Source organism: Fundulus heteroclitus, chromosome 16 (genome assembly GCF_011125445.2).
Source record: "Fundulus heteroclitus isolate FHET01 chromosome 16, MU-UCD_Fhet_4.1, whole genome shotgun sequence".
Classification (NCBI taxonomy): Eukaryota; Metazoa; Chordata; class Actinopteri; order Cyprinodontiformes; family Fundulidae; genus Fundulus; species Fundulus heteroclitus.
Window position 1 is genome coordinate 24,079,396 of NC_046376.1, and position 72,089 is coordinate 24,151,484.

The window sequence follows — 72,089 nt, forward strand, 5'->3', positions numbered from 1 at the left end:
AAGTAATTATTGAATGAAATACTATTTTAAGAAAACTATTTATTGTCTTTTAGATAGTGTATAACAAACTTTAGTAAAAGACCCTCAGCATTACAGTTCCTCCAACATGGTGAAGAAAAATTTCCTGGAAAATAAAATTTTTCCTCCACCTTGTTTAACAGTGGGCATGGTACATTTTACCTACATTTCCATCCATATTCATTTTAGATGTGTCTCTGTTCCAAATGATTCAAGTGATTACAGGACCTTCAAGTGCTGCAGAAGCCTTTTAATGATCAATTAATTTGAGTCAGATGTGTGGAGAGCCCTCAAACATCTACTAACATCTAACATCTACTTGAGGACCAGGGTTGGGAACCACTGCTTTACGCAACACATTATATGAAAGTATTGACACACATCTCACTTAAACAGCATGTTCCCCAGTCCTTTTCCATTTTAAGGGCATTTTTAAGGGATTGTTTGGGTTCCAACAAGAGAAAATTAAAAATGTCAGAAAATCTTAGAGATTTTTTTGTCCCTCAACTGAATAAATATAATCAAATAAAAATTTGACTTGATCAAATTTCTTTCAATCTTAGATTATGCTACTGCAATAAAATATTCATTTCATAGAAATAGGTTTACACATTTACAGTGGTCCTAACACGAAGGAAGGGTGCCAATGATCTTTTTTTATATCAAGTTGTTAATATTTACAGACTCTGTGAAAAAGTCGCATCAACACATAAATTCCAATTTAAATGCACGTGATCTTTTAAAGTCTTAACAAAATTTATATGTGCATCAGTTTGAAACTATAAAAAACAAACCAATGTCTCTTTCTTGTCCACAATCAATTTGCCCAGTTTTTTCATACCTTACATGCAGCTGCTCAAAAGTTGCTCAATAAGATGGAAAAAGAGCAGATGTAAGGAGTTCACAGTGGGCGCGAGAGACAAATAATGGGAAAGGAAAGGGAGAAAAATAATTTGATACACAGCTGGAGGGAAGCAAAGAGGGATTTCAAAACAAAAATAAAGGAAAGCCGGATGGAAGTGACCGGAACAGACAAGGCCTCTACAGGATTAAAGAACCTGAGCTGGGAGGTGGATTTGAATGAGAAGCGGCTCTAAAGAGAGTTGAGTGAACATGAGAACCTGAGGACTGGTCAGGGATCTCTATAAACAGCACCTTTTCTCACTAGTGTTGCGCTTCATACCGCCGCGGTGTGTGTTTGGTTTGGGTCTGCAGCACAAACCAGCTGGGCTCTGTTTACGAAGTCCCCAGCTCTACTGCAATGTGTGTGAGTGTGCAACATGTGTTGTTTCAGACTTTCCTATGAACAGAACTCAGCTGAAGGTCAGACTTGCACACGACACCTCACGGTGACTAGTGCAAGTCTGGGAGAAAGCACGGAGAACGGACAAAATATGGGAAGATAAAGAGGAAATCAGCGTTGCATAGTAAACCATATTAGTCAGGGATCAAGCTTTCATCCACACCTTGTCATGGTTACTCTTTGGACACAGCGCAAGAATCTGAAGTCGCTGGATACCCTCTGTTCTGATTTCAAACTTCAGTCTGTGTCTGTTAACACAAATTAAGCAGAACATGCTGAACAGGTGGTTTGCTGTCAACATGAGTAAAAAAATGAGGCGAATGATGAATAATCACACCCTGCCCTCCATACCTAAGCCCTGCCCACTTATTCCAGGGAAGAGCAAAAGCGCCAGTCCCAGCCAACCCCATCCTGGTGGTCGGCTGGGGCTTCTGCTCTCCCAGGAATATGTGGTAGGAAGTATGGAAGGCAGGGTGTGCAATTTGGGCCTAAATCATCAAATTAAAAGTGCAAAGTCAACATCTTCAGTATGAACTGAACAAAGTGCACTTTGTTCTGACTGTGAATGCAACAGGATACAGCATGTATGCAATCCGTTTCAATTTAATTTAATCATACTTTAATCATACTTACTTTTATCATACAAACATGCAGTATGTTTTTATCTGTGTATATTTCTTTACATTTCGAACTTTACGAGGAGTTTGTATGTGTGTGTGTGTTTTTATTATTTTGGGTCATTGGAACCCTAATGGGTGCATCTCAACTAATACGATTTAAAAAAAAAAAAGCAGAAACTACAACCTATAACCTAAGCTATTTTATGTTCCCTTTTTTAGTTGAAAAACAGTTGACATACAACAGATTTCCATCTTGTTACAATGTTTAACTCACTGGCCACTTCATTTGGTACATATGCACAATTGCTTGTTTACATAAACAGCAAATCAGCCAATCACACGGCAACAGCTCACTGCATTTAGGCATGTAGACGTTATGCAGATGACCTACTGAAGTTCAAGCTGAGCATGAACCTGCCCTCCATACCTAGGGGCTTCCCTGTGGGAAGAGGTTCTGCAGCATCTGCTGCAGGTCCAACAGCTTTTTCCCGGCTGCCATCAGACTGTTGAACTCTGATCTGGACTCTGCACCACATTTGCATCTTTAGTTTGCACTACAAATTATGCTGAACTTTCATTACCCATCCATTTGCCTTTTTGCACCATTATATTTTGCACATAAAGAATGGCTGAACACTCTTTTGTATACTGTTCTTGCAAACTGTTTTTCTCTTGTAGTGTTACATTCAGATCACTGCTGCACTTTATATTGTAATGCTGCCTTATTCCACCTGCAATCCCATTACGCTGTCGTAAGCTGTAAGCAACGAAATTTTGTTCTGTATGCACGCTGTACATACAAAATGACAATAAAGTTGTCTAAGTCTAAGTCTAAGAATGGGAAAGATGGGGAATTTAAGTCAGTTTGAACATGGCATGGTTGGCAAGCTGCTCTGAGTATTTGAGAAACTGCTGGGGTTTTCACAGAAAGAGAAAAAATATATCCTCTGAGGAGCAGTTTACAATGAATAAAATGCTATATTGAAATCAGAGCTCAAAGGGAAATTGGCAGACTTGTTCTCTTTTAATTTTACTTTGACGGTCTCTGGCAGCAGACTCTAATATAGTTGCAGAGCGTGTGGCTGTACTATGATTTACGGATGAGCCAATGACATAAACATGTGATGAAGCAGTTTTGGTCGTTGATGTCTGTTGTCATTTAACATGTGCTGAAGATGCCTGCAGCAGCAGCAGCAATCAGCTGTCAGAGTGAGCGCGAACACACAAAATCTGATGGCTCCAAGTTGAACTGGCACTGATCAGGGAGGCAAAGATGCGAAGGCCCCTTAGTTTGAGTTATTGTCAGCTCTTTACTTTCCCTCTACTGTATGAAAATTACAATATTATAATGTTCTTTGTTTTATTTTCAATGTCAGGATTTTATGCCGTTGATGAAACTCTATCAAGGCAAAGAAGAAATATTCAGTCGAACAGGTGGTTTCTCGGCCAAGCGTTCGTTTTGTTTAATCTTTCAGTCATCCAAACTGGAAGCCTTTTGTCATTTCACTCTCTTTCTTATTCCCACATTATGTTTGAGCAACTTTTTTTTTATACTTTCAGCTGTGAGACAGTTAAAAGAATTACTTTTCAGCTCAGTTTGCATTTAAATGTCAAACTAAACTGTGTGGGCTGCTGGCACCGCTTACATTTCAGTGCGGTGGTGTGTGTCTATATTTCTTCCCTTATTATCTACTTATTTAAATTTAGGTATGAATCAAAGAAAATGTTACACTGGTCTAACTTCAGGCAGTTTGTTTCTACTGCTGCTTGTTTTTCACATGTGATGGTGATGTAATGTTGGGGGGGACTGAGTGAGTCCACGCCTCTGTTATCAGCGTCTGGCAGATAGTTCTCAGATAGTGGTGCCTAATTTGTGAGTGCATGTTTTTTTAAACCGTAAAAGGGGAGGAGTGCCTTACAAATGAACATATTTTGTCACAAGATTTCACATGATTGACCCACACAAAGGAGTGCATAATTGGGAAGTTGGAGGAAAATGACACATTGCTATCCAAAATAAATAAATAAACGAAATGCAAATAGAAATCTGAACAATGTGGCATGCATTTATGTTCAGCATAACAATACTTTGTGGAGCCACCTGTTGCTGTAATTATAGTTGGAGGTCCTTTGCTCGTTATCCTTGGCAAAATAGCTCGAGCTCAGTCAGATTGGATGGAGAGCTTCAGTGAACGATCTCTTTCAAGACTTGCCACAGATTCTCAATTAGACTTAGGTCTGGACTTTAAGTATACTATCCTAACATAGTGTAAGCTAAACCAGGGGTTTCCAAACTTTTCAGCCTGTGACCCCAAAATAACAGTGCCAGAGAACGGCGACACCCTTTTGGGCAAGAAGTCTTACAACAAAGTGCAGTCGTCCCACTCTGTTAAAACAAGGAATGTTGAGCATATTGTAAAGTTATATTTTGGTATTGGTTTTACAAATAAGAAAATCTTAAATATTTTTAGCACATCAGCATCAAATTATTGTTTTTATCAGGACTTTGAAATGATTGTGTGACATTATTGGAATATTTTAACTTTATTATCATATTTAGAATTTGTTCTGTTAATATTGTGATTTTATTTTTGCTATGTTATTCATTCTTGTACACTTTATATTATGACTTTGTTATCATAATTGCCGCACACAAAAAAAAAATCACATTAGGGCCATCGTAGATTAAAGAAAATGAATAATTGGCCACGGAGGAGTAAATTTTCACAAAAACTCAGATATTTTGAAATTAATTTCACATATTTGTGAGAATAAGCATGGATGTTCTCTGATGACGAACATTGGAAATATTTGAGAAAAAAAGTATAATTATCCACAATTAAAGGTATACATTTGCTATATTAAAACTGGGATATTCTCTAACATCTCTTCTCATCTTGCCACCCCCGCTTTGGGAACCCCCAATCTAAACTGTTCCACCCTAACTCTGGCTGTATGTTCAGGGTTGTTGTCCAGCTCGAAGTGGGAATCCCAGCCTCAGTCTCATATCTACTGCAGCCGCTAACATGTTTTCCACCAGGATCTGCCTGTATTTAGCTCCATCCATCTTACCTGTCCCGGCTGGTGAAAAGCCTCACCACAGGATGATGATGCCACTACCCTGTTTTGGGGTGGTATGTTCACAGCGATGTGCTGTGGTTGCTTTCTGCCACAAACATTATTTTGAACGTAGGCATAAATGTTCACTTTTGGTCTCATCTCACTAGAGCATCTTTCTCCACATGTTTGAAAAGTCTGCTACATGGCTTCCAAGAAATATTAAGAGAACTTCCTATGTCATTCTTTCCAGAATGGCTTTCTTCTTGTCATACTTCTATAAAGGACAAATTGGTGGTGTGTGTGTGTGTGTGTGTGTGTGTGTGTGTGTGTGTGTGTGGGGGGGGGGGGGCATTAATATTTGGCCTGTAATGAGCTGTTGATCTTTGCTGCTTGTCTAGAGTTACCATGGTTTGCAGTTGTGCCATACTCTTTTCATTTTCAGATGATGGATGGAAACAAGCTTTGTGAGAATCTCCTGGAATGTTGCTTTTTTTTAATCTAACTGTGCTTTAAATGTCTCCACAACTCTCTCTGAACTGTCTGCTGGGTTCCTTGATCTTCCCGATGCTGTTTGTTCCCTAATGTTCTCCACCAAACCTCTAAGGCCCGGAAAGCTGCCTTTATATTCAGATTAAGTTACACACAGGGCGACTTTCTATTTGTAGAACAAATGGTGAAAACACTTTTTTCCATTCACTTCACAATTATATTCTACTTTGCCTCTGATTATGACATAAATTCCCAAAAACCTTTGTGGTTGTATTGGGATAAAACGTGTGAGCGTTGAAGGGATATTTTCTATTAATCACATTGCACGTGGGTTGAACTCACAGTGTCAAATAGGGGCTGTGCGGTTTATAATTGTGTTAATCAGCAACAATATTCCAAATTATCCATGATCGGGTGTCCAGGGTGATACCTGATCAAAAGTGAAATATAAATCTGTGCTCCAGAAATATTATATTTTTCTCTAATATTTAAAATCTTGTTACACAAAATTTTCCAAAATTGTGCAAAACTATTCTCAAGTTAGTAGTTAATTTCAATTATTAGAAATGTTATCTTTCTGTGTACATGGCTGTATAGAAAGTAAAATCCCTGAGTGATAATGAAACAATAATCAGTAGCTGAATACTGACAGAAACATGTTCTGTTGGAGAAATTGTGTTTATGAGCCTAAAGGCTACACATTTGAGTATGTGACCGTGATATTCTTACCTAGCCTGGCCAGCCAGACTGAATTACACGCCGCGTAAATTAGTCTAGTAAGGCTCCGTTGCCACAGGCCCAAAACAGACCGGACCAATCACAACGCTGGAGGCGGGACTTTACGATGCATAACTCTCAGTGGCAAAATTACCCATAATGCAGCAGCGATTTTCTGCTACCATAACAGTCAAGATACAGAGATTTCTGTTGCTTGGTGTCTTGGAAGACTGAGAAAGTGCATGTGAGTACACTATGTATCCTCTGATTTTTTTAAACAAAAGCGCCAAAAATTGGAGAGTTTGCTCGATGGCATAACATGTTTCACAGACTACAAACTGAAATAAATAGCGCATTGCTTGGAGTTTTCTGCATCACATCTGTAGTTGGTTCTAACCTGATGACGCTGATCCTGTTGGTCCTGCCTTTGAAATTGGGCTCTACCAGCTCCTTACCAGACTGATACGGCTTTTATGCGGCGTATCAGTCTGGCTGGTCAGGCAAACTCTTACCAGCCAAGACAATCTGATGCATTCAAGTGCTGTTTGTTCTTGCAGGATTACTTTAGTCATAGCTAAATATACATCCATAGCCCTTTGAAATAACAGAACACAGCAATGAAATGTTATAAGCTGATAACCGGAAAAGATACAATATCAGAGATGAACCAACATTTTTGCAGTTTGCTATTTTTTTCAGATTTAGTTTATTAAAATTTTTCCTTTTTTGGAGACCGAGTTTAAAAAATTGTATTCTTTTCAAAGATCACTACATTTCAGGGGCGGAGCTTCTCCTGAAGTGTGGAGTGAAAACACAAGTCTATTGGTCTCTGGATGTTAACAACAGCATTTCTACAAAAACGTTGGTTCAACTTTTACATACCCATTGTGAATTACTATCAAAACTTTTTGTTTGCTTGAGTAGCTTTTCAGAGTTCCATTTTAGAAACATTCTTTTTTTTCTTTCAAATTTCCATTTTTTAAATGTGTGGAATTGTGACTTTTGCTTGCAATATTACTGGAATAAATTACTCTCCTTATTTGGAGCATGGAGAGGGTGAAATACCTGGTGTAGTGAAGACTCAAGCAACACTTAAAGTACTGGGAAACAACTTTATTTGCTGACCTACACATTTTGGCTTGGAGCCTTTATTAAGTTACAAAACCAAACTAGGCTAGATTTGTTCCCATTTTTTTTTTTGTGATTGATCTGTCTAGTCCTCTGTGATAGACTGGTGACCTGTCCAGGGTGTACCCCGCCTCTTGCCCATTGACAGCTGGAGATAGACACCAGCACCCCTCCCGACCCCACAAAGGATTGGCGTGTTAGAAAATGGATGGGTGTCTAGTCTTTCAAACTGAAGCTTTAATCGAGCTACAAGTGAAATCCATGTATAAAGAGCTTCTTATCTGTCCTCAACAGTAAAATAATGTGGTTCACATGGCATATTGCAGTAAAACATCATAACAGCTACTGCAAGGAGGGGAGATATTCAAGCCTTTCTAAACCCTTTCTCCAAAATATTCCGTTGATATGTAAAGATGCAAGTTGTCTGATTAACTTATCATTTACACACAGAGGTATGGTTGCTACAGATCTGAGATGTGGGAGCAGAGAGAGCAGACCAGAACATTAAAAACACAACACTGTGTGAAGATAAATGTTGGTTCTGTGGTGTGAGGGATGTAGGTATGAATAAAAGTAACTGAACACAGTGGAAATCAGTTCAACATCTCAGTTGTGGAAAAGAAAAGTGAAAGCTACAGTGAGGTCCTTTGTGCCAAATCATTATCTTAGCAGCAAAAGTCCTTTTCATCTCCTCTGAAGTCTTCCTGATCAGCTTTGCTCATCCAAGATAAAGAAGAAATTCTTGCTTCCAGTCTCCAGTTCTCGGTTGACAGAGCTTGTATTTCTTTCTTCTTTATTTATTTTTTGTTGGTTTATGAATGTTGAAAGATTTTGTTTTTGTGTAGGCAGTGCATTGATCGGTCCTCGCCCTGACTGCAGCCTACTCAAACTCCACTGACATTTCCAAATCCAACTAGCACCATTTAAATGACAAAATTGAGAAAAGAAAATCTGAGAGTGGCAGAGGGGGTGGCATTTCTCCAAAACAGGATTTATATAATCCAAAATGTATTTGGCTAAAAGTTGTATTGAAGATTTCAATGCTATTCCCTAATTATAGATGGATGGCTGTTTTCTTAATTATAACCCATGAGGCTTGACAAGAAGTAGTCCAAACTATTAATAATGCTGAGCAACTGGGTCAAGTTCTTCCTGCAACAGAGGTAAAGTATGATCCATATTTGCAATAGTGATTTGGGTAATAAAAACAAGTACATATGTGGTTTTGGTTATATTTGCAGTTGTTTTAAATGCTATGATGAATGTTAAGACAAACAGATTGATTAATCCTAGTATTAGGAATAAAATCAGAGGTTTATGAGGATAAAATAGCAGGAATAGTCATTGGTCTGGGCACTCACAACAAATATGCCTTTACTTTGGATATGGTCTTTACTAAAGTCTTTACGAGGTTATCAAAAAACGGATTCACGAAATGACGTTGTATTTACCTTGTATGCATAATGACAAATAAAGCATCTTATCTTATAAAAAAAAACAACAGGTATGATTTCACTAACGTTTAAGGGGTTTTATGCTAATATAGTGTAAGATCATGTTAATCTGAGCAGAACTTAATTCATTAAATGCAATGAAAAATATTCAAGCACGAATACTGTGATTCAGGGTTGAGAAACAATTAACTATACAGGTACAGTCTCCAAAAATACCACATCTGGGAAGTCCACACGGAAAACTATGATATCGATTAATCAAAAACCTATTCTACAACACATAACAGGTCTTTACCTAAAATTGATCATTTAAATGTAACAATAAAACCTGCATTTATGTAACCTGAAAGCCTGATCCACGTTATTCGATAGTGCCACGTTCTGTCCAGTGCTTAATTAGCATTGTGAGATGCAGGGCAACAGTGCTCTTGTGTGGAGGGATATTTCATAAAGTCTGCAGAGAAACAGTGACGTTAACATCCTCTGGGTTAAGATGGAGCAACATTTGAATATATTATCAGCTCTGCATGGGGGAGATAATGCAGAAACACACAGCTGGGCTCGCTCTCACATACCCACCCACACACTTCTGAAACAATACACTCAGTTGTTCGTATCCCTCCGACACTATGCACCTTACTAACTCAGCTCGCCTCTTTGTCCGTTCACCAAATGAACACCGAGCCAACCTTACCAGCTTTCCCTGACAGTGACCCTTTTTCCGTCCTTCAAGTTGTAACTCCAGGAATTTGGTTTTGCTCTCTGGCCCAAACACACACTGAATCAGGACCCTTGATGTAACAACCTTGGTATTCGAAGCTGGGGGTTGGGGTGGAGGGTCTCATATACCAGCTCCAGATGTTTATGAGGGGTACTGCTCTAACTTTCATCAATGTGGAGTCATTTAGAAGTTGAAGCCTTATTTATATATTACCTTCTGTTTATGTTGTAAAATAACGGCCTTACAAGGTCACCACACAGATGTAAGCGCTCCAGACATCTCCTGTGTTATGTTTTCTTACACTGAAGCCAGCAGCCAACATCTTTTCCCCATTATACTGGGCCCTATTGAGAAGCTGAGCCAAGGAGCAAGACACATGTGACTCCCAAAGAGACTCAGTCATCTGCTCTGGCTATAAACGTATTGGTCAGAAACAGAAGTTGTAGGCAAAAAGAAGAAAAAATAAAATAAAAATTAAAGCGAAGCATTAGCTGAACATGTTGGCCTAAAGCCGTTGGAAGGACACAACTTCAGAAGAACCTTCATTTGCGCTCTCAACACTTCTCTCCAGAAGACTTTGAGTCATTTGTATAAACAAAACTGATGAAGGAGCTAACAGGTGGGCGTTACCCTTACAAGCAAAAACCAGCTGCTGTGCCGACTATTTTTATCCATAAAGCGCCTAAACCCCGCCGCCTTGCGAGCGAAAGACGCTGGGAGAAACATTAGAGACAAACATTAAATAACAAAGGTACTGCCACTGCCGCTGGTACCGAATGTGAAATCACGGACCCGACACCTGACGGTAGACCAGAACCTAAATAGGTGTTAATGGATGGGAGACCAGACCAATCAGATCCTAAGCAAGTGTTATTGCACCTGACACGGATACAGAGCACTACTTGTCGGGACCACACAGTCTTACGAGTGGTACATGTCATTCATAGCTGTTATTATTATTATTATTATTATTATTATTATTATAATATTGTTGTCCATTTCAATGCACTCCGGTTCAAATTCAAAAGGTTTAACATTACGCATTGCTGTTTTGGCTGGACGGAGTTAGCACTAAAGGGCGTTTTATAAGTAATTTATCCACAATGCATTGCAGAGTAAACAACGTGGCGATGTCTGTGTGACAATATTTTATTTAAATGTATAAAAACTAAAAAGCTATAGGTATGTTTACTGTACTGTTTCCACATCTAAAATAGATATTTCTCCAGTAAAGTCTATTGTGGATCCCTTTAAGGGAAGAAATGTAGCCATTTGGCTGATCAAGAAAATCTCACCTTGGCAAAGGGATGAAGAAAAACTGAAACTAGCGTTTCATAGAAAGACTCACTGCCAGCTACGTGTATTTGCATGAAAAGCTTAAAAAAAGAGAAACCTTTATTACAGTTTCAAAAAAAATTCAAAAAAATCCTACCTTTCATTAGAGTACATTGTATCACTGAATTTCCATCCTTAGCATTGGGCTTTTGATTAAATTACTGGATTTGGCATTATTGATACCCCCAAACTTTTTACAATAAGTGAGACAAAACCATTTCCTTAATTTCTACTTTACTTTTTTATGTTGATTAGAGTCTCAAAGAATTTCTAACTAGTATGACATGACACAAAGATCCATTTCCTCGGCTAAACGAATAACTCATATTTACCTTGTCACCCCGCACAGTGAGCAGGGTGGTAAGGGGAAGAAAAAAACTGTCAGAAGCTCGATGTTAGGAAACCGCAGCGTCTTGGGGGTCACCCAATCCCCATAACAACCACTGAGGCTTCAACAAACCTGAAAATCCAAGGTTCTTGAACTGTTAAGTATGGTTGAGGATCTGTGTTGCTGTGGGCCTGTCTCTCCAACAAAAACCCTTTTAGCCTTGTTAGAGTTAAAGGAGTCTTTAAAATGTCAGAACATGTTTGTTTTAAATGTATTGGACTTTTTCTGTATTACTGGGCCTCTTTTAAACCTTGTAAAATGTTAGAAGAGAAGACTAAGTGCTTTCCTATTGGCAAGGGGGTTGTACAAAGAAATAACCGCAGGGGTGCCGGGAATTGTGCACCAGTGACTTTGGTAAAAACAAGAAACTTTTAACATTGAGTTTTTTAACCCAAAAGCGATGCTTTTGGTAGATTAACAAATGTTGGCACATATACCACAATTTATATTCTAAAAAAGAAATAAAAAAGTCAAACTTCATCAGTATTTCTTATATCTAATTACTCATCTGGAAGCTCTTTTTAAGAATAAACACACCCTTGTCCCCTTTTCTGTGTTGTCTTGTTTAGTTGTTTAGTAGGAAATCTAAGTTTCACCAGCTGCAACACATGTGCGTCTATAGCTGTGCATAAGCATGCACACAAACCTCCATGTTTGTGTACAACTGTTTCGTACATTTTGATTAGCGCATTTAGATTAAATCAAACATTGAATTTTCCTGAATGGTTCTTGACACTGAAATGATTCAACCAATTAAGACCTGCGGCAAAACAAACCATGTTAAATTACGCATTATGTACTTATAACTTAAAACTCCCGCAACCCCTCAAATACACACCCTCTGCTCCGTAACTATTTTAACAGATGTGCTTCGGTCTGAGCTCCATTGGGAGCTGATGATCTGCAAAGGCTTTTGCAAATCCTCGACATAATGTAGCTACATTCACGAAGACACAATGTGCAGTTCACATGTATGCCGGCAAGAAGATGAATCATCTGCGATGGCTCATTTTTCATACCGCTCCTGTTTTGCCATATGCCAAAAGACGTGAAAATCCAGTTATTATATGTACAACTAAAAATAGCAATAGAAAGGTGAAATACACTGATTTTAGATGACTATGCACAGTCGTGCAAAACCAAAGTCCTGAATTCTCCCTGAACTTTGCATATCAACGCAGCAGGAATAGAAAGAACATCAGCAAATCTCTGAGATAATACTGTAAACGGTTCATCACCAGCAGAGGGAGGACTTCAACTCAGGAAGATGTTGGAAGATGAGAGCACAAGAAAGAAAAAACAAACTACCTGTAAATGTGCCCTTTTTCACAAATGACTAAGAAACACTCAGCAACATTTTGTATTTTTTTTTAAATCTAAGTTAGAACCTGCAATGTTTTGTTTACCCCCCATATATTACATTATTTGTGCAATTAACATACTGATGATGAAAATGTCTGGTGTTAATGTCTAAATATTTAGCTTACAAAAGATGTTCAGGAGGAAATGGCAGATATAGACACTTCAGAAAAAATACCTGCATGTTCCTTTAATATATTTAAGATCTTAAGTTTATTTTTTTTTTTACATGATAACATTATTGCAGTAGTAAATTAATTTTATTTTCAGCTAGATGTGCTTTTTTTACCTTCAGTTTTCTTTGGAGATTGTAATAACATCTCACTATGTACAGCTTGTTATGCTGAAGAAGCTAAGAAGTGAAGAGATGGCTGTATTTTTTGCTTCTGACCATCTTCACAGCCACACCTCAGACAGAATACAGCCGGACATACTAGTGAAGGCTCTACAACAAGTAGAGTTTGATTAAGATACTTCCTCACTATCCTCTGGTAAGGAAATACTGCCAACTTTCATTAAATAGTTTTAAATGACCACTTACATGTTAAAATATTCCTCTGAACAACAGGTTTAATTAGTAAAATTATCTTCTAGTTAAAAGTAAAACGCAAAAAGTTAATGTCCTTTACTGGGTGGCTAATCTATAAATAACAGGTCACCTACATTATAATCAATTAATAACACATGCCCTGTCGCTGTTTTTAAACTTAGCTACATTGGCAAACTGTGTTTTAGAATATGATCTAAAAATAACTTTGATATCTAATGAATATAAAAAGCTCTCTGCATATTCCAGTATTTAATTTTTTGGGGGAAGTCATTATTTGACCCCCCCCCCCCCCCCCACACACACACACACACACTCCGTTAGGATCTGAAAATATTGTAAGCAAATGCTTGACCTAACCCTTCCTTCCAGGGAGAGAACAGTGTATAAGAACATTGTGTTTGTTTTAGCAAAAACTATTTGGTTTCCCCCAGTTTTATCACTTGCAGGCGACGAACAAACACCAACATGTTACAAAAAAGCTGAGTTATGCAATAAAGATCACCAGGAAGGGACACAAAGTCAGCGCCTGATAAAACTGTGTAAACATTGAATTTAGACGTGTAAATATCTACGTACACGTGTGTGTCTGTGTGCATCTGCAGGTTAAAATAAGGCTCTAATGAGAAAGTGACACCTAACACTCTATCCAAAGTGAAATGCCACCACACAGCAACACACCTTAGAGTTTGTACGTGTGCGTGTTTTTCTGTGTGTGTGTGCAGAAAGAGAGAGAGAGAGACAGAACTGGAGAAATACCACTGCACCGAGTTCTCAGGTGTGTGTCTTGGTAAAATGATACATTTCAACTCTGACGCATGATGCTCCTGCACTTCCACCATCAGCAGCTCCTTTATTTGACAAAAGCGAACACACGCACAGCTGCTTCTATGTTATACAGCCTGTAAACATGACCATGTAAATATAGGCAAGAAATGAAGTTGGCTATTATTATACAGACTGATAACAAATTTTTTTAATTATTAACCATTCCAAATGTGTTTCATTTATAAAAAATATAGCCCTCCCAATTTAAATGCACTTGAGAACAACATAAAACAACACAACATTTGAGCAGGTCTTTTTCACACCCTTGTTCTCTGATTGTCATCCGGAGCTTTTTATATCTCTCTCTGCAGGTGTAGAAGCAGACTCCGACGATGTTATCTTGTACTCTCTTTTTCCTCTGCTTTATTTCTGTTACCTTTTCTCCCTTTTAACATTTTGCCTAACCTTTTTTTTCTCTTCCTTTTCTTTCTCTTTTACCTTTCCGTTTCACTGAACTTAAAATAATCCCAATATAATATCTAATAAAGTTTTTTTGCATATATATCAGAGCGCTATAGCAAAAACAGTAATGCTCCACTTGTGAACGTAAATCTTTTGGGCTCACTTTGACATTAAGACAGCAATTCTTAATGCTAAACTGCCAGAGAGGACATGTATGAAAAAAAGAAAAAAAAAGAGATGTTGTAATGGAGACTTCAAAAAAGACCTGGATGTCTCTTACTTGCAAGTATATATAAATGTTATGAGTGTACTTGCAGCTAGGGCTGCACGATATTAGGTAAAGTTGCGATATGCGATATAGCTAGATACAGAAAAAAATGAAAGCATCTTTCTGTTTTAGGATCATAGCAAACTTAAAGCCCAGATAATGAGTGGTCTATACAGCTACTGCAAAAAACTAAAACATTCATCATTTCCATCTCAAACACAAGGTTTTAATGAAAAGGTTGCCTCTGTCCGACTTGTGACAGCAGTGTGTTTTGGCAATGAAACAACTCAGCTGTAGTTTCTTATGAGCTTTACCACATATTTATCTTCTCAAACCTATTATGTTAAATTCAATAACAAATGTCACCAAACATATTAGGGACTTTGTGAGCCTAAAAGCAGTGCGCTTAAATAGTTAGCTACCACTCACTGCACTCCAGGCTGTTCTTTGCGATATGCACATTGCCATCCGTGATATTGCGATAACGATAAATTTGCAATATACTGTGCAGCTGCACTTGCAGCTGAAAATAATGCGCCCTGTAATCCACACAAAGATTAGCAGTAAAAAGCTTTGGTGTACTTGTAGGTCTCGACTACACAGCCTCTGTCCTGAAAACAGCTCATTCTGTATTTCCTCAGTCTGTATGGTTGGTAAACTGAAGCTTATCATTGAGCAGAAGTTGCCTTTTATCTTTCACAGATTATCAAAGGTTATCCTTCTCTCCACTGATAAACAAACAAAAGAAAAAAATATAGCATGTAGCCACAAATTAACAGACTTTTTAAGAGCAAGCAAATGGGAGCATGCAACCACATATTCTCACTGTAAAAACTAGAAAACAGCGCAAGTATGAAATCCTAAATCAAAAATTCTAGTTTTTAAATGAACTGAAAAACTAAATGTGTTCTCCTCTAAGAGTAAAACTTACCTAAGGATGCATCTAATATACCCCTGTCACACGACTGCGTGGCAGACTTTCATTTCAATGGCGATAGAAGACATGATTCAATAGGAAAATAACGGTCCTTCAACACTTTCCTTCACATCTAACACTGTGGGACACACTATGATATATCAGCTGTTACAAACGTGCATTTTTAATGCTAATGTAGTGTTAAGCCAGTTGGAGAGGAGATTCTCACAGTAGCAGATGCATGTACAGGACACAAATGACTACCAAAATGCTAAAGGTCACAAAACGTATGAAGCAAAGATGAGAAAAGAAGAAATAGGCATCACAATACAATTAGTTTTTTGCCATTGTACTATTATCTAATATTATGCAGTCCCATACCACACCTTGACATCACTGCTTCTGTCTAATTATTTCAGTAAATAATCATGTGGCACTTGTGGCCACTCATACAGCATTGACATTTTATCTTGATGTGGTCATTTGATCAATTTATATAAAAACAGAGACAGTAACATCAAGGCACAGTAAAATACCCAATTTCATTACATACAGTACATACAGTACATACACTACTTAGAACAGGGGCATGTCAGAAGTGAGACACACGCACTTGGCTTGATGTTTCACAAGATCTCCTGAATTTCCTCACATTCGATGTGACTACCTATGAAAACTAAAACGCTAGAATACCGAACATGCCAGGCTCATGGAAAATTGGCAAATTTATCTTTGTGTTGGTCCTGATCAATAGAAACGATTTAGTCAATTTCTGAAAAGCAGACTGGAGTCGGGGATCTGAAGTGCCATCCGGCTTAAGAGCGTTGGTGAAAACTAAAGAAAGAAATAAAGACGCAATTATCCTGAGCGCTTGAACTGAAAGGAACTTGAATTTCCCATCCCACAGTACTCACCGGTTGCCTTTTGTCCAAGGCTTTTGGATTATTTTATCTTTCTGTGAGCGATATTAGAAAAACAGTGAGCAAATAAAAAATGACGAAAACACACGCACGCACACACACACCATGTATTCTGCATTAAAAACATATCTGAGCAGAAAGCTATTTCCTGCGTCACAAATCAAGAGGCAAGTAAATATCAAGAGGAATGCAACAGGAGGGAAACCTAGGAGATGAATGGCCATAAAACAGAAGAAAAATACATGCAGTGTTACGTAACCTGGAGAACATGTGCACAAGCACTCACTTAAACTTTTTTACGTGGATATTTATTTGGCAGATGTGCAGGAAAGTATGGATGCGGAACCGTTCGGGTCTAGCTGCGATTCCTTTACATGTGAGTGAGTGTGGCGTTGTGACTGATATCTGCAGGCATTCGTGCTGAGAGATCAAGACGAAAACCAACTGCTATTTTAAGCCAACTTTTTTTGAATAGTGTTAATATTTGAAGTTTAACACTTTCAGACCATCCTGGCCTCAGTCTACAGGCAACAGCTAATAATTTGGGTTTACAGAGAAGCAAACAGGAAGCACAGTGTTTTGGCAGACCCAGTAACTGGAGCCTATTTTGCTTTATGAGGGGAAAAATGAGCTAGCTAGCTAGCTTGTGACGCACTTACAATCTTTTGTCATTGCTCGCTTTTTCTGCATTTGAAAATCATAGATGCAGGCTTAAAAAAGGTAAATTATTTTCTGTGATAAGAGGAACTCCGTGTGCAGTAGATATGAACAGACCAGCAATAACTGGTTATAACCTTTCACACATTAACTTTTATGTAAAATCCCACCACATCACCTGTTCCAGCACTCTCCCATCCATCATCCAAAAATTAATAGAGTATGGCACAACTGGAAGCCTAACAAAACATGGCCGTCAACACTGCACATCACCCTGCAAACACTAGGCCCAGGGTAAACATCGTCGTGGCAGTATCATGTTGTGGGGATCTTTTTCTTGAGCATGGCTGAGAAGATGGTCATAGTTCATGGGAAGATAAAAAAGTGGTTTAGATTATAGCATCTTGTTTTATTACTAAACTTAAAGCGGGAGCTCACTTTTTTTTTTAGCTAGTTTAGTACTGGCTGCTTCCACTCTCATGTTCCCCCGGTTCACATCCATGACGCTTTTAATTCTCAGGCTGCCTGGTTCTTCTCCTCTGACGTCTCTCAGAAAGTAAAATATGAGGAGAAACATGTTGCTCTCAGCAGTTTGGCTGTCCTGTGGCTTAGTAAGTGGAAAATAAAACAGGGAAAACCACATACTAAATACTGTCAAATGCTGATTATCCAATCAGTTCATATCAAAAGCCGCTGCATAGAAAGCCTTAAAATGAAAAACAAAATGTATTGCAGTAGAACAACTTATTGTTTTTGAACTTAGAAGACTCCTGTTTTGAGAACATTTATTTAGTGGAGGGAAAAACGTTCTGCTACGAAATATTTGTTCTTTAACAATATCACTGATGTCACCATTGTAAGCAACTGTCTTTTAAGATAAATGTGATTATTGCATTTTTTATTCTATACTACTTTTTCTAGTTTAGGTTTATTGGAGTCTCTGGGAATCTTAATTAGTGATCCATAACTTCCTGTTTCCCGGATCATGAGCAGACACACTAACATAGTTAACTTTGTCACTCTGCAAAGAAAATGGGTAAGACAAGAAAACAAGCTATTCATGTAAGGCTGATGTGTTTTGTTTTCCCTCCAGGTCAGGAAAATGACAACCACTCACCTACACTTGCCCATGTCCACCATAAAAGCAATAATGAAACAGTATTTTTATCATATTTTTTTAGAAATATGTAAGTGGGCTTAAAGCGCCTCATGCCCTCTGTTAAGTATGGTGGACAATCTGTAATGCTGTGGGTCTGTTTCTTTTCCAAAAATAATGATCTGTCAGTCTGCCTCCCTGTTTTATTGCCCGACTACACTCACTATGCAGTGAAGTAAGATTCTGCCTCATTTACGCCATAGCTTGCCTCCGCTCTGTCAACTATAAAAGCTGCACTCACACAGTAAGCATAAATAATCCAGCATTCCTTCCATGTCCAATCAAAATCCTCCTTTAATTGCCTATTTTCCCCCCACCCCTTGCTCTGACATCACCTGCTGGACAAGTGTTCCTTGAGGCTCCCCCATTGCTCCTGCTGGCTGGAGCTTTCTACACACTCAGGATCAGAGCTCCCCTGACATTCAGGAGGTTAGTCAATCTCTCCTCACCTGATTTAAAGTCATCACCTTGTGATTATATCACCAACGAAATAAATAAATAAATGATCACGACTTGTTGTCTTCTTTTAAAAACAAAACAAAAATGAAAATGTTGGTGTGGCCTAGTCAAAGTCTGGACTAAGATTTCTGATGCTGTAGTGCGAACTTGAACAGGCCGTTTATGCTAGAAAGTGTCCGGTGTGGCTGAACTGAAGACAATGCTGCGATAAAGAGTGGGACAAAGCTATTCCACGGCGACGTTAAAAGCTCACCGTCAATTTATGCAAACGTTTGTTTGTCACGAACGGTGCCACAGCAAGTTTACCTGGCAGCTACTTCTCCACATATTGCTCTGTCTGTTAACTTTTCTCCATTTAACAAATAAAATTAGGTTTCAAAAGTGGCCTCTACTCGGGTTATGTTCTGATAATAAAACTTTCTATTTGCTTGTTTTTTGTTTCCTAGTACTGTAAAGTATTGGTTTTTAACTCCTGTTTTATTGACCAGTCTGTTTTTCCCTTTGATTTTACTTACTTTGAAGCCAGGTCTATTTTCCCAGTCACAACCAGAAGAGACCTCTGCAGAAGACATTAAACGCTCTATTGGTGTGGTGTGTCAATCCTGAGTCTTAATACCTATAAGGGAAACGGCTTCCTTTGAGATGCAACAGGAAACAGAGGTGCCTGCTTAAAGTATCCATTTCATTTTAAACGGCTAATTCATTTTTGGTTCAGCCTGTTGGGTCTTTCTTTCCGGCGTCTCTCTTTGAGTCATTAACACGGGGGAAATTAATTAATTTTACAAACCTTGGCAGATTAGTCCAGTTTAGGACAGCAAACTTCCAAAGACAAGAAGGTGTGGCACTACACAAAGTCACACAGATATTTAAAATACAAAGCGTTGAAGCTGTCAAACCTCATGTAGAGTAAGGGCCTGAGTGCTGGAAGCATATCAACGGGGCAAAGCTAAGTGGAAACACATGTGGCGTGAATGCAGAAAGCAGAAGGGGAGCAGCGTGTTCTTTCTGACAGGGACTCTATGAAACCAAATCTGAGCTGATCGTTGTGCACAAAGACACCGAGTCCTGTGCACACAGACAATTATATGCATTGTCTCCATGGAATAAAACATGAAAACAAAGCGACGCGATATCAAATTTTTTGTAATCAAAACAAACACAGACAGATTAGATGAGACTGTCTTCCAAATTGTCCTTTAAACAAAACAAAAGCATCAGCTGAGAGCGTTTTCTTTTCGTCAAGATTTCAACAAGCCGGACTCAATGACTTCCGGCAGGTTTCACCTTTTGACACGTCGCGTTCGCTTTTACATCTAAAACAACATCTGGCATGCTTGCAGCTATGCTACGTTACTCCCTCAGCACACGAGCCTGCAGAACCGGCATGACATCTACAGATCTGATCTTAAACTGGCGTGACGGCCACAGAACAAATCCAGGGTAAAGACATGTCTGAGATGAGAGACGTGACTCACTACCTGCAGTGTGCTTCCACACGTGTCTGTTTTTTTTTTTTCTGTTTAAAATGAGATGATCACTATATCTGAGCTCACCTTCTTCGCAGCCTTCGAAGGTGACCTCCTGGTGGGCTTCTGCATCTGGCCGCTCTGCTTGGACACGGAGCCGTTCTGGCGCTTCTTGATGGGGGAGGAAGGCGTCGAGGAGGGCGCCGACGGGGGGGAGGCTGGGGGCGACGGAACAGCAGGAAGAGCCTCGGTCCCGAGGACGGCCATCTCCTCTGTGGGTGTGAGATGCAGGCTGCGGAGGCTTTCGTATGTTTCCTGATCAACAACCAGCAACCTGGTCTCGTTTTCTACCGCCTTGATCCGCTGTACCACCTGGGATGAGGGACACAGCAAGGCTTTCAGCATTTGATTTGGAGAGGCATTTACATTTCTGTTACCCAATGGCAGGTTTGGCATAGATACTCTGACGGTGCATTTGCAAAACTGTTTGCATTCGCCGAGTAACATCTTCTCTCGTTGCAACCACAAACGTCAACGCGTTTGATTAGGGTTTTTTTTTTTTTTTTTTTACAAATAAAATTCTGAAAAGTGAGGCCTGCATAGTGCTGATCCCTCTTTACTCTGAATCCTGCATCCAGTGCAGCCTGGTTTTATTAGGTGTCACCAAATTAGCAAGTAGAGTGTGGCAGAACAACACAACAAACCACCTCCACTGTGAAACATGGCGGTGACGACGGCATCATGCTGCGGAGATGCTTTTTTCAGCAGGGATGACGCGACAGATGTATTAGTAAAAACATGACATTGTGAAGTTTCTGATTGCGATGCTCTACTCTCCTTCAGCTTTAGCGTCTCGGTCACTAGGATCTGTGCCATTTGTGGAAAATTAAAAGCTGTGAAAATCCAACAGAGATTGAATGCATGGCACTTGGAGGCATTATGGTCCAGGACATATAGCATCCAAGCAGTCCTTTGTGGTTGATATGTTTCCCTATTGAAACTGCGATGATTGTGATTCAGCTGGTTGTCTAGCTCTGGACATGGAAGTGGGTTTGCGTTGATGGAAAGACAATCCTGAAAGAGAACCAATTAGAGACTGCCCCTTCCAGAGTGACAACAACCCTAAGCATACAGCCAGAACTGAATGATTTGGACAAAAGCCTATTCATGTATTAGAGTGGCCTAGTTAAAGTGCAAACCTACATCCAAGTAGTTCGTTTTAAGCAAGACTTGGAAATAAATGTTCATAGAAGCGCTGTATCTTATCTGAGCTAATTTTCAAAGAAGAATGGGCAAAACTTTCAGGATCTAGATGTTTAAAGCTGGCAGATACCTACTCCAAAAGACTTGCAGCTGTATTTGAGGCAAAAGGGGATTCTACACAAATGTTTGCTGAGTGATGAACACCAAATCACACTGCACTGCACTACACTACTTTTTATCTGCAAAAATACTGTAAACACCCATTTTACTTCTCCTTCAACATTAATCACTACTTTGTGTGGGTGTATCCCATAAAGATCTCTATAAAAATACAATGAAGCTTAAAGTTATAAAAAGAAAAAATGTGGAAAAAGTTCAACGGACATCCATAATGCACTAGATATGATCAAATGATAAAAAAGACAAAATGTTAGATCTTTGCACACAATTCCCAGTGAAAATGATCAAAATGTTACTTTTCAAATAGTACCAGAAATCCCACAATACGTTTTCTATTATAGAGATAAAGCAGTTTCTTCATATTATTGGGATTTGGTTATCTTGGTAATTCTTTGGCCGTTCTGGGCCACCGTAGTAGTAAAACCCAAACCTGGCATTGGATCAATTATGCAGCAGGACTGTCAATCAGTCCTTCACAAGGTGCACATCCAAATCATTTTGATGTTTTAAAGATGGTCTGTGACAGTTTAGATGTCATCAAACATCTTTATGCAACAAGTTTAATCTGTCCCACTGAAGTGACAAAGGCAGAAGATCTATGTTCTGGGGGATAAACCCAGCGTTCAACAGCTTGTGTTTTTATCTCTGCTGCAACAAGGTCACAGAGAGAGAGCCTGACAGGCTGTGCACAGATAATTATAAAACCTCCTCAGATTCTCTGTGAGCAGTAGCCAAGTCCTGGGAACGAAGCAGCCCAGTTCAGGCAGACCTGGAGACAGTTTTAACCCAATTTACAGCGGCAGCAGCGGGTTGGCTTGTTTGCAGCCTTTTCTTGGCACAGACATGCTGTGCAGGCAGTTGGCGCTGGCATGGGCTATAGAAAAGCATGTTCTGATCTGTGAAAAGTTCCCCATGCTTTGTACAATTCTGTAAAGTCAACGCGTCCATTATTTTCTCAAATTGAGCCGGACAAAAGAAACCGATCATGCGACTGCAAAAGTGAAAAAGTGGCAAAGAAACGAAGCAGCGGGCACCTAATTGTCCAGATTATTCCGGTCAGCCAGTGTGACCGTTTGATGCACCCCCTGCCCGTCCTGTAATATGAGTGGAAATCATCAATATGAAATGCCCACGCGTGGAGCGGCACTCGCCTGGTGGTGCGTCTCTCTCTCCACGTTCACTCCGTTCACCGCGACCACCCTGTCCCCGGCCAGCATTCCCGACGCTTCTGCAGGGGAGCCCGACTCTACTTTGCGGATAAACTGGCCGCTCTTCCCCTTCTCGCCGTGCAAGTGAAACCCATACCCGTTCTCCCCCTTTGCCATGATGCAGAGCCGCGGTTTGCGCTCGCTGGCCATTTGCTCTTTCGTGCCTTGGTCCTCCTGCAGACTTGGTTGTAAAAGTGGGGGGTGAAAGCGCAAAAAGATGGAGAGTTCAGGGTAGCAGGGCTAAACTTCCAGTGCGCAAAATCATATCGGCTCCATGCAGAGCCACACAAAAACTCCCACAAAAAGACCTCTCCAAAATGAACTCAGAATAGGAAAAAAATAAATAAACAACACAAAGAAAATAAAAAGTAAATAGGCGGCAAAGTTAAACCATCCTGGGTGGTTTGCAACCAGTCCACCAGATCGTGTTTCTTCTGTCTAAGCTGTTGCGCATGCAGTCCAAAACTCATCCGCGCACCAGACTTCAGATCCTCGAACGGAACATCATTACTGTCTCTGCAGACGTAGTAAATCGGAAGCAGGTCACTTGGGACTCGGCTGCCTCTCTGCATTTATCCATCAGAACTGGCCGGAGTGCACACACTCCCAGCGACAGGAGCGCCAAGCGCGCAGCAGTTGCGCCTTGTGCGCAACAGCACCACCTTCCTCCAACACAGTGGTTGGGAAAGAAAATTCCGGAGAGCGCGGATTTGAAATGACACAATGCTGCCCCCTGTTGGTAGAAAGTGTTTCTGACCAATAATGGGAGTTAAATAAATAATAAAAACTCAAAAGCTTTACATTTCCAACAATTCAAGCCAACATATTATTGAAATAAACGACGAAACTTGCTAAACATAAAACTAAAAACAGCAAACCTTTAAATTTGTAAATGATGTCAAATTAATTAATAAATTAGTGTACAATTTCTCAAGACACAGAGAAGAGCCTCTTCTAGTTGAAAAGATATAGACCTTCACTGGGTACACTAAGAAAACAACAACAGAAACACACACACACACACACACACACACACACACACACACACACACACACACACACACACACACACACACACACACACACACACACACACACACACACACACACACAAAAGATGTCACATCTATGTCTAAAAACACTGATCAATATGGGGTTCCGATTGTACCAAAAATAAGCAGATGTAATATGTCTAGATGTTGTGTTGTTGTTGCATATGTAGAAGTTGCACATGTATTTGTTGTACATGTAGATGTAGCATATGTCTATGTTGCACATGTAGATGTTGCATATGTCTATGTTGCACATGTCTATGTTATATATATCTATGTTGCACATGTAGCCGTTGCATATGTCTATGTTGCACATGTAGATGTTGCATATGTCTAGGTTGCACATGTCTATCTGCTATTGTGTTGTTAAGTCACTGTGATCTTGCCAGTTCGTGTGCAGTAAACTAACCTACACCTTGCAGTTGTTTTATGATGTTGTTGCCACCTGTTGTTGGTTCATGTAATTGTCTGCACGTCTGTAGCTTCCGTCATTGGTTAATGTCATTGCTCTCAGGGAGCAGGGAGACCCCAGAGCCTCTGATTAAAAAAGGGTGGCATTTTGACCATTTTAAACATCAAAATACAATATTATTGTGGCCTATTATTTAAGTGCACCCTTTTTATAAATTATGGGTTGCATTTTGTTAGAGTCCTCCAAGGATAATTATGTATTGTCAATTGATAATATAAATAACTTTCATGAAACTGCACCGTTAGCGTCCATTGGCTTATTACGCCCCCTAGTGTCTGAAAAAAGTTTTGGTTGAGCTACGATTAAAACAACCCGGCGATCCAGACAGTAGATACCATGTAAAGCACTTTGAATCCTGCCAGTGTGAGCACACATTTATTCACGGGCCATTGGCGGACCCCTTTGGTTTTATTTTAAAGTTATAAGCCTATAAATGTACCCCCCCCCCCCCCCCATTATTATCCCGAAGCGATTTGCGCCAGGCCCCCTCCTTCCTCCTTTGCTCGAGATTCGTGCAAATCTAAGCATTTTGGAGCTATTGATAATGAAAAAACAACATTTTGTATCTTTTTTTAAACAAACACTTAGACAAAAGAAAATGTACTTCCACTGTTTGTGATGGCGAGGGGAACAGGCAACAAGGACCAACGACATGAACCAACGACAAGGACCAACAGCATATACCAACAGCTGAGAGCAATGACCTTAACCAAGTTACAGACGTGTAGACAATTACATGAACCAACAACAGGTGGCAACAGCATCATAAAACAACTGCAAGGTGTAGGTTAGTTTACTGCACATGAACTGGCAAGATCACAGTGACTTAACAACACAATAGCAGATAGACATGTGCAACATCTACATGTGCAACATAGACATATGCAACATAGACATGTGCAACATAGACATATGCAACATACACATGTGCAACATAGACATGTGCAACATACACATGTGCAACATAGACATTTACAACATAGACATGTGCAACATAGACATTTACAACATAGACAAGTGCAACATAGACAAATGCTACATCTACATATACAACAAATACATGTGCAACTTCTACTTATGCAGACAACACATATGCAACAACAACACAACATCTAGACATATTACATCTGCTTATTTTTGGTACAATCGGAACCCCATAGATCAATAGCTCTCTGTTGTGCCAATATCTATCAATTAATCAATCAATCTATCTATCTATCTATCTATCTATCTATCTATCTATCTATCTATATATATATATATATATATATATATATATATATATATATATATATATATATATATATTTCTTTGCAAGTATATATAAGCTTTATCTATATCTTTCCATCTAAATACTTAAAACATATATACAGGTAACATACTTTCTGCCACATACAATATGGCGGTGACGTCGACGTGCAAACCTGCGTCCAATGAGGCTTCTACGTTTATATGTCTGTGGTTGTCCCTGCTGTTCCCTGAAGAACCAACCATTTAATGACATGCTATGGCCGTTAGGGGGCAGTAAATGCCCATAGTTTTGTAGAAATAACTGTTTAAACGAGGATAAATTGATGGGGTGAATAGATTTCAACCTAGTCGAAGAGAGATGGAGAAAAATATAACACAGTTTATTTAGAGTAAAATGCCACATTTTAGTCCTGTATAAACAATAAAAATTTGATAAACCTATTAAATAACTTGAAGCATAGTAAAATGAGAATTGCAATGATATATATAGCTCACTTGGTTGAATAAAGAGAAGAAAATCCAAGAGGATTAAGGAGTTTTTGAAGTTTTTCGTTCCACTATGTGTTATGTAGTATAGGGATTTTCATATGTATGAATATCTGTGGATGTACATTAATTTTAAACATAAATATGTGTTTGCTCATCAGAGTGAAAGATTGTGTTTGGCTTTCTGTGCTTAAAGTGTATGTTTCTCACTATATGAGCTGTTATCATATCATGACATTTATTCTGCAGTCAGACCAGGTTAGATTCATGCTTAGAAACAGAAAAGTCTGTCTTATACCAGCCATTATTAGCATTACTTCTTCAGTACCAACTGTTGATTTAGCTGTCGGATCGCCCCGCGTTGAGTAGGAAATATGATGATTTGTGTCAAAGCCTCATCCTTGCTGAACCATAAACATCAACACCCATCCAGTTAGATCCAGTTAGAGCTCCCTGATCTCTGAGAACCAGATGGCCGGTCTCAGTCACCATTTGTGTAACCATGTCACAGTTGTTACACAGATGCAAACATCTTCCTGTCCACAGCGATGGCCCCGCTGACTCGGAGCATCATATCCCTGCGTGAGCTCCTGCAGGAGCATGCGCAGGAGAAGATGAGTGTTTGATGGCTCACGGCTCTTAATGCCGGACGCCTACTCGCCGATGGATCATCTAATCTCAATGACCGACTCGTTTGATACACCACGTTCCTGTCAGTCAGGCCAGGAGGGATTGCTCATTTCATGATGTCACTTAAGTGAATTTAATTTGAGCAGAAACGACACCACGACAGGCGCTGTGCTTCGTGCTGTTATTGTTCCTGCCTGGAGGTGCGCTTTATTTTTGGACTGATGTTAGCATATCCTTAGGACTAAGCAAATCTGTCTCGGTTTGTCGGGCCAAAACTGTGACAAAGCCTCCTGATTTTTATGAAAAGTGTTGAATCCTCAGATGAGCCATCACCGGGGCAGCCACAAGGATTAGTGGATTAAAAAAAGTAATGCTCACCCAGGTTAATCATTTGGAGCACAAGCCTGCTTGAACAGAAGGATTTTGTGTAAAGAGCCTTGTGACAGTAGTTATGCCCTTTGAACTTTTATAACATTTCTCTGATTTATTGTGTCGTTCATGAGACTGACCAACGATAAGTGCATAATTGTGAAGTAGAAAGAAAAGCATACATGCAACCATATTCCCACCAACTCTAACTAGCTTCCTTGTCCCTGCTATAGAAAATTACCCAGCATGATGCTGCCACCACAATCGGCCACTGTGAGGATGGTGTGCTGGGGGTTGAGGTGCAGTGTTAGTTTTCTCCCACACATGGCATTTAGCATGTTAGGAAAACAAGCTTCAGCAGCTTTAGTAGCTTCAAATGGCAGATTTCACAACAGCTTCATTCCACACATCGTAAGACTGCTAAAATCTCAATAACCCCGTATACATACAAGACTAGGCACTTTACATGGTCACTGTGAACTCCATTGTATTATATGCATTATCATATGTCCTGTTCATTGTTGCAATACATCCTGCTGCTACAAACTATACTTGCGCTATTCATATTGTCTTACACATAACTTTTCTGTACCTATAAAATGTGTTTTTGGTCTGCGGCTACAATCCTGACAAATGACAAGTACTTATATTTATAATGTTCATCCTTTGTCTTCTGTGCCTTGCACCGAAATTTTGCTCCAATGTACATTGTGAATGTGCTGTCGAATGACAACAAAGTCTAAGTTTTCATTTTGGTTTTGTCTGATGAGAGTACTTACTTTCACATATGTGTTTTGTCCCCTTCGTCAGTGGTCACCAACACTGGTTCTCAGAGCCCAGTTTTAGCTGTGCCCCAGCTCCTACATACCTGATTTAAATGACCTCTTCCTCAACACGTTATGAAAACAAGTTCTGCAGAGTTCTGCCAATAACCCATTCCTTAGAAAAACTAAAAAGAATTTTAAAATATTCACAATACGGACCCACATGCCTTCTGGTAAATGGAAAACTTGACTAATTACGTTTTTCAAAAAGCTCTCTTCTGGCGATTCTCTGATGAAAGGCAGATTTATGGAATGCATAGTTAATAGCTATCCAGTTGACAGATTCTCCCACCTGATGGGAACTCTATAGCTCTTCCAGAGTCTCCATGGGCATCTAGACTGCTTCTCTGATTTATGTTCTCCTTTCACAGACTGTCAATTTGGGTCAACAGCTGAGCTATATATTTTCTTCTATTTCTAAATCATCAAAGATTGGGAAGCTATTATACTACCTGATTTGCACTTTTCTTGGTCTTCATGATTGTATTTATTCGCTAATGCTTTCCAAGAAAAACCTCCAGGGGTTTCGCAGAGCTGCTATATTTATTCAGAGGATGAAAAATATATATTCGTTTCTCTTTCATTACACAATTATGCACTACTTTGCGTTGTTCCATCACATAAAATCCCAAAGCAACACACTGAAGGCTGTGGTTGTAATAAGTCAAAATATGGGAAAGTTCCATAAGTATGAGTGCTTTTACAAATCGCTGTAAATGTCGCCTCCCTAAGGCTTTCAGGATGGCAACAGGGGAGCATTTAATTTGACAAATCTGCTTGGGGATGATCATGGGCGGACAGCCAGAGGAAGAAAATTAGTTTTGCCGCAAATGTGTACTGCAGCCTTTTTCTGTTTCTTTTGTCATCATTTTGTCATTATGCACGACACACGTACTTCACCTCTGCCTTGATATCAGAGCAGAGCCATGGGCCACTGGGCCTCAGGTCCCTGGGGCCCATTGCTGGATCTGCTCCGGCATAGCTGGTTACTGGCAGAGCCCACATGCTCGTCCCGGTGGCTCCCGGGGGCTTTGGTACTGTGGTGGTTGGGGGGTTTCTTGGGGCCTCTTCTCTCAGAGGAGGTGTGGGGGGCTTTCCGGTGTTGGCCCCTGTTGGGCACCTTTGCTCTGGGGGTCCCTTCGGGCGTCTGGGGTTTTGGTTCCCCTGCCGTCTGCCTCAGTGCTCTGGGGGGTGGGTCTTTGGCTCCTCACAACCACTATTAAGCATTTTCTTATGGATAAACCTTACATACACAAGTGCACCTACAGGTGCTTGGATCCAGGTACTTACAGACTTACTTCTATACAGAAAAACCCTATTATTATTATCTTTAGCTGTTACTTTATACATTTCATATGAAATAATACTGTATATTGTTCAGTGATGGCATCAAGGCGTTGGTTGTTTCTACCTGTAATACCTTTTCGTTGGTTTTGCTGTTCTTTTTTTATCTCTCTTTGCAGGTGTAGAAGCAGACTCAGAGGATGTTATATCGCTCTCTCCCTTTTCTCTCCTCTTTCTCTTTCATATTTTCTCCCTTTTGGCATTTTGTCTCATGTTTCTCTCCATTTTTTCCTCTCCTATCTTCCTATTTCTGTGTCCATTTAACATGAAATAGTCCCAGCACATATTCTAATAAATATTCTTGCATATATACATCAAGCGGAGCACTATGGCGAAAGCAGTAATGCTCCACTTGTGAAAGTAAAACCTGTTGGGCTCTCATTGTCATTAGGCCAACAATTCTTAAAGCTACATTGCCAGACAGGACACACACACACACACACACACACACACACACACACACACACACACACACACACACACACACACACACACACACACACACACACACACACACACACAAAAAATTATATCAAAGCAGACTATGATAGCCATAACCAAAGAATTCCTCGGTTAATCTCCAAGATCTGTATTTGTCATAGCTGTTTGTGTCACCTACATGGCTTGATGAGTCAATAAGCTAATTGGAGGCACATAATGTGCAAAACAGTGCAAACTGCAGGTTTTTCCATGCAAACAGACTATCATCAATAAGGCAAATAGAAAACATTTGTTGAATTCCTCGCATCACAGTCACAAAAACGAAACTACAACACATTCCTTTTGTATACTGCATGGATATCCATTTGTAAAACAGTGTAATAAGTGCAACCAGGCTCTCTTTCTTAATATTTTTGACCTGCTTTAATTAGTAGTGACACACTGAGGCACTCCCTGCTGCGCATCTCCTCACACTCCCTTTCATTCCCTTTTACTCAGGGTTACCTAAATATCAAACCAGAGCAGACGAGAAAGCCTCACGAGGAAAAATCCTCTTAGCTGTAGTTGCGCAAACCTCTGGTATGCATCATGCTTTTATTGGTAGAGTGCGAAGAAAATAAGAAACTGGTGGGTCACATTTCCAAAATCCTCACTCCACTTCTTTCAAGTCCCCACCAAGGGTCTGTTTATAAAAAAAGGCATCATATATTTATATCTATCTATCTATCTATCTATCTATCTATCTATCTATCTATCTATCTATCTATCTATCTATCTATATATATATATATATATATATATATATATATATATATATATATATATATATATATATATTCTTTGTAATTTGTGCCTGCAAGAATATCTTGCTTTGATATTCTTGCTGGTCTTTACTGGCAACTATTTAGTATTTCTGGAGCTATTAACTCATATTAGGTATTAATATAGATTAAGACATGTAGCCTTTCCCCCTGGCAGAAGCAGTAAAATAAAGTGCGGGGTGGAGAAGGGCATAGCTCTCAGCTTTAATTAACCACACAGGGTAAATCACTCCTCCCTCACTTCTTCGTGAACTCTCTGTGCATCTTCTGTGTACAGCCAAAACACTGCAACCTGCAAGGGAAATAGTTTATGTTCCCAGAGCTTCCTAGTAATTCTGAAAATTTAGCAAAGGGTTGTTTCTATATGGGACTTGAGTCGCTGCAGCTCTGCACGAATTATCTGCAATGCCTAACACTAACAGTTGCGACTCTCAGTACATGATATCTTTAAGAGAAACCAATTTCATTGAGATATTTAACAAAGAAAAAGCATATAAAATTCCTCCTTTTTATACAACGCTCAAGGATGTTTTCAGAGTAAAACTATACATCCAAAGGAAATTTTCTGCTTTGAGTTATTTGGATCAGATGCACTTTAAATATCTGAGTCATTTATGAAACTTGAATTACCTAATCTCAGTTCAGTTTGGATTTTTGTTAACCGGTATCACAATTGCATGTTAAAGAGTTGGATGTAAACCGGTACAATCTGTGTACTTTAAATTATTCTCAGAAATTTTAAGCGTTGCTTTCAACATAAATAAAATTGATTCCATTAAAAATAAAATAATTGGCATCCTCCCAAACATGATTACCTTGTTCTCAGTAAGTGAGGGAGTGCATTGGAGGAATCTTTAGAACCTGCAGAGTGTTTGAACTGTTCAGAAGCAGTAGAGCTTTCTGAGCTATCTAAAATTTTAGCTTCATCTAAACCTTCTACCTGTATGTTAGACCCAATCCCAACCAAGTTGTTTAAGGAGGTATTCCCTTTGATCAGTGGCTCTATTTTGGACATGATTAATCTATCCTTAGTAAATGGATATGTACCACAGGCTTTTAAAGTAGCTGTTATTAAACCTTTACCTAAGAAACCTCTTGATCAAGATGAGTTAATAAATTACAGACCTATATCTAATCTTCTTTTCCTATCTAAAATTCTTGAGAAAGTAGTTGCTAATCAACTTTGTGAACATTTACAAAATAATGACCTACTTGAAAGTTTCAATCAGGCTTCAGAGCTCATCATAACACTGAAACAGCTCAGGTGAAGGTCACTAATGATATTCTCATGGTCTCAGATAATGGACTTGTGTCTATACTTGTCCTGCTAGATCTCAGTGCTGCATTTGATACAGTTGATCATAATATTCTCCTACAAAGACTTGAACATACTGTAGGGATTAAGGGAAAAGCATTAGGCTGGTTTAAATCTTATCTGTCTGACAGATTCCAGTTTGTTAATGTTAATAATAAGTCTTCTTCAAACTCTAGGGTCACTTGTGGAGTACCACAGGGTTCAGTCCTTGGACCAATTCTCTTTACTATATATTTGCTTCTGATTGGCAAAATTATCAGACAGCATGGGATTAATTTCCACTGTTATGCTAATGACACTCAGCTATATTTATGCATAAATCCTGATTAATCCAATCAATTACTTCGACTGCAGTCATGTCTTGATGACATCAAAAGCTGGATGACTTTAAACTTCCTGCACTTAAATTCTGACAAGACAGAAGTTGTAATCTTTGGGCCAGAGTCTTCAAAAAATACACTTCTTAACCAATAACTTAATCTGGGTGGCATTAACCTGGCCTCTGGTAATAATGTAAAAAATCTTGGTGTTATTTTTGACCAAGACATGTCATTTAAATCCCATATTAAACAGGTTTAGAGATGTTCCTTTTTTAACCTCTGGAATATCGCCAAAATTAGAAACATTCTGTCCAGGGGTGATGCTGAAAAACTAGTCCATGCATTTGTTATTTCAAGCCTGGACTATTGTAATTCTTTACTATCAGGAAGTCCACAAAATGCAGTAAAAATTCAGCTGATCCAAAATGCTACAGAAAGAGTTCTGGTGAAAAAAAAGAAGAATCATATTTCTCCAATTTTAGCTTCCCTTCATTGGCTTCCTGTTAAATCAAGAATATAATTTAAAACTCTTCTTCTTGTATATAAAGCCCTTAATAATCAAGCTCCATCATATATCAGAGATCTGATTACCCCGTATGTTCCTAACAGAGCACTTGGCTCTCAGACTGCAGGTCTACTGGTGGTTCCTTCTGTCTTTTCTAACCCCCAGTCGGTTGAGGCAGATGACTGAGCCCGGCTCTGATGGAGGTTTTCCTTCCTGTTAATGGGGAGTTTTTCTTTCCACTGTCGCTTCATGCTTGCTCGGTATGAGGGATTGCTGCAAAGCCGTGGACAATGCAGACCACTCTCCCTGTGGCTCTAGGCTTCTCCAGGAGTGAATGCTGCTTGTCAAGACATTGATGCAATCAACTGGGTTCCCTTATATAGGACTTTTTTTAACCAATCTGTATAATCTGACCCAATCTGTATAATCTGATTGAATTTGACTTTGTAAAGTGCCTTGAGATGACATGTTTCATGAATTGGTGCTATATAAATATAGCACCAATTCTGGTGTCTGCCTCGTTGCTGAGGGTGGCAGGTCTCTGGCTCTTCGCAACCACTATTGAGCATTTTTTCCCATGGATAAACCTTACATACACAAGGGCACTCTCACAAACACCAACAGGTGTTTGGATCCAGGTACTCACAGACTCATTTCCATACAGAAAACCCTCATTATTATCTTCAGTTGTCACTTTTTACATGCATGTATTTATTAATACTGTATTTACTTCAGTGATGGTATCAAGGTGTTACTTGATTGTGTCTGTAACACGTTATCGACTGGTTGTGCTTTTCTTTTTACATGTCTCTATGCCGGTGAAGAAGCAGACAGAGAATGTTGTACCATTGTCTCCCTTTTCTCTCCTCTTTCTTTCCCCATTTGTCCTTTTTTTCTCTTCTACCTTCTTGTTTTAGTGTCCATATAACATGAAATATTCCCTGCATAAATTATAATAAAGCTACTTGCATAGATAAATCAAGGGGAGCACTATGGTGAAAGCGGTATGGCTCCGCTTGTGAGAGTAAAATCTGTTGGGCTCTTTTTGCCATTGAGACAACAATTCATATTGCCACATTGCCAAACAGGACACTATAAAAAAAAGGCTGTCCCAGCACATTACACAAACACTTCCTCTGGCTCACTCGACTTGAAAATCCACTATTAATCTCAGTTAATATTTTTTTTTGCAAGCCTAGTATCTGTATTGTACAAAAAAACAGAACAAAATAATTTTCCTAGAGCTGATTGTCACATGTTTTGGCCCAATGTCCTTGATCAAATACTCTGAAATCCAGGAAGAATCTGCAAACCAGGCTTCCAGCCATTATTTTTAGTGCCGACCTTTACAATAATTAACCTCACTGCTGTTTTTGTCTACTCATTACACATTTCTTCAAACGCCAGAGTGTGTGAAAAAAGGGGTTTATTGTAGCCATGGGCAGGTGGTGCAGAAATAACAATAGTCTATCATAGAAATTAGCAGAGTGCTGCTCAAAAATAATGAATATATCATGAAAGCTGTGGTGCACATAGTTAAGTTGAGCAATCGAGACCACCTACACATGTTTTGATTTTTATGTTAACTCATTGGAATAGATAAAATAAAATAAATGCTACACAATGTTGTGGCAAAAATTAAGCATTAATTAGTTGTTTTGTTTTATTTAGAGTTAATTTGTTAGCACAGCAAAAGATCATTTTGAAACACCCCCTATAGACTGTTCCTGTCACCATCACCATGCTCTAAAGTGTGTAAAAGTTAAACATTAGATGTTCCATTAGGATAATGTAATACTGAGTATTAGACTTCTGGTAAAGGGGACAAGTCTATGACCAGCTTGGGTTCTTTGTATTTGACTTCAGTAAAACTGCTGGTTTCCTTATGAGAAAATGTCAGCAAAGACAGTTCATGTGGTTACAGTGTGCATAAATACATAAAGTAATTAATAACACAAACTGCAGTTTTCACAGCTTCATTTTAGATGTTGAGAGTCAGCTCAGCCAGTAAGAAAAGCTCATGATTTAATAGTCCATCTACTTACCAACTCTCAGCTGTGGTAATAAGATATGGATCATGACCAAAACAACGAGAAGCTGCCAAAATGAGCCTCAACTGTATGGAGGCCAGACTCAGCCTTAGAGATCGAGGGGCTGTGTCATTTGGGGGAATGCTCATCTCTCCACATTGAAACATGTCAGTTGAAGTGATTCAGGGATCTGATCAAGATCCCTCCTGGATTCCTCCTGTTTCAAGTTTTCCAGGCCATCGCACTGGGAAGAGATCCCTGGGACAACATCTTGCCATCACCCAGAATGATCTGGAAGGGGGTGCCAGGGAAAGGGACGTCTTTGTTTCCCTCCTGGTCCTGTTACCCTTGCAACCTGATCTCGGACAAGCAGTAGACAATGGATGGATGGTTGGATTTCAGATGTTGTTTTGGGTTTCATGTACTTGAGGGAGAATTTGCATTGTAATTTAATGTTAAACATTTATCTTAAGAGAAACAGTGAAATGACTTCAATAACAGATGCAAGGCTTTATCAAAAGAATGAAATAATGCCTAATAAATTGACGAATGCCTAATATTAACCGATAATCGTCTATGTGAAACATTAGACGACAAAGTTCTTTTTTTGTTTTTGTTTGTTTGATGAAATGTTTTGGTTATCCTTCCAATAAGCTTCTCATAATAGTTTGCTGTAATTATGACCCATTCCTCTAGACTCAACTAAGCCGAGTTTGTTGGCTGTCTTTGCTTTCAAACAGCTTTTCAGCTCTAGCTGCCAACATACTGTGAGGCAGCGATCAGGGCTTTCTGGTGACCACTCTGTTCACTGCTTTGTAACTAACTTAGTAGACTACTTAGGGTCATTGTCCATTTTAAAGACCCATTTGTGCCAACATCCTGGCTGATCTTGAGATGTTGCAAATAGGCTAATGTTCTTTGCTCATGACACCATCTTTCAAGTTGGGATTTTGTTCTCAGTGTTGCAAGCTTTTCCTCTAATGTAACAGTGGCCATTATGGTCAAATGTTAAAATTTTAGTTTCATCATATCTCATTTCTCTAGAAATTAAGCTCTTGCTCACCAGAGTGCGACAACAAAGTGTTTGTGTTGCTTGTTGGGTAATGGCTTCTTAAAAATAACACTCTTACATGCTTAGACCAGCATCTTCACAAGGTCTTTTGCTTTTGGTCCACGGTAGATACACATATGTTTCAGAAAGTGGTTTCATGTCTGGCAAACATAACCGGTCTCTTCCCTGAACAGTGTGATGGCTGGACATTCACATGCTGTTTATGATTACATTTAATTGTTAGAACAGATGAATATGGCATCTTCATGCATCTGGAAATTGTATGTAAGAACAAAACCAGACTTAGACTTAGACAACTTTATTTGTCATTTTGTATGCACAGAGTGCGTACAGAACGAAATTTCGTTGCATACAGCTTGTAAATTACAGTAAATTTTAATTACAGTATAAGGTGCAGCAGTGATTTAAAAGTAAACAGTTGAAATGTAAACAATGCAGGAGAAAGTCACAGTGTACAGGTGAGTATTTTTAAAATCATTTGTATGTGCAGAATTGATTGTGCAAAAGGCATTTGTGCAAGAATGCATTCAGAAACTAAGAGTTCGGCAGCATTTGTAATGCTAGATAGAGATGCAGTAAAGCAAAATGTGCAAATATGCGAATGTTGTGCAGAGTTTATAGTTTATAGTTCAACAGTCTGATGGCAACAGGGAAAAAGCTTTTGCAGAACCTAGTGGACCTGCAGCGGATGCTGCGGAACCTCTTCCCGGAAAGCAGTAGGGAGAACAGTCCATGGTGGGGGTGTGAGGGGTCCCTGATGATGTTACGGGCTCGGGACAGGCAGCGCTGAGATGAAATGTCTTTTATAGAGGGAAGAGGAGCCCCAATGATCCCTTCTGCTGTCCTCACCACTCTCCTCACGTTCTTCCAGTCGGAAGTACTGCAGCCTCCACACCACACAGAGAGACAGCTGGTCAGAATGCTCTCTATGGTGCTTCTGTAGAAAGTCGTGCGGATGGGCGGGGTTTTTTATGGAGGTTTTTTTAAGGTTTGCCTTAAAAGACATAGCTATGCTTTTGTTTAACTTGACTACTATGTATCAACCCATCAGTAGCTTGGAAAGCTGTACAATGCTCATTTGGGCTTTTCCAAATTTCGCTATTTTTGTGCATGCAAACATTTGACTTTGAAGAAAGTCACAATAATATCTCTTTCATTACTCTGGCACTTTACAAACAGAGATAATTTTATCCTAACTTACCTAAAAGAGGAAAATGTTTAACGTGGTTTAATGTCAGACAATGAGAAAAATTAGGCTACAAGTATTTTTGCACTGCATGTAAATATCTGGAATTGACTATATAAACAGAAGACATAAACATATGTGTTCTCTTTAAATTTTGCAATTTCGGTCTTCTACATTAACAATAAATTAAATGTAGGTCAAAAATAGTCTAAATGTATTTGTAATCTTATTAAACTTAAACTTTTATTCATTAGACAAGGTTTTGTCTGCATTACAATGTGAGGCAATAAGGAAAATCTAGTACAATTGTTTGTGTGTGCCTAGGCAGCGGTTACCTTTATTATGCCCTTCAGTAACTAAGTTTCTGTTTATTGTGCTTCTGTGAGGTAATCTTAGCCTCTTCTTATCTCTTTCTCAGAATCAGCCAACAATCCAAAACCAGCTCTCGTCGAGCGACTTTCTCTTGTTTGGTAATGATACTGTTTTCTGTTTATTCTTTTTCTTCTGACATTGAGGTTGATGTAACTAAAGGAGCATGACCACAAACAAACAGGGCAATGAGAGGCTGCAGAATGCATGCTGTGTTTCCACCCCCACAAGCCACCACAAAAACAGGTTGTCGGTAAACAACCTTGAAATAGGGGCTGAACAAGACAGTGCACTACAGACAAGTGGTAGATGATGGTTGTGGCTGTGGTATGATCAATTTGATGTTAATCTTTAGGGGTTAATTTTAAAGCTGAAAAGTACGGAAACACTTCCGTAGAAAAAGATACTTTGTAAAAGTACTTAAAAATGCATCCCTCTAGTTATGTGATTAATAAAAAGCAAAAGAAATTTGCCACCACTCATTTCAAATACCCAGATAAATCTACTTATTATTGTTTCAATGAAACCACTGGTGTTGCTTTTGCACTCTTATTATTTGTTTAGTAATTTTTGCATTATATAATTAATCTAGGTTCATTGGTAAAATATATCAATGAACTAAAACCACTTAACATTAAGAGAGCTCACAAGAAAACAGCTTTTTTTTTAACTCAACCTTTGCGTTTATCATGTTCATAATAACAAAATGGTATGATCCCCATGTCTGACTATTTTTAGGTTCCTGTAGTTCTGTTTGTGTTTGTACATTTTAGCATTGTTTATTTATGGATTCTGTTCTGGTTGTTAGTTAGTTTTCTTTTCATTATGATTTTAGTAGTTTATTCTCAGTTCTGTTAAATCCTTATTTTCCTGCCTGCCTGTCCTCAATTTAGTTAGGTTCAGGTCAGGGCCCCGTTCTTCGTACGTTGCTTAAAACATCTGAGATCAAATGACACATCCAAGGTGATTTCATCCGGCTAATCATGATCCGGCTAATTGGGTTCTTCGAACACACCTGTTGTTTATGATTATGGCTCTAACACAACTTTTTCCTCTTTAAAAGCCACTGTTAAATTATCTGTTTGTCTGTTTATAACAGCCACAAAGAAAAATCTCTCTACAATTACACTGTCGCGCTGTGCTAAAGGATCCTGTCCATTGCGCAATACGCGATTAATTCGAAATACTCTGCAAATTTTTCTTGCACCTACCGCAAGAGGTTGCTGTCGTAAAAGTGGACGACATGGCTACGACAGACTTCCCTATCTCCTCCGCTTATAAAGCCGCGATCAAATCTTGTTTACATGAAATAAGCCTGCTCGCGAGCAGATTGCGCACATGTTGCTATGACAACAAGTGCAGGATGTCTTTCGAAGAACCAAACGATCCAAGATCATGCCAAATCGTCAACAATCAAATCCAGCTAACTGAGTTAGCGACAAACGAAGAACGGGCCCCAGATCATTGCTCTCTCTATCTCTGATTAATTACCTCTACACCTTTCACCTGCTCCAATTGCTCCACCTGTTTTCCTTTTGTCTATTCAGTCAGTTTAGTCACACTCAGGTCCTCCATTATGCTACCCCTGTTCTGGTTCTCCCCTTGCTGCGTTCCTGATTCATGTTTCTTGGCAGCACTATGGTCCGCCAACAACCATAAGACAACATCTGACACGAAAAAATACCTAACTTTTTATTAAATGAGTGTATATTTCACATGATAAAATCCAGCTGGAATTCCCGTGTTTGGACTCTAAAGGCAGGTGCTAAGCTTTAAAATCTTAGTGTTACTAAACTTAGTTTGCTATTGAGATAAATTTATAAGCTTTGTTTATGTTGGCATATGTGAGCTGTGACACATTGGAGTAAATTCAGATATTCAAAGAGAATATGCTGTTTTGATTAAAAGGAAAGTACATCTGCTTTCACCAGCTATACAAAAATAAAGTACACCCTTATTGCATGCACAGAATTAAAGAGGAAAAGTAGCAGCCATGTGTTTGGTTTGGTTTAATGTTACTCTGGACCATATACAGGTACATCTAAAAAAATATTGCGTAAAAATGCAATATTTTTTGCCAGTCATTTCAGAAGGTGAAGCAGTTATTACCATTCATCACACATAGAGTAACATTTTTCAAGCTTTAATTCCTTGTATTTTTGATGACTAGGGCTTACAGGTAAAGACGTTCAGTGTCTCAAAAATTAGAATATCACATTAGATCAATATTTTTTTTTTTGTTTTAAGCACAAATGTCAGGCTTTTGAAAAGTATGTCAATTGCTATCCACTCAATACTTTGTTGGGTATCTTTTTTGCATGGATTACTGCCTCAATGCTCATGGCATAGAGGCGATCAGCCTGTGGCACTGCGTAGGTATAATGGAAACCCAGTTTGCTTTGATAGATGCCTTCAGGTCATCTGCCTGGTTGGATCTGGTGTCTCTCATCTTCCTCTTGACAACAATCCATACATTTATATGGGGTTCAGGTCAGGGGTGTTTGTTGGCCAATCGAGAGCAGGAACACCATGGTCACTGAACCAGCTTTTGGTAGCTTTGACAGTGTTCTCAGCTGCCAAGTACTGCTGGAAAATAAAATCAGCATCTCTATACATATTGTCTGCAGAGGGAAGCATGAAGTGCTCCAGAATTTCCTGGTAGATGGCTGCAATGACTGTGGACTTCAGAAAACACTGTAATCCAATAACAGCACAGGATATGACACCTCAAACCACCACTTGACTGGACTTCAAGCAACAGGTATTCTGTGATTTCCAAATAAAATACATAATTTATTTTCATCTGAAAACACACCTTTGGACCATTGAGCAACAGTTTAGTTCCTTTTTTTTCTCTTTAGCCTAGGTAAGACACTTATAGTCCACGTGCAGGATTCATCTGTGTTTAGTAGCTCTTGAGACACTGACTCCAGCCTCATGTCCACTCTTTGTGAAGCTCCCCAATTTCTTTCTGGCTTTAGCTTGACAATCCTTCCAAAGCTATGGTTCTTTCTGTTGTTAGTGCACCTTTTTCCACCACACTTCTTCCTTCTACTCAATTTTATGTTAAAATGCTTGGACACAGAACTCTAAAAAAACCAGCTTTGTCAGCAATGGACTTTTGTGGCTTACCCTCCTTGTGAAGGGCGTTGATGACTGTCTTCTGCACATCTGTCCAATCAGCAGTCTTCCCTATGATTGTGTAGCCTACTGAACCACAGTGAGACTGTTTAAAGGCTCAGGAAACTTTTGCAGGTGTTTGTGTTAAGTTATTTAAGGTCTGACACCATGAGTTTGCAATATTGAACTTCTTCACAGTGTTCTAATTTTCTGAGACACTAAATTTTGGATTTCCATTGTCTTTAAGCCATAATCATCAAAATTACAAGAAACAAAGGGTTGGAAAGTATCACTGTAAAGATTCTACATAATATACGAGTTTCACTTTCTGAGAGGACTTGCAAAAAATATTGCACTTTTACGCAAAATCCCATTCTTTGAGATTTACCTGTAGGTTTGTTAACAAAACCCTTAGCAAAGTACTTGAAGTAAATTTTATTAAATATACTTTAATATAAGTATAAGCTTAAGTCTTAGTATTAATGTACTTAGTCTTAGACTTCTGTTTATACTTTTCAGTATTAGTCAAGTACACTTCACTATACTATTAAGTATATGAAATATAGTTTATAAAAAGTTAACGTCAAGTGTATTGCTACATTTTAAGTATGGAATAAATATGCTCATGGTACACCTGAGTAAACTGTGCATTGCTAAGAGAACATGTGAAAATAACCAGGAAGGACCTTCAAGAAACAATTTATGTTGTTCATCAGTCTTGGGAGAGTTTGAATAGAGCTTATCAAGTAATAAAGGCTAATTTAATATAATTTTAAAATAATTCATATAGTTGGCAAGATTCCCAGCAGTAAATGTCCCAAGGTCAAAGTGTAGAATTATCAAGAAAAACACCAAAAAAGCCAATGAGCCAAAACATACCACAGACTGTGGGCTTTAACGTTAAATGTTAAACTGCCTGACATGAGAAACAAATAGGTTTCCAGAAGGAAGATCTCTTCCATAAAGAATAGGACAGCACAAATTAGATTTGGAAAGCTTCCTCTGAATGCACCCAAAAAACCTCTAAAACAATGACCTTAGGACAGATGGCACTAAAGTACAAATATCTGCTAGGCATCAAATGCACAATTTCATGGGTTTGTTGTGGTCCTTGCAGTTATTGAGTTGACCATGCAGTTTCTTGTATAACAAGTGATCAAATATGAGGCCTTTTTTCAGTTGGGTAAAACTTCAGATCAGAAAGCTTTTTTTTTTTTTTGGTTTTTGATTTGTAATTCCCTTGACCTAAAAGAGGATGTTTTGCTTCTAAAATTAAGGTGGAACAACATTCATAATACCCTACTCATTGAGGGAATAACATTTTATTTCAGAATTCACATCATCACTAATACAAATAATTGTGTTGTCTCCTGTCATTTAGCCAATTGTCTTTGCTCAGTTACCTTTTCAAACAAGCTGAAACATCTTTTAAGTGTTCTTAACATTTTGCTGGGCTCAGGATACACCTAAAGAAGTGTCAGTTTCAGTAGAAAAACAGGATTTTTTTTTGTTGTAGACGTCATCACATCATCCCACTCTAGCTGCAGAAAGAAAGGGTAATACAAAGACAGAAAAACACTTGGCTGTCCTATTTCAAGACATTTTTCACATTACTAAAACGTGTGTAAAAAAATTAACAAGTCAACATAGAGCCCTAGAATGAGACTCCCTCAATGGCAGCCAGGAGGTCCGATTTCTCTACCGTTGCAATACAACACAACATAACAGTTTATATAAGACTATAACCTACAGGTTTTCTCTTTTTTTTTCTCCTAAAACTAAAGTCTTGACTTGTCAAAACTCAGACAAACAACATCTGGGGGTGTCCAGGAATGTCTGGTACCAGATTGTTGTGGAATCTCCTGGGGCTCGGTTTGTCTCCAACAGATGCCTTCAGATCCCGTCCAATCAGAATGTGGGGAGCAAGGAGGCTTGCTTTCAGGACTCGTTGCTTCCCAGCTGGCAGGGGAAGCTCCTTATGTTATGCTGCCTTTTATAGGGTTGTGTTTGATTCTCTGCAAAGTCTACACAGATGGCAAAGACCATCAGTTAAAACCTAGCGGGTTGCAAATTTGATCAACAGATTGTGTTGTATCAAGAGGAGCAGTAATACATTGTTCGTAGGGGGTGATAATGTTATAGCTGATTGGGGTATAACAGCCAATAGATGAATCAAATCTTGGTGGTCAAAATGGGCTAAATACCAAACACTCCATAACTAGGGCAGGATTTTAGCATGGGCTTAACAGGAGAGGGCCACAATATACATATACTTTTATAAAACATTATAGACAGTCAAGACCATGCATCTTGGGGTGAGGGGGGTGGGAGGGTTGGGAGACTATCTCCAGTGGTCATTGGGTGAGGGGCAGGTTAAACCCTGAACTGGTTGCTAGTCTATCATACATAGCAAAGAACCATGCATGCACACTCACACCTATGGGCAATGTAGAGTGATCAATTAAACTAACAGTCATGTTTTTGGACTGTGGGACGAAGTCGGAGTACCTGGAGAGAACCCACACATGTACAGGGAGAACATGCCAACTCCATGCAGAAAGACATCCTGCGCACATCATTGCTAGCCCCATTCAAGACTAAATAATTCTAAATTGTTTTAATTTATCAAATGTATGTAAGTATATACGATTATGCAAATCACTCGAAAAACCATGACTTCATACCCTCATCACTGATGTAACCCTGGACCCCAAGCCCATACAACAAGCTTAAACCGGATGCCCCAAACTTTTGTTTTGAGTTAATTTAAGTCTAGCATAGACAGAAGTGGGTAGTAACTAGTTACATTTACTCAGTTACATTTTTACTTGAGTAAGTTTTTGAACAAAATGTACTAAATGGAGTAGTTTTACTGCACCATATTTTTACCTTTATTTGAGTCATATTATTACTCAAGTATCGCTTGAGCAAAATTCCTGGCTACTCTACCTACTGCGAGTAACTTCATAAATAAAGAGCATAGTTTTTTTAACCAAAGATGCGCCAGAGAGACAAAAACCTAGAGTTTATGTTAAAGTGAGATATTTGAATGTTATTTTTTATCTTCTGAGATCACTGATCCATCTGGAGGTCAAATGAATGTACAGTAAACAGTAGATATTGTCATTGGAAGTACTTTGCACTGTTCTAACGTACTGTATATATATTAACTGTAAGTATTGCTTTCAAGTTTAATGTTGAAAAACAATGGATTTAGAAAAGTGTTTCTTCTCCCTGAATTTTGTTTTGTAATTATGTTATTCTTTGTATGTTTTTCTTTTTTGTCTTTAGAATACCAGAATTTGCACATAACCTTATATTTTTGTCTGTCTGATTACCTATTTTTTAAATATTAAATCATCAGTTGTTATTAGTTACTCAGTACTTGAGTAGCCTACTTACTGAATACTTTTTTACTCTTTATTGAATAATTTCATGTTTGACTACTTTTTACTTTTACTTGAGTAAAAATATGTTGAAGTAGTGCTACTCTTACTTGAGTAAAATTTTTGGCTACTTTACCCACCTTTGAGCATAGTTACTACAGTATTTTGGGTAATATTTTTATATGGAAGTATGAATTTCAAAAGATTATGCTACCCTTCTGTTCCTGTTTCTGTGCCATCTATGTTGATTAGGAAACAATACAATTTTCATTATGCTAAGGCCTAGGAACCTTGCAATTGTAATAGCATTGAGTAAAACAAACTTGTGTGGGTATGACAACAAACTAAGGGACCTACATCATTCTAAATATGGTCCTGCTAATGGACTATATGATATGGCTTGCATAAGCTACATTTCTGTTGCATCGATTAATTACTGTTGCAATGAATCTGTTGACTCAAAGGGAAAGCTAACCTTTTTATAACCAAGGCTATCCTTCTGTTATATATGGAGATCAATACTACTGTCACACTTGTTCATTAAAGCCACATGCAGTGTGTCACCAAACGATTGATTCTTGTCAGTAGATAGGATCTTGTGGTCAGTCATTCAGCATGACATATCCTTTCCAGATCTCTTTCAGTGCCACATAAGGGTCACTCTAAATATGCAGTCATAGCAAATGGTATAGACTGTAAGTCAAAGGGGACCCATCATGCTTTTTAAAGTCTTCCTTTTCAAATTAAATCATTCAGTTGTGGTCTATATAATGTGGAACTGCATTGCTTTGGTCTGAATTCCTTGGTACTGTTGCCCCAGAGCCCATCAGCTTTTCCTACTCAGAGGTGCGTCTGAGAGCAACTCGTTTTGGTGCTGTCTCTTTAAATGCAAAGAGACCCTTCTCACTCCACCCCCATCCAGGTCATAGAGCATTCCACTCCAACCCGTTCAGTTATTTTGTAATTTACTGGGGTATGGTGTAATGAATTGTGTGAGTTAATACACTCAACAACCAAACATCTTCACTTATCTACTTGTAGCTTTGGCATCCTTGAGCTTGGACTACAAAATCATGGTGAGAAATAATGGAGGATTTCCAAAATTGGTTAGCTGGAAGTCCATAACCTTGTTTAGCAGCTCAGCAGAAAATACTGTGACATAATTGTTCAAAAAATGTAATAGGGAATAGAGAAAACTTAACAGATAAAGATATATACGCAGCACATGGAGAGACTACATTCAACTTTTCTGCATTCCTAGACTCTAGGTACACAACAAAATCTACTTAAAGTGTAACTCACCATTAAAATCAACTTTTTTGCATATAAACTGCATAAATTGGACATAGGATGGCCACTTTAATTTTATTGTGTATTTTTTTGTGAACGTGTTTAGTTCTGCAATAGTTGTCCTAAAACCACCGTGTGCTGCCCTCTTAGGGTTGAATGGTTGCTTTTGGGGTGACTGTGGCTCAATGGCTAGAGAAGTCCTCTTGCAATTGTAAGGTTGTGGGTTTGATTTTAGCTGTCCCTGTCACATGTTGATGTGCCCCCGGGCAAGACACTTTACCCCAAGATTCCTACTGATCTGTGTAGTATATGAATGTGTGCGCGTTAGTGAGTGCAACTGGGTGAATGTGGCTCCGGTGTAAATTGCTTTGAGTGGTCAGTATGACTGGAAAAGCACCATATAAGTTCAGTCCATTTATCATTGCAGTGGAATTTTCTGATTAAATGTCCGTCAAGGATTGCTATAGAGTAGGCCGATATTTTGTGCGGAAGTGTCCCACTGAACTTGACACTGCCTCTCTCTCTCCCCCGTTCAGGACCTAAAAGCTAAACCAACGTAGCATCTCCAGACCTTCTGCATTACATCAACGCACAGTCTACCGTGTATATAGCTCTAGATTCTGTATATATAGCTATTTTGTTTTGTCTGCACCATCAGCACCAAGTCCAATTCCTTGTAAGTGCAAACATACTTGGCAATAAACTTGATTCTGATTCTGAACTATGTGGCGACCCAAAAGCCCAGTTCAGAGTCCAGTCTCCTTCCACCTATTGGGGTGCCGGTAAAGCCAAGCACCAAAAAAGCTTGGTTAGAGTACTAATTAAAGGTTTAGGGTCACACAACAGCATACTGTTTACAAAAGAAAAAAAGCATATACCATTGTTTGTTTTTGAGCAGTCTGACATAGCACAGTCTGTGTAATTATGAAGTTGTTGAGCAATGGGTGCCAACAATATTAAGACCATATCAGGTAATAAGAAAACAGCACTGCTATTAACAATGGCTTTTTGTGGAGCCGGGACTGCTACTGTTGTGTGGAAAAGTCTGTGTGGATGTGTAGTGTGTAATAAGAGATAGGACAGCGATGTAAACGGTGAATGAATATCTGGAGTGTTGTTATTGTACTTACATGTGTCAAAACCCAATGAAGTAGACACTAACCAGTCTGCAAACAGTTTCGAAACTTAACGTGATAGATAATTCGGTGAACGAAAAATTAGCACAGCAAATATCTGTTTTCGATTTAACACAACTGTACTGCTAACATCACTACCATTCAGAAACCGTACCCATTACGCCTTCCACTGCCTCAGCAGTGCCAGATTTAGGCATCACTGATTCAGCACCTTTAGCCTGCTGCTCGAACTGATAATGCTCAGGCCTGCTGGGCTCCACAAAGCGTCTGTCAACCTCTGGTGATGAGGGGGGAAAAATCCTCCACCTCAAAAGACCGCACCGTGATGAAACCACAGTGGTTGCACTGGTCGCTCCATGTTTCAATACGTTACTTTCCCTTGTCCTAACCACAGCCCCGCTTAATAACCCCCACCCCTCAACCCCTAACCACTCATCCCCACATGTAGCCCTTTCACCTCAGGGTCTTGTGGCACTGCCCACTTTAGTGGCATTTTCCAAATTGTCTGGGATTGGGGTTATGATTTTACATCGGCGTGAGTTACACTTTACAGGCTAAAAAAGTGGATTTTGCACGATATGTCCTCTTTAAAACACAAGTATTTGAATAAGCAATATCACTTCTTGAAAAATGCCCATTATAGAACAAAAACAAAATATTACTTCTGAACTGATTAAAGTAATTGACACTTACTTTCCAACAAAACAAGAAAAACAAAAACATATCCTCACAGTCTATTGCAGTGTACAAAGACATGAAAACAAACAACAACAAAAAAATGCAGTGATTAGTAAAAACTGCTTCTCAAACAGTTCAGTGAGCCTCTCCAGAGATGCCCAAGACAGAAATGGGGGCAACCAAAATAAACTCAGGATATTCCCTGTCAGTATGAAGGCTCATGGGTAAAATGCCTGAGGTCCCAATGGTTCATCGGTGAAAGCTTGGTCAGCAACAAGGCAGCAATCACTGGCCATTCATTGCAGGTTTTGAGGTTAAAGGCTCACTCTGGGTGTTCATTATGACCATCTGGGTAGACTCCTGAAATAGAGACAAATATTAGAACTGAGATGGTGGGACAGCACAGCTCGAATCTGCAGCATGACCATTTTAGAACCGTGATGAAGTAGTACACAAATGTTGTGGGTTGGGATCGTCTTACTCAAAGGATCAACTCCTTCCCTGAAAACATGTACAGACTAGATCATCATTATTGCTGTCATTGCATATGTACAGGGAAGGACTGGAACAAAAAAAACTGGCCTGTCATTCTGGACTAGACTGGCCCACCATGTTCAATAACACACACTTTTCAGTCTTTTTGGTTTCTTGAATGTGTATACTAACTGTACAACTCTCTAAGACCACATATCTTCCACATCTATGTAACAAAGAAGGCTCATGATAATATCTGTCTTCCTGTTCTTGGCTCTTCACTCTGTTCTCGGAGTGGATGAGTGAGGCAGGTATAAGTAGGGAGCATGGCAGGTGAGCAGAGTTGGCACTAAGTAGTAGCAGCAGATGGAGCTGATCTGGTGCTGAGTGGTGGCTGGTAGGTGACTGAGCTGATTGGATGGTGGCTGGTGGCTGAGAGGAGTGGAGCATGGAGAGGAAAAACTGTCCAGAAAAGTCCACAAATATAAAACAAAAAAAAACAAAACAAAATCCTGAAATTCTCTGTCTCAGTGTTCCTCTCCTCACTCTTTTCTTTAACACGTAAGGATGCAGTCAGGTTGAGAATTATTGTACTCTGTGACAAACAGAGCCACAGCTATGTTGGCATAACATTGGCAATAAACAAAATTAGGTTGTTTTAAAAGGTTGGCTTTTCTTTCATTGCAGCCTACTTTAGGCCCAGTTCCACTGGCAAACCAATGACATCGCCTGAAGGAAAAGAAGAAGAAAAAGGACACTTTCTATACCCACAGTCTATATCAGATCTGTGTATCTATCAAGGCTTTCTCTCATTTTTTCACTGAAAGCTGTTATGTTCGTCTATGAAGTGTCCATCTATCCACCTCTTGTGGTACAAGCCAGTGACTGCGTTCCTTTCCAAGGCTGGTGGCCCGTCTATCTTTATAAGAGCACCCAGGGAGAGCAGCGGGGTGGTTTTGCTTTGAGCGTAGCTCAAGCACAGTCAAAGCCTCGTGCTCCCTCTGCTGACAGAGCAGCTCACAGCCTGGTAGTAAGCCCGAAATCAAACCCATAAAAATAATATCGCAAAAATATATTGCTCACCCCTATTTTGAAAATGGTCATAATTCTCAGGACAAATTAAATCACTCATTTTCTTACAAAGCCATCTGATAAATTCAGGTCAGCTTCATGTATGTGTAGCTGAATCATCTAAAATCTCAGGCACTATCCATACAGAGCAGCACCGTACTCTTCATTATATTAATTCTAATATTCACTTAATGAGTAATCCTACCTGCCCACTCAGGACTAAGGTTCATGGCTGATACTTGGAGCTGTATCTCGCTTCTGACTCTGAGGGGCTACAAGACAAAAATAGTCAATTATGTGGTGCTGTAACCAACTATTATTTAAACTACATAACATTGCATTAGGCGCCATACCACAAAATCCAATGACTTGAAGGGCGGTTTAGAGGCAAAGTCCAACATCTTTCCTTACACATTTCCTCATCCTCATTTGACGTTTCAAACCGTGAGCCCATTTTATTGAAAAAGCTGCCAATTTTTGCACATTTAGCAGCGTCTGTTTTCAGAGCTTTCCTCTTTAATTCTAGCTTCCTCCACCACACCACCCTTGCTCTTTCTTCTCTTGATCTTTCAAAAACGGTATTAACCGAGAGCACAGACGTGTTACGTCAGGGTGCATAAAAAAATAAAAAGGAGCTGCCAGTGGAGGCGGAGGCAGCCAAGGGATATGGGGCATTCCTCAAATGACGTCAAATGACTAAATTTAGAACAGGCAGTGCGTAGCAGTGTAGCGTACATGATCCACTTCAGTGTCTTGACTGAACAGTGACACAAAAAAAAGAAGAGAGAGAGAACAATGACTTGCAGTCCAAATATCAGACTGCCCCACTGGTCCTCCCAATTAGCCAATCTTGGCCTGCCCATGGAGGTCGCCATTTTTTCACCTGCACAATGCATGCTGGGTTAATGACGTGGTTAGGTCCTTCTGGACTGGAACCTACGGAATTATCTGAGTTGTTTATTGTATTACGTTTGACCGGTGTAAATTTAGACATTGCCACACTGTGTCGCTGTTGAATTTCAAAACTAAAAACAACTGAAAAAGTGAGGTGAGTCTTCATCGCTTCCCCCATGAAAAAAAAGCGCAATAGGAAAAAGCTGTTGCAAGAACACAACTTCCGAAGAACCCACATTTGCGCTCTCAACACTTCTCTCCAAAAGACTTTGAGTCAGTTGTACTAACAAAATAGATGAAGGAGCTAACAGGTGGACGATATCCTTTGGCGCCTTGCGAGTGAAAGACTCTGGGAGAAACATCAGGGACAGGCAACACTGGAAGCCCTTTTAAATAACAATGGAACTGCCACTGCTACCGGTACCGAATGTGAAATCACGGACCCGACTGAAGACCAGATCCTAAACAGGTGTTAACGGACCGAAGACCGGACCGATCAGATCCTAAGAGTTATTTGACTTGACATCGAACACAAAGTACTAATTGCCGGAATCACACAGTCTTACGAGTGGTACGTGTCAGTCATTGTTTTATTATTATTATTATTATTATCATTATTATCATTATTATCATTATTATTATTATTATTATTATTATTATTATTATTATTATTATTATTATTATTATTATTATTATTATTATTATTATTGTTGTTGTTGTTGTTGTTGTTGTTGTTGTTGTTGTCATCAATTTCAATGAGCTCCGGTTCAAATTGAAAAGGTTTACCGTTGCTCATTGATGTTTTGGCTAAATGTAGCTAGTGCTAGCTACAGGACTAGGCCAATTGAGCACTAGCTAAATAGGTCAAATATCTATTTTAGATGTAAAAACAATACAGTAAAATACTTGAACAATACTAGGCCAATTTAATTGGCCTAGCTAAAGTAATAGGTCCATTAGCTACAGTGTAATGGTTTAGGATTTGTGTTTTACCCAGAATGCTTTGCAGTGTAAACGACATGCCGACTTCCATGTGACAATATTTTATTTAAATTTATAAACACAAAACATCTTACAATATTTTACTGTATTGTTTTTACATCTAAAATAGATATTTGACTGATAAAGTCTATTGTTACAACTAATTGTGGTCACTTTAATGTGTTGTCTTAGTACTGTATGTGCTATACCAACACCAAGCAGTGCATAATTGTGTATAAGGAACATGTCATGGTTTTGAACATTTATTTGCAAACTGATATCTGATATGATATATGTATTCAGCCTCCTGTCCCCAGAGACAAAAATGTTTAGAGCCAAGTTGTCTTATAATTTCAGATTCACGTCGTTTACTATATGTGTCAACCGCAAACCATTTATCTTTGCCAACTAGCTGAGGCTAAGTTGGACTACATTTAGTCTATGAGCAGCAATTTTCAAGTCCTACCAGCAATTCTGGATTTAGTTCTAGTCCTACTGTGCCATTCTGACACAAATATGTTTTGATTTATACCAAACTGTTAAAGATTGTTGTTCTCTAAAACAAAAAAAAGCACTTTAGATTTCAATATGGAAAAAAGTTTTTGTGCATAACGTGCTATTTTTTTGTTTTTTCACACACGGATATATAAAAGGCTGCATTTTATTTCAGTATTAAATGCTGTTTAAAATAACCGATTATAATTAAAAATGTCTCTGGACAATTACTGGTTGTTGATTCTCTTTATTCTGACCCTGCTAATTTTTAATTAGTGACCCCTGATCTAAACCATTCCACTGCAGCTCTTGCTGAATTTTTAAAAGAGCACATATTCTGCTTTTTAATGCCTTCCTTTTCATATTTAAATCATTCAGTTGTGTCGTTGCAGAGCAGTCCTCGCCAACCCATTCAGCCATTTTTGTAGTATACTTGGGGAAGCTGTAATGTATTGTGTAGGTAATACAACAACCGACCATTTTCACTCATCGACTTGTAGCTTCAGCTGTTATGATTCTGGCTCGACTGTCTGCCTGCTCTGTCACGCACCATGGAAATCAATATCATCTCCTGCATCTGCTTCTCTGCCTTTAAATACCTAGGCTCCTAAGACAGCTGATCCAAGATTATTGAAAGCCTCGAGCAAGTAAATGTCCAGCGTTTTTCCCTGCCTGTCTCCAAGTCTTAACCACATCTTCACAGATTTTCCTGTCCTGCCTAGCCCCTGTCAAACATCTGCACTGCTTTCTGTTTTCTGGAAATGACCTGGACTGATATCACAACCACGAGCCTCGCCTAGCCCTTTGGATCTGTCTGCCTGCCTTGCCAACCACCTTCAAGCCTTATCACTGTTTACCTGCCCACACTCAGCCTTGCCAGACGAAAGAGTCCTTGCCTGCACAAGGGTTTGAATAATCATTTAAATAAACCTTTTAAAACTCAACACAGTGTCCAGCTGAATTTTGGGTTCCCTGATTTTCTTGCGCTTTACATTCGACATCCCTGAGCTTAAACTACAAAATTGCGGAGAAAAAGTTAAAAATGGCAGATTTGCAAAATCGGTAAGCCAGAAATCCATCACCTTATTTAACACTTCAGAAATACTGTGACGTTATTGTTCAAAAAAGCATAACAGAGATATAGAAAACTGAATGGCCTGAAAGATATCACCCAAATAGAATATAAAAATATCTTTGCAGTACTTGGACAGAATAAATTAAATTTGTCTGCACTCCTAGAACCCCCAAATACACAACAACATGTGTTTGAGGGCTAAAAAAATGGAATATGAACTTTTGCCTTAGTCTAAAATCTTTTGCGGCTTCTAACAGGTCCTCTTCCATTATAACCCAGCATTTAGCTCTCTTCACATCCACATCAAGTCTGAGTAGGCTAAGCAAAGTGTTTCCTCACTTCTCCATCAACATATTTCACCTTTGGGGTGTTTCGGGTTTTAGATTTCCACTATACATGTATTTAAGCCAAAAAGTTTTAATATGCTCTCATTTGCACATAACACTTTTTCCCATATATTTGTTTTGTTGTCCTTTCAGCCAAGTGGAATAAAATCAGACTGTTTCTGGTGCTGTGACAAGCAGCAGGCTCATTCTCCAAGGAACTATCCTATCACAGCAGTGTGCCACTGCTATGAACCCAGGCTCTCCCCCTTCATCTTTCTCTTTGTCCGTGGACCTTGTGAAGATAAGGTCTACACCGGAGAGAGAAAGCCACCGGGGTCCGAATGGAGTTCAGAGACCCACGAACATGTACAGGCCGGGCCGAGCTAAGTACAGCCTGCTTTCTTCAACACTGGAACCTGAGCAGCTGGCTGCCATGAAATAGGCTGTTTGTAATCTTTGATAATTGCTCCCGCAGCAAACTGTGCAGAGGCCTCACAGGAAGCCTGAGGAAACCCTTCAGATCCCCACGCTCCACAGGCCAAGCGCAGCCCACTGGAGCCTGTGTAAAGCTCACCCAGATCCGTTTCCCAAACGAGGACTTTCCCCCCGAGAGCCGCTTCCTCCCCGCCGGTTCCAATTGGATGCCCACAGTCAACCGAACTGACACAGAGGTCGAGGTTCGGCAGACTTTAGCAGGGAAACTTAAATGGTTTACTTCTTTGTGTGTTTTTAAGGTTTGACTGAGGCTAATAGGCTAAGTCTTCCGCTAGCGCTCTTGAAACAAAGTTATACTGATGTGTTTTGGGTTGTGTTTTATGGTTATGACAAACTTTATTACCATAAGGGTTTTTTACTCTGATGGGACATTAATGTTTGTGCTTGCCGGTCAACAAAATATAACTTGATAGTCTTTTTAAGTAAGCTCCGAATTGCCACTTGCAGTAGCTGCTATCAGCCTCCATTAATAACCTGCTACCACCCTAGTTAAACATAACTATGGCTTGTTTTAAACATAATGCTTGTTTTCCTTTAACTCTGCCATTGCTCGATAGTGCTATGAACATTAATACATCATTAATAGGGAACATTGACGTGTGTGATTTGTGTAACTTTAAGAATAACCCATCAAACTAACGGTCATTTCTGACCGATCGTCCGCTATAGCGCCCTTTAGCTTCCTAAGTTACCAATTTAAGTCTTAATTATTTCCAGTAAAAATTATTACATTAATGAAAATTAAGTGTCATGGAGGTTATTGATTTTTATTTGGCAAATCATTCTTTAAAATGTTATTTCCTCAAATAATCTTTTATCTAACCTGGAGTTGCATTGTGAATGGGTTGAATATATATCAGATGTTGTTCTAAATTAGTGAAGTTAATTCAACCTTATTCCATATTCTTCAAGATGAACTTTGGTTCTCCAATTTGGAACTGCAATGAACCCAAGATTCACTGAGTCAATCTGATGATGGTGGTTTTCAACTATCTTTATTTGTCCTATTGATCTTTTGTGTGTACATAGTTCCTTAGTTTCTTTATCCTTAATTTTTTTGCTCAGTAGTTTTAGTTACGTTACACAAGCCCAGTAGAGAGGATTTGCTGATTGAAATATAGGGTTAATTCAGATATGCAACATTCTATAATGGTGTTCACTGGATGTTCATTTTATTTCTGTCATTGAATTCTTGAACTTGAAGAGAAGTTGTCGCTCATTTATTCCATCTGTGTGCAGAGTTTGCTGTTAAAAGAATGTCAGTGTTCGAATCACCCTTTCAACTATTGTCCTGATATCAGCTGTTAGGGCTGATATTCAGCGGACAATACCTAACAGACTGAGGGCTATTTAATAAACATTAAATAACTTAAAGGAGCTATAAGCAAGATATTTACCGTAAAATCAATCTAAATCATGCTCACTTGTCACCCCAGATCGTAGTAACATTCACTATAAATATTTGGTCCTCTCCATCAACAATGTAATTTTTTCTCCTTTCAAACCTAGAAGTACGGTCAGGAACTACTTCGGTTCAGAGTGTAGCCCATGTTTACTTCCTGGTTCCTGAACCAATCATATGAAAGTTCCCAGGGTTCCCAAAATAGAGCGCAGCATTTGGTATTTTATTTTGGTAAAAGAGTAGCAGCCTGCAAACACGGAAGCCAGTAAGACAAGCGTATACCATTGATAGCGATCACATCAAAAAAATATCCCACCCGAGTTGTGGATGGCTGCAGCTCCTCCAGAGTTACCATGGGCTTCATGATTGCTTCTCTGGATAATGATCTTTTTACCAAACCTATCCGGTTAGACCATGTATTGGTAGGTTTCTATTCTTTTTCTATTTTCTGTTGATGGACTGAACAGCACTCAACTAAATGTTCAAAGAATTGGATGTTGTTTCATTACCTAACCCTGATTAAATCGTTACCATAAACCTGACCTTCATCCTCGGTGCCTTGGTCTTTATGACGCTGCTTCTTCACTAACCTCCAACAAACTTCTGAGGCTTTCACAAAGCAGATCTGGTTTCATGTAGAATGAATAACTCACTTGTGGTCTCTGTTTACTAATATGATGATGGTTTCTTGAGATGTTTGGTTGCACTGGATTTTACTTAGTGGTTTAAAACTAAATAGGACTAAATACAGATAGTTCTTTCTAAAATAAATTGAAAACCTGCTTTTCATTTCCTTTTTACTTCACAATTATGCACTACTTTGCGCTTGTTTTTACATTTATTATGAAAATTTTGTAGTTGTAATGTGACAAAAGAGGGGTATTAATATTACTTTCCAAAGATGTAAACAAATAGTTAAGATTTTCCTCTTTGCCCCAGTTTGTCTTAATTGACTATAACCCCAGAGAATCTTGAAACATGTTTGAATCCTGCTCAAGTATTTCATCCAACACGGGAATAGGTTTAAATTTTTAAGTGAAGCAGGAAGCTGTGTTCCATATTTCATGTGAATAATTCTCACATGAAAATGTTTCCTTGGATCCATGCCATTTTCCAGTGCTGGACTATTTTAATTCAGAATCATGGTTATTTCAAAGGTTTTAAGTGCTTAATGTTGGCTTTCAAAAAGTAATTTAGTACATAAAGCGTTTTCTTTAACTGATCTTCATTTTTAAGTAAATCCTCTACGTCACATGTGTCAAACTCAAGGCCCGCGGGCTGAATCCGGCCCGTCAAGGCAATTTATCCGGCCCTCAAGAGCCGGAAAGGGCATATTATGTCATAAAGAGAGGCATATATCCTTTTAAATTGTATAAAGTGGCTGAAACTGTGCCTCTTGTTGTGAATGTTTTTTTTTAAACTGTGTAGTGACAGCATCCTGCAATTAGATGTCGGTTTTTCCAGAACACATTGAAACAACCCAGAAATGTCTAAAAAGAGAAAAAGTGATGCAGAACGTTTAAAGTTTAACTTACCTCAATATCAGATTTTTTTGCAGATAAACTTCTCAGATGGGCCTAAGGGTGCTAATTTCATTTTACTGTGAATTTTTTACATTTTCTATGTGAACTGGAATGAAATTATGAAATATTATACAGGTGCAACCGGCCCTTTTAATGACTTAATGATGCCAACGTGGCCCAGTATAGAAATGAGTTTGACACCCCTGCTCTACGTGGGGAAATTTCCAGATTTTACCACAGAAAGCATTCTGAACTGTTGACCAAATCTGTGGTCCTAAGAACTGCAGGTAATATTCCATGTGTGTGCTTGTAGTGACATTTAATGTTTGTTTTTCAATTTTTTTACCTGCTGTATTTAGATTTTTCTATCTTGCTGATGTTTCATACAGTTTTACAACTTTCAAAAGTCTTCATTGAACAAATAAGCCAATCTATGTAATTCATTTTAATTGCTTTTACCCACTTAGACTTAAACAAACCAATTGATCTTTTTGGTGGTGGAGGTGTACCTAAAGAGATCACACACATGCATAGCAAATACAGGCAAGATGTAAAATGCAACATGTGGGGTTTCCAAGCTAGGTTCTCATTACTGCAAGGGCGTTGTGTAGGCTCTATACACTTTCTCATTGACAAAAAGAGCATAATTTACCTTCTCATTGTTCTGTCTGGTCCCCACTGGTTCTGTAATTGTAGTACCATTCTCTTTGGAGCAGCAAAGCACTTTCTTGAAGCTCTGCTTGAAGTTGTGAGACAGGAACCCGTAAAGGACTGGGTTGGCACAGGAGTTGACGTAGGTGAGGATGATCAGGGAAAAGTAGACAGCGGTAGTGATTTCGTTCTCGGGTATGAAATGAAACAAATTCACAATGTTGGCAGTAAAAAAGGGCAGCCAACAAAGTATAAAAACCACCACGATGATCACCACCATGCGCGTCACCTTGCGCTCTGACTTGCGCCGCTTAGTCTGGCCTGCCCGCACGCCTGCAGACTTCACCTAGAAGAGAAAAGGTGTTATGAGACTTTGAGAAGGTATTTCAACCTTCTACCAACTTAAGATAAAGGGGAGATTTACATATTGAATTACCTTGATGACAATCAGGAGATAGCAGAGGCAGATGACAACCAAAGGGCCAAAAAACCCCATGATTGATGTGTACAGGATAAAAACAACGGACCACACGCCCGGAGGCCCAGGCCAGCTTATGTTGCAGGTGTTAGTGTCTTCCTGCACTTGTGTAAAAATGATAACCGGCAACACCATCAGGAGGGAAACAACCCACACCAGGCCACTGAAAATCTTGGCCATCCGTGGCTTTCGCCATTTGGTGCTACGAATGGGATAAACCACAGCAAGGAAGCGGTCAATGCTCATCAGCGTCAGGCAGAAGGTGGAGGCGAACTGGCTCATGCCGTCAGAGGTCATGACCACCTTGCAGAGAAAATCTCCATATGGCCAATAGGAGAGCACGCCAGTGGTCCCTATGAAGGGGATCCCCAAGATGTAGAGTTCATCTGCCACAGCTAAATTCAGGATGTACATGTTGGTTACTGTCTTCATCTTGCTGTATCGGGCAACTACATAGATAACTAATGCGTTACCCAAGAAACCCACAACGAAGACAATAGTGTAGAGTACTGCAGTAACCTCATTGGGGAAATGTGAGGTTCTGTTGGTGCTGCTGGTATTCTCAGACATTGTTGTCCCATTGTTGTCGTTCATGTTGAAGGAGGAAGTGCTGATGTCCATCGGTTTATGGTGGATTAGCTTAAGAGAGAAAACACATAAGTCAAGTTAATATCCATGCTCCACCTGCAGCCATTACCAAGAAAGAAAAACAATCCATAACATTCTGACTGTTTGAGTATTCTGTGAAATCCTAGTTCAGGGAACAATTGTTACGTCGCGCTACTGCTTCTCGCACAGTCGCCACAACACGGGTGTGTATGGCGATCTCTGGGCAAGAGGCCCATATTTACCAAGAGAGGACAGAAACTTTCCAGTGAAACGGTCTGGGAACATGGCCAACATGCAGTTTCTTATAAAGGCAAATTGCCCTTTGTAGAAGAAAGATATCAGTTAAAACGTTTTAATAACACTTTCATTGAGCTACGTGTTAACAATGGGGGCAGAGATAAAACAGAAACGTGGGAAGGGGTTTGAGATTTGGAAAACTTAATGAGATTTTTATGTCAACACTAACATTATCAGTGATGATCAAACGGTCTCCTTAAATTACAGTGTCATAAAATACATTGTGTGTTCAACATATTTGGACATGTGCATATTAATGTATAATGAAATGATTTTATCACAACTGAGAAATTCAGGTAATATAAATAAACAAAAAATAAAAAATAAAAAATGTATTCCCGCTCAAAATAAAAACTAAACTATTGTTGTTTTTCCTCATTTTGAAGGGGGTTTAAATGTCAAAAATCGAATTTGTTGTTGTTCTGACCATTGAAGTGAATGCAAACACTATGGTCAGATTGAACAAGCTGCCTGAGACCTTCAGAAAGATGATCATTGCATAACTTGCATTGTTTATGAATCCGGTAATGGATGTACAGAGGTCTACAAAACAGGATATTTCAAATAGTCTCCAGGAGGAAAACACTCAAAAGAATTGCCACCATGTTCAGATCTGGCCGTTCCAGGAAGCTCAGCATCAAAACAGACTGCAAGATGCTAAAAGAAATCTCCAAAAACATTAAAAATTTATCATGGAATCGCCTGTAGTTTTGTGTAACTGTTGACATCAAAGTACATGCATGTGCAATCAGAAAGGAACTGCACACTTTTAACTTCCCTGGCAGATGTGCAGATGGAAACCTTTGTTCTTTAAGAAAAAACATGAAAGTCAGACTGACATTTGCCAAAGTGGACGTAAGCTAAGACCCAAATCTGTGGAATGAAATGAAAACTAAATAATTTGGACTTAACAACAGAGGACATGTTTGTCATAAACCAAATTTCATTTGCATTCCAGGAAATTGCTTCAACCTGAGAGTGACCCAAGCATACCAGGTAATCCACCAAGGACCAGCTAAGAATTACACAGAATGTCCTGTGCAGAGTCAAAGCCCAGCCAATGAGGTGATGTGGTGTGACGGTTCAAACACCTCACAGCAGAAAGTGAGGAGTGGCTCACGTTCTTAGGCTGATGTCAGAGACAGAATAGAACTACAAGAAGCATCTCTCTAAAGTTTTTTCTGTCTTTTTTTTCCCATGTAAGACTTCACATTTCTTATGTTAGTTTCCTCTGGGGAGAAATCTAAAAGACATATATTTATAAAGATTTCTTTTAAAGGGAACATAGGGGTGTCCCAATGTTTTCACATGACTACATGCTCTGGTTAGGGAAATGTCTTATTTGTCTAATGTCTAATTGTGCCAAGAAATTGTAATAGTTTAACTATCAGCTTTGGTATTTCATATTTCAAAATGTGAAATACATTTGTGAGATTTGTTTCCAGTTTTCAAAGCTATTTTTTGTATTCTTATCAATATTACAAATATTACTATAACACATGGAAAATGTTTGAAAAGGTACATGGGATTGACTAATACATAAGTTAAAATAATTTAATTATTAGCTCAATATAAGAAGACAGAACCAAATCCCTGGCCATGTCAGCCACTTTCAGCTTTTAGCTTGCAAAGTTGAGTTCATGTTCATCTCTGTAGATAATATTCCTGCATTGTTTAGTATGAGATAATGTAAAAGGATTGGCAAGTCATTGCTATAACATTGCATAGCATTTATGTAATTGTGCAGTATATGTAATGTTTGAATTGCGAAACATGTCACAGAGAGAAACAGTTCTTACTCTGTTGTTTTCGTTCTCATTTCAAAAGAGCTCCATGTTGGGGTGTCCAAAATGCATCTGTTTTTCAAAATGATGTTATAGTTTTGCTCCAGATTACCCACATCTTTCAAAAAGTTTCACTTTTGTCTCATGGGTCGACATCATATTTTCTATAAAGTCTTTGGGATCATCGAGACTTTTTGTTTTTATTTTTCAAAAAGTGAAATGGGCCTTTGAGTCTATTTCAGTCAGCACTGGGTTTCACATCTGGACTCTCCTGTGTAAGGCCATTTTTTCAGTCTTTCTTATCATTAAAAGATGAACGCTGAGCTTAGCTAGTAAGTGCAGCCAATTAGATGCATTGTATGTTGTTTTTCTCCTCGTTAAGTCATCAATGTGCTCATTTTTAACCAGCATCTCTTGGGAAGTTTCACCACTAGTCCATGTTTTCTCCATTTATGGGTAACCGTCCTGATTGTGGTTTGACAGACTCCCAAAAGCTTAGAACCACATTTGTAACCATTTTGAGAACGACTGATAAATATGTTGCTTTTGGAGATTTACTATCAACTATATGTTGCCAGACAAGTACTGTTTAAGGGATTTCTCAAATGTACAGGGGAATCACAATCAATTTATTGAACAAGGGATGGGGTAGTCAGACAGCAAATTTTCCTTTTTTGAATAAGATCTTATGAAAAGTGCATTTTGAATTTACACATGTCATCATTCTCTAAATTTTAAAAGTTAATTTGATGATCTGAAACATAAAAAGCAAAACAGAGACAATCTGAAAGGAAGCAAAAACTCTTTCATTACATTGCAAGCTAATAGTTTCCTGTATACCTTCCTTTGCTCTGTTGTACCTTCATACATTATAGACTATTACACATTTCCATTAAAAGCCCCAAAATGCTATCATTCGTCAGTTACTCTACTGTGGGTGTAAGCTGTTATGCGTTTGAAGAAAATGTGTGAAACATTTACGTTTACAACAATTAAGACATCATCAATGTGCATGATCCATCACGAAAGACTCGAATCCTAAAGGATGGGAAAATCCTGAAGATATTTCGGTTCGATTCTTTTGTGGTTAAATCTAAGATTGACTGACACGTCATGCTTGCTCAGTATGAGGGATTGCTGCAAAGCCATGGACAGTGCAGACGACTCTCCCTGTGGCTCTAAGCTTCTCCAGGAGTGAATGCTGCTTGTTAAGTCTTGATGCAATCAACTGGGTTCCCCTATATAGGACATTTTTTTGACCAATCTGTATAATCTGACCCAATCTGTACAATCTGATTCAATTTGACTTTGGAAAGTGCCTTGAGAGATGACATGTTTCATGAATTGGTGCTATATAAATAAAATTCAATTGAATTGAATTGAATCAGTGCTTTGACGGGAACTCAATCAGCTAAATGTGTTCACACAACGTGAAATGCCAAACCTGCAGACATTACGTTAATCTGTGCTGTCATTAAGACAACAACCGCTGTGAATCTCGCTTGCCCTAAAACGACCATAATCATATTAGTGTCAGTTGATGGACAGCAACCTTAGAGCCCCTGCCATCAGCGCCTGGCCACCCACACACATAACGCTGAGGCGGCTGCAGCTAATGGAGAGCCGGGTGGTTAATTGTCAGATGTCAAACGTTGCAACCCGAGGCTGTGATGATGTGTTGGGCAAATAAATGCCTTGACGTGGGGACTCGCTGAACCGCGCTCCAAAACACGGGGAGTGACGCGCGGCCCGCAGCGCAGTGTTGGGACAACACAATCAGCCCCTGTCCCCCACAGGCTGCGCGGGGCTTTTGACATTTCTGTCCACTAGACCCTAATTGGCAAAGCCCACAGTTTTAAATATCAATCGGTGATCGCTCACGTGCCTGCCTGGTGGGATTGTGTACACACAAAACCGTGGTTTATACCGATTTCGTACCGTCTCCTGGGAAATAAACGACGGAAATAAGTTTTTTTTTTTTTTTTTTTTTTAAATCAGGGTAAATGGTTACATCTGTAGGACGAAAATAAACTGTGCGGTTATAGCGTGGGAATGACACGATATATCAATGTATTTGGTTGACATTTCTGGAAACCAAATAAAGAACATTATCTGTTTACAGATACTGTTCAATCAGACGCCTAGTTTTACCTGGTTTATTTTCATTTACCATTATCACATTCATAGGCTACTTCGGCATATTTGTAATGCGAAAAAACCCGCGAGCAAATGTGGTAATTGGGCATCTTCGCTAATTGATTTACACTGGCAACATGTATCACATCCAATTCGTCATTTTATTTCCGCGTCTTGGTTACCCGTGAGGTTTAGATTTCACCTCCAAGTATATATATATATATATATATATATATATATATATATATATATATATATATATATATATATATAATGCCGTGTGTAGACGATCCAACATTACCTGATCGCTTCAGCGCAACTTTCCACTATCCAGAGAGGTGATTCCCGTCTCCTGCGCTCATGGATTGATAGAATCGTCCACCCTAAATCCACTTCTTTCCAGATCCCAATTACAAACACCACCCAACTTATAAGTTTTCTCTCATTTTTATGGATTTTGTTTAAATGGTTCGCATATCCATGTCGACATGCTCAACGCACACAGACACATAGAAAAAAAACGTTATCAACAACGTATCGTATCTGAGCTTAAAAGTTCATCAGCAAAAAAAAAATCCAGTGCGCTCCTCCGATGATGGGAAGCCTCTGTCCAACTAGAGCGCTTTCTCAGTTTAAGTGTGGGGGAAAACGTCATGCGGCGTTTGGACGTGAAAGTCCCGCCCACGACCGGTTGTCAACACCTCCGAGAGCAGTTACTGGTGTAAATAAAATGACTCCAAGAGTTTTCTTGCCTCTCCAGCCACCCACTGGAATACACCATTACGCGCTGTAACGATTCAGTCACATATGAATAGATGAGTCTAGGTCCTGGAGGTTCTTGGGAAAAAAAAAAAAAAAGATAATGGAGAGTGAACTGTGAGAACAGACAGTCAGGATGGGGATTTAATGGTTATTGTCTGGGAAAGCTCAAGCCATTAGTTTTATGTTGCCCTCATGCCTGTCCATGCAGCATTAACAACAGGCGGCCGCACATACAGGCAAACGAAATGCTCTCCTCATCTCCCCGTTTTGTTGACACGTCAGTGTCCTCCCCTCAAATGCACTACAGAAGGGATATTAGGAAGTTGAGGATGCCGTATGATTTATGGAGCTCAGATGAAGACATTTATGAGGTTTTACATCATAGTCTTGCACTGACGAAACAGCCGTGGTTCCCTGGGCGCCTGGGTAATGATTTGGCACAGTGTTACCTGAATTTCTGTTGGTGCAAAGAGAACAACATGGTTGTCTAAATTCTGAAAACTGGTGTTTTCTCTTGGACTTGATGAGGTCTACAGAGACCTCTTGGCTGCATGAAATCAGACCCTGTTTTACTCAGCTATTAAACAGTAAAAATAGCAAGGGAATTAGGGGTTTCAGCTTCACTAATTTGATCAATCAAAGTCTATTAGTGGGTTTGCAGAAGTTTATTCAATAGAGAAACCACAAGTTCCTCTCACCGGCGCTACAATGGGAGACCAAAGGTATTCCCAGGCCAGAGGAGATAAATAAAATTATGCCTCAAGCAAGTTCCAGTTCGACCCAGGGGTCCTTTCACCGTGGGAGGCACCAAGAAGAACCTTCAAAGGAAAGAGCAAACTAAGTGTCCTTCGCTCATCTTAGTCCTTTAAATGCAGAGCAGCAGCTCCTCATTCTTTTGGTCATAATCTAGATATAATGAATGTAGGTAAGTCTTGGAATGTAGGCAGATTGGTAAATCAAGTTCTTTGTATTTTGGCTTTGCTTTTTGTTTAGCTACTATAAGCCTCTGTTATCTATCCTATGCTTATAAAAATAGACTTTAAAACATCTGGACCAAATATCCGTGGCAGAGGTTCAATCCCATTTTCAACCTTAGCCCTCACCCCCTACATTTTCAAGGGGAAGGGTGTCCCAGTTGTTTTTGCAAAGAAGTGGAAGGGGTAAGAGAAATGCCGTTATAGCGCTTTGAATGGGACAGTTGTCAGGGATGCGCTTGGGAGAAAAAAGCAGTAAGAGACATGTTTTCAAATCTGGCTACAAATGTGTTTTCATGTATTACAATATCTTTCTTTTTTTCCCAAGATAAAAAGTAATATATCTCTAAAATCTATCAAATATATTGCAGTCTGTAAGTCATACATTACATGGTATAGTACACTATACCATGTATATATGTATATATAGTAAACTATATTACAAAGTGTTGCTATATATGAATTTGTTATATTTGCAGTCAGACTTGTAAGTTTATTTCAAAAGTATACATACTGAAAGCCTCCTACCTTTTAACACATATATTAAGTAACACATGTGTACACAAGAATTATTATTTATAGAATACAATTAACATCTGGTCTGGAGGTGGGAGCAGGCTCCAGAACCTTTGCCTCACATTCAGAGAAGCCAGCTCCAGTTTTTAGGATGTTGCATAATCTGAAGAGCAATTTTAATCCTGTCTTTGCAACTAGACCATCTAAGCTGTAAAACAAGGCTTTTTCATCCAGAAATGTTTTGATGTAAATGTATAATATTGCAATTTAAGTGCGTTAGCTGAGATCTATAGTGATTTGTGCTTTTTTAAATTAAAAATAGTTTCAGAGAAAGTAAAGAAACACCACATTTTTTCTATTTTGAGGTTTGAAAATGTCCCTGCCTTTTAATGTGCCTCGGTTTCCTTTTGTCTTGTACAAATTTTTAATTTTTTTTGTTTGTTGCTGTGTTTACATACTTATTAGATTTACTAAAGTGATCTAATTTCCACCGACCATGAAAACAAATCGAGTTTACTATCTGTGCGTGCAAGTCACTGTGGATGGAAAAGACCACACATCAACAGAAATTAGATTGTAATAAGCATATAGTTTAGGATGGATGCACGCACGCACACACCCATCCCTGTCCACAGGCATTACCTGGACTGCTCCAGGTTTGTCTACTCTTTTTTCTTTCCCTAGGTAAAGTCTTTACTTGAAACAATGACATTTTACAACAGCTGATTGTCTGTAAACACAAACTTGAACTTGAACTTGGGGACTTTGCATTTGGTGATATTTGTATTACATTCAATCCCGTAAGTGTCAGCTGAATTGACTCCGCAAGGAAACTGGTTTAACTGTCCATCACTGAGCTGACAGGATTATCTCCTCCAATACAAAGATGCTCTCAACTCAGCTCGGTCCACCTACAATTCAAACTTCATCTAACCCTAAGGTTCTTTTCTCCACAGTAAATACACTCTTTAAACCCTGTGAAACATCTCCAGTTCCTTCACAGTTACTAAGTAAAATACATTTCTGTCATTTTCCCATAACAAAATAGACTTTATTTACAATGAATTGACTACCTCCAGCATCGTTTCCACCTCCCTACAGTTCCTCCCCCTGCACACTCTGTCCCTATCTCAGTTTTCTTCCGTGTCTTTATAGGAGCTAAACTAAAGGCAGGCGTGAGTAGCTCCACTTGTGCTCTAGTCCCGTCCAAGCTAGTATAGGATTGTCTCCCGGACACTACTCCACTCATTGACACCATCAACTCCACCATCAGCTCTGGTTCAATAGACCAAACTCTCAAACTGGCAGCTGTCACCCCGATTCTCAAAAAAAACATGGACTAAGCCCTGACACTATGAACAACTTTCATCCCATTTACAACCACCCATTACTGTCTAAAATATTAAAACTTGCTGCCGTTAATCAACTCAAAACTCATTTCACTACTGATTTGGATGAACTGTTTCAGTCTGGTTTCCGTTCGTTCACAGCACAGAAACAGCGCTCCTCAAAGTGACCAATGACCTCCTCCACTTTCTACAGATTCTGGTCATCTCAGCATTCTCCTCCTCCTAGACCTCACTGTAGCCTTCAACGTCATCAGCCACACCATTCTCCTCTATGCCTAGAATCCTCCTTCAGCATCATCTGGTACTGCCCTCTAATGGTTACAGTCATATCTCACAAACAGAATATTCATCAGCATCAAAAGCTGCACCCCCTCTACTGCTCTTCTGCCACAAGGCATCCCCCAAGGTTCAGTGATTGGTCCTCTACAATTCATCCTGTACAGGCTTCCCCCTGGTTTCGCCATCCGTCACCATGGTCTCCACTTCCACTGCTATGCTGCCAATGTCCTGTCCTGTCTTATGTGTTTTGTAATGACCAGGACTATGTATTTAATGTCTTGCTTTTACATTTAGTTTTATGTGTTTTGTATTTTAGCTCTAATTTAATATCTTTGTCTAATTACTGTAAAGTGACTTTGAGGTTTTTGAAAAGTGCCCAACAAATACAATGTATTCTTATTCTTATTCTTATTATCCATCCATCCGTCCTCTTCCGCTTATCCAGGATGGGGTGGCGGGGGTAGCAGCTACAGTAGGGAGGCCTAAATGTCCCTTTCACCAGCCATTTGGGCCAGCTCCTCCAGGGGAATCCTAAGTCGTTCCAAGGCTATCAGAGAAACATAGTCCCTCCAGCGTGTCCTGGGTCTCCCTCTGAGTCTCCTCCCAGTAGGATGTGCCTGGAACACCTTACCAGGGTGTGGTGGTATTCTTATTCTTTTATTTTCTAATCGACTAAAAGTTGAAAACAGATTCAGAAAGACAAAGGCTCAGAAAGCTTTCCTGCCTAATTTAGCAAAGGACATCAAAATGACTCTTTGCTCTGTTTTCTCTGACTGAAAATATATGTTCTCCTTTCTCTCTAATTTTGCTCAGATGAGTCACTGTGGCTCGAAGCGACTGGTATGTCCTCTCTTTCTAAATCAAGCTTTTTTTTCCTTAGGCGCATGTTATAGTGGCGTCTGCCACCGACTGCTTGAAGCTGGCTGGGATCGATCGCTGTCTTGTTTAATCCAGTCCAACTTGTGTGTATAAAAGAGGAGCTCTTGATCTAAAACTAAATTGATACTCCACCTTTGATAATAAAGAAAACAGACACAGAAATTTTAAAGGCGGTATAAGAAACGAAGAATGCTTGAAGAGGCGACAGTTTGGCTAACTTTTTATTGCAAGCCCTTAGGGTTTTAAGAGAAATTTTCACCTAAACTCACATACCTGATATAAATCAAGTGCAGCTCCATAGTTATATGCAAATGTAAACATTTGTTTCCTGTTTAACGGTAAGGCGTAGAAGAATATTTTTCTAGTGGAACCACAATCACAACTGTTACTGATTTATTGGTGATTGAACACATTTTTTACTCCTCCCCCAAATAAAATATAAAAATAAATAAACATTACGAAGCACAATACAAACCCCTTTAAAAACCTTGGAAAAGCATCAGATTTTATAGATCCACATGTTGGCTATAACTGCAATAAATTTGGAGTGAATCTGGAGCAGGAGCATTTTTCCCCCACACAGGTTTTAGTGGACAGTGTGTCAGGTGGAGCTGTGATTTTGGCGCAATTCCGAAAAATGTGCCAAAACTGTTTAGGTGCATTTTTCATCTAATGATATGGAATCTGGTGAAATAAACATACTGATTTCCTTTGTATAGGACTCCTTATACGTACTAAAATAGTCAAAGGTTTACCCTTTGTATCATCAAAATGTACCACTATGCATGGCATTATATTAATACTGCACAAAGCAGCAGTGGCGTGCACAGACATTTTGGGGGGCAGGTGCTCAGGAGGGGGGGAGGGCACTTTTTACCGCACGTGGAACACTTAATTATCAAAAAATAATAATAATAAAATACACACGCATGTTGAATGAAATTTGACTTTTATTTGTAACATTCACTAAATGTGAGTTTTCAATGGAAAAAAGTCCACCACCAACAGAACAGACTAAAGCGTACTACTTTAAAGCAGCATCCTCCTTGGTGCCATGTCTTTAAAGATGTTGATGACCTCGTTGTGGTTTACCTCAATGTCTTTTTCAATGGCAAGCAGAAGAAGGTCAGAGAGCCTTTCTTCTCCACACAGGCTTCTTAGTTTAGTTTTGATGATTTTCAGCTTGGAAAATGATCTTTCAATTGAAGCTGTCGTCATTGGTAATGTTGCATATATTTGGATCATTTTGACAAAGGCAGGAAAGATCAGCTGGCCATTGTTTTCCCTCAGTATTGAACATATTTCTTGTAGGTTCTTTGAAGTAAAGCTGGAGTGGAAGACCTTTAGTTCTGTCTTAAGCTGCTCCTCATCTTCTCCATAGAAGATGCAGGCGACCGCGCGAGTTCACGTGACAAAGGAAGAGAGATAGGCTGGTCGGGTGTGCGCAAGGAGGTGGCTCATTTCGGGGCATTGTTTCAGTCGTTTTTAATGGCTCAGGTTTTCAAAAGATAATTTCAAAACCGACCTCAGTAAGATCTTAATAATATTCAGGGCAGTCAAACTTTTTTTACAGTAGCAGGCTACACACTACCAGGTAGGAGGGTGCACTTTATATATATATATATATATATATATATATATATATATATATATATATATATATATATATACTTCAGACTGAACAGTGGCTCTGTGACTACTGTAAAAAACAAATAGCAATAGTGTAGTCGGTGTTGCCAAATTAGGCAGGTTTCCAACCAATTAGGCTTTTTGAACACATTGAGCTGGGAAAAAAAATAGCTTATGGGCAGATTGTAAAAAAATTCGGAAGCTTTTCATAACATTGTTTGGGCTTTTAGAAAGAATTACTAACAAAATATATCAAAATAGTCATTATTTATTTTTTAAATATGTTGAATCTGTCGATCTGACATCGTCAATGAAAATTAGCTATAATGAATATATTGATTGTTATATAATAACAGAAAAGAATAATGGTTAATCAAGTGTTGAGTCAATGTAAACGCCCAAGAGGGGTTGAGTTCTACTTATCAACTTATAAAATATTCATGACTGCGTGTAAGAGAAATGTTAATTGAGCTATACTGAGAGAAATTAAGTTCATATTAAAAGGTAGATTTACAACTCATGTTGGGAAGCTATTTATAATTTATTTTTTCTGGGTGAAATATCCTGATTGTTAAAGAGATCTTGTGTTATTTGGTTGTCTGATTGTACATTTTGTTTGGAGCCCATATGCACAGTTTTTTTTTTTCTTTGCTTCAGCTCAGTTGTGTGCTAATGGCATGTTCTTATGTGTTTAATAGTTTTTTTTTCTTTAAACATGAGAGAGTTTGAGATTTGGCCTTGTTGTTTCTTTTAAGTTGGGCATGTGTTTATGCTGGTTTGGGTTACTGGAAACAACAGTGACATAGGGTAACCTGTAGCGCTGTGTCTTAACTCAAAAGTCCAGCATAAGCTACACGCTAATAAAACATGAGCGCTTGTGCAAGGCTGAACACTGACTGAAGTAAACAATTTTGACTAGAACAGGTTCTGTATTACAGCAGCTATGAGAACAAGGAGCAGAACAAAGCAAGAGTTCCCTTCTACCTGCAAGTAAACTCAAGTCTCTTCAGATTGGCAGTTTTAGTGCTTGGTTCTGCTACTTGTGCTGCTAGCTGTCCCCTAGCTAACCCTGCTAGCTGTCCTAGCTCACCCAGCTTAGCTGTCCCCTAGCTAACCCTCCTAGCGTGAATGTTTACTCCAGTTTAGACTTCAGTGCTGACATTTCAAACATAAAACTAATAGCGCTCCTTCCAGCTCGCTCTCTGCTTCGTTGTTACTTCTTGTTAATTGTTTGGTAATCAGACCAAATTTCCATCCCGCTCTACTACCGACAACCAACGGTGACCACAGCTGAACTGCGGCGGCGACTGAAGGCTATGATTCAGTGTCCCTGCCCCTCTCCAGCTGTGATTGGCTAGCATGTTGCCTTCAGTCGTTGATTTGGATTGGTTAAATTGTATGATGACACACATCAAAGATAGACTAAAAGGACGATGGCCACTCGAGGTAAGAAAAAAAAAAAAAAAAAAAAAAAAAGAGAAGGAGACTGCTTCCATTCCAGGGTCTGCTCCGCGCTCACCCAGAAGGCACAAATATTGCTCCAATTATATATCAGGGAAATGTTGACCGGCTAACTTTTGACTGCCCTGAATGTTAATAATTTAAAAAAAAAAAAAAAAAAAAAAAAAAAAAAACGAGTTTCAAAAGGCAATTTGCGTTGTATAAAGGGCAAACTTCCTAGTGCTTTAGCACCACCTAGTGTCTATGTATGCACGCCCCTGCAAAGCAGTGTGTAAAGCTAAATCATAAGCTCGATTGTGCACGGAAATAACGTCAGCGGATATGGTGTTACGAAGATGAGCTTTACAAAACAAAATAGGGGGTTATGCAGTTTCACGTGATAACAGACTTGGGCAGTTTGAACCAGTAGATTTGTGTTTTACGTATTTTTTTCCTAAACATTCATGTTTAGAGGTCTTTTAAAACTCATCAGATATTTTTAAATAGCTGTAAAACCATAAGTAGCTGTAAAAAAGGGAGATTGTCTTGGAAACATTTAAGCCTCCTCTTGCGAGCCAGTTAAAAAAGCCATGTTTCACATTTAGAAAAAATAAATAAATCAGCTACGGACTTAAAAACCAACCACTCAGTCTTTGTCCCTGCATGTTTTATCTGATAATTATACATCAGTGTTGACTGTAGACATCTCATCTATTTACCTGATGAATGCTTGGTCTTTGCCCCTATTTTAGACATGATTAATCTATCCTTAGTAAATTGATATGGACCACAGACTTTTAAAGTAGCTGTTATTAAACCTTTACTTGAGAAACAATCTCTTGATCAAGATGAGTTAATAAATTACAGACCTATATCTAATCGTCTTTTCCTATCTAAAATCTTCTTTCCTCTTGAGAAAGTAGTTGCTAATCAAGTATGTGAAGACGTAAAAGTAATGACCTATTTGAGGAGTTTCAGTCAGGCTTCAGAGCTCATCATAGCACTCAAACAGCTCTGGTGAAGGTCACCAATGATATTCTCATGGCCTCAGATAATGGACTTGTGTCTATACTTGTCCTGTTAGATCTCAGTGCTGCATTTGATACAGTTGATCACAATATTCTCCTAGAAATACTTGAACATACTGTAGGGAATAAGGGGAAAGTATTAGGCTGGTTTAAATCTTATCTGTCTGACAGATTCCAGTTTGTTCATGTTTATAATAAATCTTCTTCAAACTCTAGGGTCACTTGTGGAGTACCACAGGGTTCAGTCCTTGGACCAATTCTCTTTTCTATATATATGCTTCCGATTGGCAAAATTATCAGACAACATGGAATTAATTTCCACTGGTATGCTGATGACACTCAGCTATATTTATCTATAAATCCTGATTAATCCAGTCAATTACTTTGACTTCAGGCATGTCTTGACGACAGGAAAACCTGGATGACTATAAATTTCCTGCTTTGAAATTCTGACAAGACGGAAGTTGCGATCTTGATATATGATGATATGATGAACTTTATTGTCCCAAAGGAAATTTGTCTTGGGTACAGACTCTGGCTGCTACATAGTCCAAACTATGTGTCATACTACATTCACACATAAAAACACTACTATAGAAGTTCCATTATAAGAAAAAAAATACATAAAGAAGCTGTTACACTACATTCACAATAAAACATAAATAATATATATATTTTTAATAAAAACCCTTCTTTAAAAAAACATAATGAATACATAAAAGAAGATTGTCAGTTTAGTTTAAAGTTTTGGATACCACTGCCTATTCCACTATTTCCTGTTTGATACTGTTTATTGCTATTTATTGAAAAGCGGAACAAATTAGTTCTTATAGCGGTTCAGTCCACAGCCAGGGACTCTAAGATGTTGACCTAAAGGAAGAAACTGATACTCTGAATAAGGAATACGAGTGTGGTCTGAGAGGATTTTCTGGGCTTGTCTGGTTATTGTTTCATTGCAGATGAAGAGGGGTGCTGCTTGACTCCCATCAACTTCATAGCTCTTTGAGTAAGGCAAGTAAGTTTGGCCTTCATTTGGACAGACAGGTTACCAAACCAGGCAGAAATGCCGTACCTAATGATGCTCTCTATTACAGCACCGTAAAAGAGCAGCATGACTTTCTGACTGACACCAAAGGCCCTCAACCTGCGCAGAAAATGTAGCCGCTGCTGGACACTGTTGCAGACATAATCAACCAGAGAAATACACGATAATTTATTATCAATTATTATTATTCTTTGGACCAGAGTCCTCAAAAAATAACTTCTTAATCACTCACTTAATCTGGATGGCATTAAATTGGCCTCTGGTAATAAAGTAAAAAATCTTGATGTTATTTTTGACCAAAAGATGTAATTTAAATCCCATGTTAAACAGGTTTCCAGGGTTTCCTTTTTTCACCTGCGGAATATTGCCAATATTAGAAATATTCTGTCCAGGAGCGATGCTGAATAACTAGTCCATGCATTTGTTACTTCAAGGCTGTACTATTGTAATTCTTTACTATCAGGAAGTCCATAAAATGCAGTTCGAAGTCTTCAGCTGATCCAAAATGCTGCAGCAAGAGTTCTGATGAAAATCAACAAGAGGGATCTTATTTCTCCAATTTTAGCTTCCCTTCATTGGTTTCCTGTTAAATCAAGAA

The 72,089-nt window shown here is 39.0% G+C and overlaps 2 protein-coding genes across 2 annotated transcripts in view; both read right to left on the reverse strand.

Annotated features, from left to right (window-relative positions):
- The window catches only part of LOC105920373 (Na(+)/H(+) exchange regulatory cofactor NHE-RF2), a 71,626-nt gene extending 48,166 nt beyond the window's left edge, over positions 1-23,460 (reverse strand). The window contains exons 1-2 of the mRNA XM_036148318.1: positions 22,746-23,460; positions 20,299-20,583 (exon numbers count right to left, since the gene is read on the reverse strand). Of these exons, the coding sequence (XP_036004211.1) occupies positions 20,299-20,583; positions 22,746-22,952 (492 nt within the window). The 5' untranslated portion in view covers positions 22,953-23,460. The remainder of the gene's footprint in view (positions 1-20,298; positions 20,584-22,745) is intronic.
- Positions 23,461-46,663: 23,203 nt separating this feature from the next.
- LOC105923128 (somatostatin receptor type 5) lies at positions 46,664-59,572 on the reverse strand. Its single transcript, XM_036148037.1, has 4 exons — positions 59,567-59,572; positions 56,723-57,403; positions 56,288-56,632; positions 46,664-47,259 (listed from the first exon to the last, which is right to left on the reverse strand). Exons 1-4 carry the CDS (start codon positions 59,570-59,572, stop codon positions 47,185-47,187), a joined length of 1,107 nt encoding a protein of 368 aa, XP_036003930.1. The 3' UTR covers positions 46,664-47,184.
- Between the last annotated feature and the right edge of the window lie 12,517 nt (positions 59,573-72,089).

What these genes read in the sequence shown, in the direction of transcription:
- LOC105923128 (XM_036148037.1), bottom strand. An exon ending in ATCTCCTGATTGTCATCAAG is followed by an intron (nt 56,633 to 56,722) that starts GTAATTCAATAT and finishes TTTCTCTTCTAG; the next exon opens with GTGAAGTCTGCAGGCGTGCG. An exon ending in CCAGACAGAACAATGAGAAG is followed by an intron (nt 47,260 to 56,287) that starts GTAAATTATGCT and finishes TCTCTATTTCAG; the next exon opens with GAGTCTACCCAGATGGTCAT.